Source organism: Gopherus flavomarginatus, chromosome 14 (assembly GCF_025201925.1).
Source record: "Gopherus flavomarginatus isolate rGopFla2 chromosome 14, rGopFla2.mat.asm, whole genome shotgun sequence".
NCBI classification, from domain to species: Eukaryota; Metazoa; Chordata; order Testudines; family Testudinidae; genus Gopherus; species Gopherus flavomarginatus.
Genome location: NC_066630.1, coordinates 43,689,061 through 43,744,099, shown reverse-complemented (window position 1 = coordinate 43,744,099; position 55,039 = coordinate 43,689,061). Strand labels below are relative to the sequence as shown.

The following is a 55,039-nucleotide window of genomic DNA, read 5'->3' as shown; positions in this document are numbered from 1 at the left end:
GAAAAGCCAAACAGGAGTTTGAAGAACAGCTAGCCAAAAACCCCAAAGGCAGGCCTGCACAACTTGTAAAGCGGCGAGGGCCACATTACTCCAAAGAAAACAGCTGAAGGCCGAAACCTCCCTGCCCTGCAGAAACACGCCCCAGGGCTGCCCAGACCTGTGGAAACAAATCCTCCTTCCCCAGCGCTGTCCCACCAAAACAGCTGTGGGCCAAAAAGGAAGATTGGGGGTGGGGAGGTGATACTTGATTTTAAATCAGCCAGGGGCTCCCAGCTGAAGAGGTGGCTGGTAGCCCTCAGGGTCAAATTAAAGGGCCCAGGGCTCCGGCGGCTGGGGGAACCCAGCAGGGCCGGGTCTAGGTTTTTTGCTGCCCTAAGCAAAAAAAAATTTGGCTGCCCCCCATCCCAGCCCTGGGCTCCCCCCTGTACCCCCCTGCTGTCCCAGTCCTGGGCTCTCCCCCCACCCACCCACACACCCCCTCCTGCCCCAGCGCTGGGCTTCCCCCTTTCCTCCACACCAGTGCCCTCCCCCCACCCCGCTGCTGCTCCAGCCCTGGGCTCCCCCCGCCCCCCACACCTCCTGCCGCCCCAGCCCTGGGTCACTGGTAACGCTTCCAGGGTGGGTCATTCAGCAGGAATTTTGGATGTGCACAAAACACAGACAGGATTGGCTCCCGTGTGGTTACAGAGCTGCAGTAAAGTGGAATAATTTTCAGCTTGTGTGATTGGAGGATCTCTGGATGCATATTATAAAACTGTCCTCCATAAATGAGGAAAAGTTGAGGTGCCTTTATTATTCTTTTGTTCCACTCTTTCTTTCTATGGGGAATTTGCCAATGCAATATCACTGTCTTCCTTTTAAACAAACAAAAAGGCACTAGCTGTTGAAAATAGCAATTCCAGGCCTAAAAACCTCTGGGAAGCATTTCTTGCTCAATTTTATCCTACTTTTTCTACAGCAGGTTACAGTGGATCAGTGTATTTGATTTGGGAGAAATGAAGTACCAGCTGCCCAAACTGAGCTTGAGCACTCCTGAATTTTGAGGTTTTCAAATCTGGAAGGCAGGTGCTGGGGGTGTGTGTGGGGGGAGCTGTGGCTCCGCGGGGGAGCATGGCAGCAACGAGTCTGGAGCTGCTTGGAGCCAGACATGCTGGTCTGTGGGGCACGGTAAGGGGGCTGGGGGGTGGAGAAGGAGTAGGGGGTTCCAAAGGGCAGTCAAGGGACAGGGAGCAGGGCGGATTGGATGGGGCGGAGGTTCGGGGGGGCAGTCAGGGGACAGGCAGCAGTTGGATAGGCATGGGAGTCCCAGGAGTTTATCAGGGGACAGGTGGGGGGGGGTCCTGGGGGGAAGTTGGAGGAGGTTTCAGGAGGGGGCATTTAAGGAGAAGGGAGGCTTAAATAGGGGCTGAGGTCCCAAGGGGCAGTTGGGGCAAGGGTCTCAGGAGGGGACAATTGGGGGACAAGTAGCAGCGGCATTTAGATAGGGAGTGGGGTCCTGGGGGGCAGTAAGGGGAAGGGATCCCAGGAGAGGGGTATCAGGGGACAAGGACCAGCAGCGCTTAGATAGGTGGTGGGGGTCCTGAGGTTCAGTTGGGGCAGGGGTCCAGGGAGGGGACAATCAGCTGCCGCAGCCAGGATTCAAAGGGCTCTGGGGTGCCCATAGCTGTGGGGAATTCTGAGCCCTTTAAATTCCAGCCACGGCCAGGATTCAAAGGGCTCTGGGCTGCCAGTCGCTGCGGGGAGCCCTGAACCCTTTAAATCCCAGGCCGCCAGAGTCGTGGCCGGGATTTAAAGGGCTCTGGGGTGCCCAAAGCCACGGGCAGCCCTGAGCCCTTTAAATCCCAGCCGCAGCTGGGAATCTCTGCGGGCAGCCTAGAGCCCTTTGACTCCCAGCCACGGCTGTAATTTAAAGGGCTCTGGGCTCCCCGTGGCTGCCTGCAGCCCAGAGCCCTTTGATTCCCGGCCGCGGCTGAGATTTAAAGGACTCAGGGCTCCCGGCGACTGCCGGCAGCCCAGAGTCCTCTGACTCCCAGCCACGGCTGGGATTTAAAGGGCTCAGGGCTCCCCGCCACTGCCGGCAGCCCAGAGCTCTTTGATTCCCTGCCGTGGCTGGGATTTAAAGGGCTCCGGACTCCCCGCGGCTGCGGGCAGCCCAGAGCCCTCTGACTCCTGGCCGTGGCTGGGATTCAAAGGGCTCTGGACTGCCCACAGAGGGCCGTGAGCAGGGGATTTAGAATGTAGTATGTTGTGCAGACCTGTCCAAAGGTAATAACAAAATGTTTTTTAAGTACATCAGAAGCAGGAAGCCTGCTAAACAACCAGTGGGGCCCCTTGATGATCAAGATACAAAAGGAGCGCTTAAAGGCGATAAAGTCATTGCAGAGAAACTAAATGGATTCTTTGCTTCAGTCTTCACGGCTGAGAATGTTAGGGAGATTCCCAAACCTGAGCCGGCTTTTGTAGGTGACAAATCTGAGGAACTGTCACACATTGAAGTGTCACTAGAGGAGGTTTTGGAATTAATTGACAAACTCAACATTAACAAGTCACTGGGACCAGATGGCATTCACCCAAGAGTTCTGAAAGAACTCAAATGTGAAGTTGTGGAACTGAGGTTTGTAACCTGTCCTTTAAATCGGCTTCGGTACCCAATGACTGGAAGTTAGCTAATGTAACGCCAATATTTAAAAAGGGCTCTCGAGGTGATCCCGGCAATTACAGACCGGTAAGTCTAACGTCGGTACCGGGCAAATTAGTCAAAACAATAGTTAAGAATAAAATTGTCAGACACATAGAAAAACATAAACTGTTGAGCAACAGTCAACATGGTTTCTGCAAAGGGAAATCATGTCTTACTAATCTATTAGAGTTCTTTGAAGGGGTCAACAAACATGTGGACAAGGGGGATGCAGTGGACATAGTGTACTTAGATTTCCAGAAAACCTTTGACAAGGTCCCTCACCAAAGGCTCTTACGTAAATTAAGCTGTCATGGGATAAAAGGGAAGATCCTTTCATGGACTGAGAACTGGCTAAAAGACAGGGAACAAAGGGTAGGTATGAATGGTAAATTCTCAGAATGGAGAGGGGTAACTAGTGGTGTTCCCCCAGGGTCAGTCCTAGGACCAATCCTATTCAATTTATTCATAAATGAGCTGGAGAAAGGGGTAAACAGTGAGGTGGCAAAGTTTGCAGATGATACTAAACTGCTCAAGATAGTTAAGACCAAAGCAGACTGTGAAGAACTTCAAAAAGATCTCACAAAACTAAGTGATTGGGCAACAAAATGGCAAAAGAAATTTAATGGATAAATGTAAAGTGGATAAATGTAAAGTAATGCACATTGGAAAAGATAACCCCAACTATACATAAAATATGATGGGGGCTAATTTAGCTACAACGAATCAGGAAAAAGATCTTGGAGTCATCATGGATAGTTCTCTGAAGATGTCCACGCGGTGTGCAGCAGCAGTCAAAAAAGCAAACAGGATGTTAGGAACCATTAAAAAGGGGATGGAGAATAAGACTGAGAATATATTATTGCCCTTATATAAATCCATGGTACGCCCACATCTCAAATACTGCGTACAGATGTGGTCTCCTCACCTCAAAAAAGATATACTGGCACTAGGAAAGGTTCCGAAAAGGGCAACTAAAATGAATAGGAGTTTTGAGAGGGTCCCATATGAGGAAAGATTAAAGAGGCTAGGAGTCTTCCGCTTGGAAAAGAGGAGACTAAGGGAGGATATGATAGAGGTATATAAAATCATGAGTGATTTGGAGAAAGTGGATAAGGAAACGTTATTTACTTATTCCCATAATACAAGAACTAGGGATCACCAAATGAAATTAATAGGCAGCAGGTTTAAAACAAATAAAAGGAAGTTTTTCTTCACACAGCGCACAGTCAACTTGTGGAACTCCTTGCCTGAGGAGGTTGTGAAGGCTAGGACTATAACAGCATTTAAAAGAGAACTGGATAAATTCATGGTGGTTAAGTCCATAAATGGCTATTAGCCAGGATGGGTAAGGAATGGTGTCCCTAGCCTCTGTTTGTCAGAGGATGGAGATGGATGGCAGGAGAGAGATCACTTGATCATTGCCTGTTAGGTTCACTCCCTCTGGGGCACCTGGCATTGGCCACTGTCAGTAGACAGATACTGGGCTAGATGGACCTTTGGTCTGACCCGGTACAGCCGTTCTTATGTTCTTATTCTTGCAACCTTTAAGCTGCACCTCAAGAAAGCTATTCTTGGTGCTTATTTAGTGTAGTTGCTCTTTTAAAATCCAGCAATAGCCTGAGTTCCCAGACGTATTTTCTTTTCTTTTCTCTTTTCTTTTTTTTAATGAATAAATATCTTTTTTGGAATGGATTTTTGTGTCTTAAGAAGTTTGTGCACGTTTAACTAGCTGGTGGCAACAGCTGATTTCCTTTGTTTTCTTTCTCAGCTCTTCCCCGGAGGGGGATGAAAGTGCTTGAGGGTACCCCACAGGAAGGAATTCCCAAGTGCGCCTTCCTGGGCTCTTAAAGGGGTTCTGCACTTGGGTGGTGGCAGCATCTACCAATCCAAGGTCAGAGAGAAGCTGTATCCTTGGGAGTTTAATACAAGCCTGGAGTGGCCAGTATTAATTTTCAGAATCCTTGTGGGCCCCAACCTATTGCACTCGAAATGCCAGAGTGGGGAATCAGCCTTAATAGGTAACAATTTTCATGTATAAAACAACAGCATTTTGAATTAGTGAACACAATGCACTAGAACAGTGGTTTTCAAACTTTTTTTCTGGTGACCCAGTTGAAGAAAACTGTTGATGTCTGTGACCCAACAGAGCTGGGGATGAGGGGTTTGGGGTGTGGGAGGGACTCATGGCTTGGGCAGAGGGTACGGGTACAGGGGTGAGGGCTGTGGGTTGTGGCCAAGAATGAGGGGTTCAGGGTGTGGGGCAGGGGGTTGGGGTGTGGGAGGGGGTCAGGGCTCTGGGCTGGGGGTGCAGGCTTTGGGGTGGGGCTAGGAATGAGGGTTTTGGGGTGCTGGAAGGGGCTCTGGGTTTGAGGGGGCTCAGGGCTAGGGCAGGGGATTGGGGCACAGGCTTATATCAGGTGGCTCCCAATTAGCAGCACAGCAGAAGTGGCCAGCAGCAGGTCTGGCTCCTAGGTGGAGGCATGCAAACAGCTCTGCGCGGCTCTCACCCATAGGCACCCCACCCCTCAGCTCCCTTTGGAACCAGCCAATGGGAGTGCAGAATTGGTGCTCGAGACAGGGGCAGTGTGCAGTGCCCCATGAAACACACACACACCCCTAGAAGACAGACCTGCTGTTCGCCGCTTCCAGGGCGCAGCACAGTATCAGAATACGCAGGGACTAGCCTGCCTTAGCTGAGCAGCACTGCTGATGGGACTTTTAACGACCCGGTCGGCAGTGCTGACCAGAGCTGCCGCAACCCAGTGCCTGACATTCTGTGACCCACTGCTGGATCGAGACCCACAGTTTGAAAACTACTGCACTAGAACACAAATCCCACGGGTCCACATCCCCCTGTCAGTTTCTCATTTTCAGCCTCCATAAGCCCAGAGGTCAGAGAAAAAGTTCTTAAGCTGTTTAGTTATCTTGGGCAATCCTCTTGTGCAAACTTGGTTTACTGGTTTGAGTTGCAGCCCAAATTTGTTGATGTGATTCCTTGGCTGAACTGTTATTCCTCAGCTCCTTTCTAGCTTACAGCCCCTTTGCTCCCTGACAGTTTCTCTGGCCTGGTCTACGCTACGAGTTTATACTGAATTTAGCAGCGTTAAACCAAATTATCCCTGCACCCATCCACACAACAAAGCCCTTTATTTCGATATAAAGGGCTCTTAATACTGGTATCTGTAATCCTCCCCGACAAGGGGAGTAGCGCTGAAATCGGTATTGCCATTTTGGATTAGGGTTAGTGTGGCCGCAATTCGATGGTATTGGCCTCCAGGCGCTATCCCACAGTGCACCATTGTGACTGCTCTGGACAGCAATCTGAACTCGGATGCACTGGCCAGGTAGACAGGAAAAGTCCCACGAACTTTTGAATTTCATTTTCTGTTTGCCCAGCATGGAGAGCTGATCAGCACAGGTGACCACACAGAGCTCATCAGCACAGGTAACTATGCAGTCTGAGAATCGAAAAAGAGCTCCAGCATGGACCGCATGGGAGGTACTGGATCTGATCGCTATATGGGGAGAGGATTCCGTGCTAACAGAGCTCCGTTCCAAAAGATGAAATGAAAAAACATTTGAAAAAATTTCCAAGGCCATGATGCAGAGAGGCCACACCAGGGACTCAGTGCAGTGCAGTGTGAAAGTTAAGGAGCTCAGACAAGCCTACCAGAAAACCAAAGAAGCAAACGGAAGGTCCGGGGCAGGGCCACAAACATGCCGCTTCTACGCTGAGCTGCATGCAATTCTAGGGGGGTCCACCACCACTACCCCATCCCTGACCGTGGATTCTGAGGCAGGGATAATCTCAGCCATGCCTGAGGATTCTGCGGATGGGGAAGATGAGGATGAGGAAGAGGAGGACGAGCTTGCAGCGAGCACACAGCACTCCGTTCTCACCAACACCCAGGACCTTTTTCTCAGCCTGACGGAATTACCCTCCCAGCCTTCCTAAGCCACTATCCCAGACAATGAAGACATGGAAGGGACCTCTGGTGAGTGTACCATTGTAAATATAAAACATGGTATAAAAGCAAGCGTTTTTTAATGATTAATTTGCCCTGAAGACTTGGGATGCATTCACGACCAGTACAGCTACTGGAAAAGTCTGTTAACGTGTCTGGAGATGGAGCAGAAATCCTCCAGGGACATCTCCGTGAAGCTCTCCTGGAGGTACTCCAAAAGCCTTTGCAGAAGGTTTCTGGGCAGCGCAGCCTTATTCTGTCCTCCATAGTAGGACACTTGACCACACTATGCATGTAGCAAGTAATCTGGTATCATTGCATGACAAAGCCTGACAGCGTATGGTCCCGGTGTTTACTGGCATTCAAGCAACATCCGTTCTTTATCTCGCTGTATTATCCTCAGGATAGTGATATCGTTCATGGTAACCTGGTTGAAATACAGGAATTTAATTAAGGGATGAGAGGTGGCCAATCCTACTGGGCTGTTTGCCTGTGACTGAAAAAAAATCCGTCCCTGCAGTTAGCCGAGCCGGGGGGGGGGAAGGGGCAGTGATTGGCGCTGAGCTTTTTCGCGTTTGGCTAGCAGTGATCTTCCCTGATGCCAGACACGCAGTGGCGGGAGGGGTAAAGTGATCATCCCAGAGAATTGGATGTGGGAGGGAGTTTGGTTTCTGCTGCTGCACATTAACAGAAAAGACACAGCACTCAACGGGCTTTGCTTGATATTTGGGACAGGAGGGCTCTGGATATATGAAAGCTGCAGAAGCCAAAAGACATTGGCTTACCATGGCCGCATGCAAGCCAAATTCTGCTGCCCAGGCCTGCATCTGTGATCTCTAACACCAAAGCCACAGGCACTCAATATTAAGATGCAAAATGCGACCTTGTACTGAAATCACATGTGCTATGTAATGTGAATAGTCTTGTTCACCGTGAAAGGGTTAGGGTTAGGGTTAGGGTTATATAACCATTGTTCTGTAAAATGTATCTTTTTAAAGACTTTTCTCCCTTTTTTCCCTCCCTCCTGCAGCTGCAAATTTTTCAAGCCTTCCTACTCCATCCCAAAGGCTATCTCAGATAAGGCGGCGGAAAAAAAAGACGCGAGATGAAATGTTCTCGGAAATCATGCAAGTGATCCGCAATGAAAGAGCTCATCTAAATGAGTAGAAGGACGTGGTATCAAAGTACAGGAAAGATGCCAGTGACTGTGAGGACAGGAGGGACCAACTTGAGGATAGGAGGGACGAACATGAGGATAGGAGAGACGAACGTGAGGAGAGATGCTCGAGATGAGAGGTGGCGGCAGGAAGATCAGAGGAGGCATGATGCAATGCTGGGGCCACTGCGTGATCAAATGGACATGCTCCGGCATCTGGTGGAGCTTCAGGAACAGCAGCAGGATCAGAGTGCCGCTGCAGCTCCTGCATAACTGCCCTCCCTCCTCCCCGCTCCCCAAGTTCCATAACCTCCTCACCCAGACGTGTAAGAATGCGTGGGGGGAGGCTCCTTGCATCCTCCCACTCCACCCCGGTGGATAGCCCAACCAAAAGGCTGTCATCATTGTGAATTTTTTTAGTGGCCTTTTCCTTCCCTCCTATCCTCCTCCCAAACTGCACCCAGGCTACCTTGTCAGTTCTCTCCTTCTTTTTATAATTAATTAATAAAGAATACATGATTTTTAAATGATAGTGACTTTATTTCCTTAGAGAGCAAGCTGTAATCGAAGGGGGAGGGTGGGTTGCTGACAGGGAATGAGTCAATCAAGGGGGCGGGTTTTCATCAAGCAGAAACAAACACAACAGTCACACCGTACCCTGGCCCATAATGAAACTCGTTTTCAAAGCTTCTCTGATGCGCACCACTTCCTGGTGTGCTCTTCTAGTCGTCCTGATGTCTGGCGGCATGTAATCAGCAGCCAGGTGATTTGCCTCAGCCTCCCACACCACCATAAAGGTCTCTCCCTTACTCTCACAGAGATTGAGGAGCACACAGCAAGCAGCAATAACAATGGGGATATTGGTTTGGCTGAGGTCTGAGCAAGTCAGTAATGTGCGCCAGCGCGCCTTTAAACGGCCAAATGCACATTCTACCACCATTCTGCACTTGCTCAGCCTGTAGTTGAACAACTCCTGACCACTGTCCAGGCTGCCTGTGTATGGCTTCATGAGCCATGGCATCAAGGGGTAGGCGGGTCTCCCAGGATAACTACAGGCATTTCAACATCCCCAACTGTTATTTTCTGGTCTGGGAAGTAATTCCCCTGCTGCAGCCGTTTAAACAAGAGTAGTGTTCCTGAAGACGCGAACGTCATGAACCCTTCCCAGCCATTCCACGTTGATGTTGGTGAAACGTCCCTTGTGATCCACCATTGCTTGCAGCACCATTGAAAAGTACGCCTTGCGGTTTATGTACTGGGTGCCCTGGTGCTCCGGTGCCAAGATAGAGATATGGGTTCCATCTATCGCCCCACCACAGTTAGGGAATCTCATTGCAGCAAAGCCATCCATTATGACCTGCACATTTCCCAGAGTCACAACCTTTCGTAGCAGCAGCTTAATGATTGCTTTGGCTACTTGCATCACAGCAGCCCCCACAGTAGATTTGCCCACTCCCAATTGATTCCCGACTGATCGGTAGCAGTCTGGCGTTGCAAGCTTCCAGAGGGCTATCGCCATTCACTTCTCAACTGTGAGGGCTGCTCTCATCTTGATATTCTGGTGTTTCAGGGCAGGAGAAAGCAAGTCACAAAGTTCCATGAAAGTGCCCTTATGCATGCGAAAGTTTCGCAGCCACTGGGAATCGTCCCACACCTGCAACACTATGCGGTCCCACCAGTCTGTGCTTGTTTCCTGGGCCCAAAATCGGCATTCAATGGTTAGAACCTGCCTCATTACCAGCATGATCTCCAACGCGCCGGGGCCTGTGGTTTGAGAGAATTCTATGTCCACATCCTCATCACTCTCATTGCCGCGCTGCCGTAGCCACCTCCTCCTCGCCTGGTTTTGCAGGTCCCAGTTCAGCACAGACTGCATGAGAATGCGTGAGGTGTTTACAATGTCCATGGTTGCGGCCTTGATCTGAGCAGGCTCCATGCTTGCCATGCTGTGACGTCTACACAATTCACCCAGGAAAAAAGGCGTGAAACGGTTGTCTGCCGCTGCTTTCACGGAGAGAGGGGTGAGGCTGTACCCAGAACCACCAGTGACAATGTTTTTTGCCCCATCAGGCACTCGGATCTCAACCCAGAATTCCAATGGGCGGGGGAGACTGCGGGAAGTATGGGAGAGCTACGCACAGTGCAATGCTCCGGAAATCGACACTAGCCTCAGTGCATGGATGCACACCGCCGAATTAATGTGCTTATTGTGGCTGTGTACACTCGACTTTATACAATCTGCTTCCAAAAACTGGTTTCTGTAAAATTGGAATAATCCTGCAGTGTAGACATACCCTCTATTCCTAGCGCTTCACCTTGTCGGCCTTAGCATGCTGTTTGCATGGTTTGTTTTACAGTCCTTACTATTTTCTTACTTTCACTACAACACTTTTCCACCTTATTTCTTAAGTCCGTTTCACTTTAATTACAGTTTATTTCATTCACCTTTCATTGGGCTGTACTTTTCTCACAGCTTTCTAACCAAGGGTGAAAGTAACTTAAAGGACTTACTGGTACTCCAGAGTCCTGCAGAGGGGGAGGGGCCTCAACGGGAAGAGGTGTGGCCTCTATTGGAAGATGTGGGGCCTTTAAATCCTGGGGCTTTTAAATCAGGATTTAAAGGGCTCAGGAATTCGGCTGAAGCTAGAGCCAGGCCCTTTAAATTAACCCTGGAGCTACCAGCTGCAGAGGCGGCTGGGAGTCCTGGGGTTTGGGCAGGGGTGAAAGTAATTTACATTTCTTACCCATGTGGTCCAATCACAACCCACCCACCTCTCCTACGTACTTCATGGATCCCTTCCATTGCATGACATAGACAGAGAAAATAAAGCTACTATTACTACTACCAGTACTGTGTGTAATAAAACTTTACTATTGGAATAAGCCTGAAAAAGTGAAAACTCACTGTCACATTTTTCTCTGTGTCTTCCCTCCTCCTCCTCCAGCCAGGCTGCCCATGCTGGGCTCTGTGCTTTCTCCCTGCTTGACACTCAGCAGCTGGTGTAGAGGCTTCCCTCTAACTTGCAGCAGGGAGACTACCTCCTGCTTAAGAACAATTTAAACTCAGTTGTTCCCTGATGGTTCAGCCCCCAGGCTTAAGAGAGGTTTCTGGCATCTTTGTTAATTTCACTCCCAGTTGTTGGGGGGTGGGAGGAGCTGTGTGTGACCATGGCAGGGGCAGTTCTTTTCTGCCCCCTGGATGAGGGGATCTCCAATACTACTAAAATACAATACTAGGGGTCGGTTGCTGGGGTCGGGGCAGTTGGCGGCAGGCTGCAGCTGCATAGTTTGTGACACACAAATTCATACATACACATACATACTGTATGTATGTGTGTGTGTATGAATGTGTCACAAACAATGCAGCTGCAGCCTACTACCGACCAGCAGCGACCCCAGCAACCGGCCCCTGTGGGCTGCTGCCTGCAGAGAGCCAGCAGGTGCCACTGGGCTGGATCTGCCAAGGAGTAAGTAACCAAGGCAAAAACCACAGCCAGCCAGCGTGGGAGGGAGCCGGGGGGCGGGGAGGAGGAGAGGAAGGGAAAGTCGGGGTGAATGAAGGACAACTGGAATAGCCTTCATGAAATATACAAGATATTTAAAGAAAGTTTTATCAATTTCAGCCTCTGCACTCTGCAGGCAGGACAAAACAAAAAGAGATCTGAGACTGCACTCGCTGTCCTAAGGACATTTCAGGTGTTTAAATCAAAATGGAAAGAGGATGGATTGGAATGAAAACTACTATTTCTTTCAAAGGAGGCAGAATAATTTCCCTGACTATTCAGTTTTCCCCTCCAATCCCTTTGTAGTTTTGTCTGTGGGGGCTATTTGCTTTCCCTGTGAATCTTTAGTTGCTTTAGCAAAATTGCTTTGCCCAAAATAAACCCTAATCATCATGACACATCTTTCCACCATGTTCTCCATGTTTTTTGGGTTGTTTTTTTTAAACAGTAACATTTCGAAGAGGATCTGCAAGCAGTTTGGACATCACAACCATGATCCTCTGCTGGGGAGGGAATGGGATAGATTTAAACTTGGAAATGGTTCCTGATTTTGACTGTGTTTAGGAGATCCCCTCATCCCGGGGGCAGAAAAGAACTGCCCCTGCCATGGTCACACACACCCAACAACAACTGGGAGTGAAATTAACAAGGATGCCAGAAACGGCTCCTAACTCTGGGCACTGAACAGCTCAGGGAACAGCTGAGTTTAAACTGTTCTTTTGCAGGCAGCAGCAGCAGGCATCTCAGCCAGTGTCCCTATTGCAAGCTAGAGCCTAGAGGAGAACCCCTGCTGGGGGTATGGGGGGAGGAATGCAGAGCCTTGTCTGCAGCCTTGCTGGAGGAGGGGGAGGGAGGAGACGGGAAACCAATGTGACAGTGAGCTTTCCCCTTCCACCTGCTTTTTTAGCTCTGGATTTAAGCTGTGCGGCCAAATGCTTGTATTTATTGTGTATATTAGTATTGGAGAGATCCTCTCATCCCCAGGGGCAGACAGGGCTGCCCCTGCCATGGTCAAACACACCCTCCCCTCGACCCCCTCCCCCCAGATACTGTGAGTGAAATTAACAAGGAGGCCAGAAACCTAGCCCTGGGGGCTGAACCATCAGCGAACAGCTGAGTTTAAACTATTCTTATGCAGGGAGCAGGCTTCTCTTTCCTTCCCTCGGTCAGTCTCCTTTTCTTACCGGTCCTCTGTATCGGCGCCTACCAGCTTACTTTCACCTCTATTTCTAACAATGTTTTTCTAATAGTTTCTTAGAGACTCTTTGTTTATTTTTCCTCTCTTTTAACAGTACTGTTCTTCCTTTAACTTTCCCTCTTTTCCCCTTACACCAGTGTCTTTCCTCTTTCGAGGTACTGCCCTTTTGTGGCCAGCCCTGCTGCGCCTGCTCGCTCTGGCATTCCTGTTCCTCCTGACCTGTTTTACTGGCTGGCTGAGAGTCACTGTGAGTCCCAGGAAGAGGGGTGCAGGGCCGGACTCCCCCACACTCCGTGACAACTGAAGCACCTGAGCCACGGGCCGCAGGGAGATCTGAAGGGATTGAAGCAGGTGAGCCACGGGCTGCAGGGAGATCGGAAGGGACTGAAGCAGGTGAGCCACGGGCTGCAGGGAGATCAGAAGGGACTGAAGCACCTGAGCCACAGGCTGCAGGGAGAACTGAAGGGACTGAAGCAGGTAAGCCACGGGCTGCAGGGAGATCTGAAGGGACTGAAGCAGGTGAGCCATGGGGAGATCTGAAGAGACTGAAGCAGGTGAGCCATGGGCTGCAGGGAGATCGGAAGGGACTGAAGCACCTGAGCCACAGGCTGCAGGGAGATCTGAAGGGACTGAAGCAGGTAAGCCACGGGCTGCAGGGAGATCTGAAGGGACTGAAGCAGGTGAGTCACGGGCTGCAGGGAGATCTGAAGGGACTGAAGCAGGTGAGTCACGGGCTGCAGGGAGATCTGAAGAGACTGAAGCAGGTGAGCCATGGGCTGCAGGGAGATCGGAAGGGACTGAAGCACCTGAGCCACAGGCTGCAGGGAGATCTGAAGGGACTGAAGCAGGTAAGCCACGGGCTGCAGGGAGATCTGAAGGGACTGAAGCAGGTGAGCCACGGGCTGCAGGGAGATCGGAAGGGACTGAAGCACCTGAGCCACAGGCTGCAGGGAGATCTGAAGGGACTGAAGCAGGTGAGCCACGGGCTGCAGGGAGATCTGAAGGGACTCAAGCAGGTGAGCCACGGGCTGCAGGGAGATCGGAAGGGACTGAAGCACCTGAGCCACAGGCTGCAGGGAGATCTGAAGGGACTGAAGCAGGTAAGCCACGGGCTGCAGGGAGATCTGAAGGGACTGAAGCAGGTGAGCCATGGGGAGATCTGAAGAGACTGAAGCAGGTGAGCCATGGGCTGCAGGGAGATCTGAAGGGATTGAAGCAGGTGAGCCACGGGCTGCAGGGAGATCTGAAGGGATTGAAGCAGGTGAGTCACGGGCTGCAGGGAGATCGGAAGGGACTGAAGCAGGTGAGCCACGGGGAGATCTGAAGGGACTGAAGCAGGTGAGCCACGGGCTGCAGGGAGATCTGAAGGGATTGAAGCAGGTGAGCCATGGGCTGAAGGGAGATCTGAAGGGATTGAAGCAGGTGAGCCACGGGCTGCAGGGAGATCGGAAAGGACTGAAGCAGGTGAGCCACGGGGAGATCTGAAGGGACTGAAGCAGGTGAGCCACGGGCTGCAGGGAGATCTGAAGGGATTGAAGCAGGTGAGCCACAGGCTGCAGGGAGATCTGAAGGGACTGAAGCAGGTGAGCCACGGGGAGATCTGAAGGGACTGAAGCAGGTGAGCCATGGGCTGCAGGGAGATCTGAAGGGACTGAAGCAGGTGAGCCATGGGCCGCAGGGAGATCTGAATGGACTGAAGCAGGTGAGCCACGGGCTGCAGGGAGATCTGAAGGGACTGAAGCAGGTGAGCCACAGGGAGATCTGAAGGGACTGAAGCAGGTGAGCCATGGGCTGCAGGGAGATCTGAAGGGACTGAAGCAGGTGAGCCATGGGCCGCAGGGAGATCTGAATGGACTGAAGCAGGTGAGCCACGGGCTGCAGGGAGATCTGAAGGGACTGAAGCAGGTGAGCCATGGGCCGCAGGGAGATCTGAATGGACTGAAGCAGGTGAGCCACGGGCTGCAGGGAGATCTGAAGGGACTGAAACAGGTGAGCCACGGGCCGCAGGGAGATCTGAATGGACTGAAGCAGGTGAGCCACGGGCTGCAGGGAGATCTGAAGGGACTGAAGCAAGTGAGCCATGGGGAGATCTGAAGGGACTGAAGCAGGTGAGCCATGGGCTGCAGGGAGATCTGAAGGGACTGAAACAGGTGAGCCATGGGCTGCAGGGAGATTAGAAGGGACTGAAGCAGGTGAGCCACGGGGAGATCTGAAGGGACTGAAGCAGGTGAGCCATGGGCTGCAGGGAGATCTGAAGGGATTGAAGCAGGTGAGCCACGGGCTGCAGGGAGATCTGAAGGGACTGAAGCAGGTGAGCCATGGACCGCAGGGAGATCTGAAGGGACTGAGGCACCTGAGCCACGGGCTGCAGGGAGATCTGAAGGGACTGAAACAGGTGAGCCATGGACCGCAGGGAGATCTGAAGGGACTGAGGCACCTGAGCCACGGGCTGCAGGGAGATCTGAAGGGACTGAAGCAGGTGAGCCACGGGCTGCAGGGAGATCTAAAGGAACTGAAGCAGGTGAGCCACGGGCTGCAGGGAGATCTGAAGGGACTGAAGCAGGTGAGCCATGGGCTGCAGGGAGATCTGAAGGGACTGAAGCAGGTGACCCATGGGCCACAGGGAGAGCTGAAGGGACTGAAACAGGTGAGCCAGGGACTGCAGGGAGATCTGAAGGGATTGAAGCAGGTGAGCCAGGGACTGCAGGGAGATCTGAAGGGACTGAAACAGGTGAGCCACGGGCTGCAAGGAGATCTGAAGGGACTGAAGCAGGTGAGCCACGGGGAGATCTGAAGGGACTGAAACAGGTGAGCCACAGGCCGCAGGGAGATCTGAAGGGACTGAAGCAGGTGAGCCATGGGCCGCAGGGAGATATGAAGGGACTGAAGCAGGTGAGCCACGGGCAGCAGGGAGATCTGAATGGACTGAAGCAGGTGAGCCACGGGCCGCAGGGAGATCTGAAGGGACTGAAACAGGTGAGCCACGGGCTGCAGGGAGATCTGAAGGGACTGAAGCAGGTGAGCCACGGGCTGCAGGGAGATCTGAAGGGACTGAAGCAGGTGAGCCACGGGCTGCAGGCACCAGCAGCCCACTTCAGTGGTGGGGGAGGCTCAGTCCTGCCAGCTGGGATCTCGCCTGTGGGATGGAATCCCCACTCCCACTGTCACAGCTGGGGCATGGGGGTCCAGCCTAGTGGCTGGGGCCAGAGACAGGGTCAGAAGCCAGGGACCAGAGTCAGGCGATGCAGCAGGGTCTGCCATGGCAGCCAGCTGGGGGTTGTCTAGCTGCACCGACACCAGGCCTAAGTAACACCCCTAGCTGTCAGGGCCTTTGGCACAATGCCCATCAGACACAGCCTGTGGTGCTTGGTTCCAGAACGCTCACAGTCTGTGGCTGGGAACTGCCAGCACTGCTGAGTGTGGCAGTGTTAGGGACTTTAACCCAGACAGCAAAGTTTGTTGTTTGACCGCGAGAGAGACAGGCAACACCAGCAAGGTTTGATTAAAAGCTTTTTATTGACAAGTGCACGCATTAATAGAGAGCAGCTTGTTTTTAGAGAGAACCAGCCTGCTTTTTACATTTTAGTATAAGCTTATATAGACAGTTTTGTTGCGTTATAAATTATTTATTGGAGCAACCCACCCCCTTTTTTTAACAACTAGAAACTAGACACCTTTAGTATACATGCATGCCTAAAGTTAGAAATGTAGGGGAGTTAAAAACAAACAAAGAACAAAACCAGGGAGTGAAAACAAGGAGGCTGGGAAACTAGGACTTTTATTAGTTTTTTGAAGGAGCTGCCCGAACACAGCACATTTGGTACTATGCCAGGAATGCAGCTTTTTTTTTATTTTACTTTTTTTTAGCGCTTGTGAGACATGCTGCCGCTTTTTAGTGTTTTTTACTTAGGGATTACCCACAAACCTTTGTTAGCCTGACTTTGGTTAGGTTGGCATACCTGGTTTTGTCTGCTATATTTTTATTTAGGCCTAACAGCAGTCCCCCAGGAACCAGCAGCCCCACGTTCTACCCTGCGGATCCTCAAAGCCCCGAGGCCACAGGATTGGGCATCTCCTGCAGTGAGACCAGAAGATCCTCTGCAGTGGCAGCCTCCAGCTTTTTGGGCAGGTTTTGGCTGGTGACCATGTGAGCCCATGGGAGTGCAGGTTGGTGCAGGGTTGTGTGTAAATGAGTGACACTCTTCCCCAGCAATCAGTGCACCCCAGAACAGCTGACATGGCTCACAGCAGCTGACACAGCACATACCAGCCAATGCACGTCAGAGCGACTGACACAGCTTGTACACACAGGCAAGGCCCCAGAGCAGCTGGCACAACGTGTACAGGCCAGAGTGACTGACACAGTACATATAGCCGGTGCTCTCCCAGAGTGGATGACACAGTGTGTATTGACCAGCACACCTGAGTGGCTGGCACAGTGTGTAATGGCTGCCACACCCTAGAGCAGCTCACACGGCACGTACCAGCCAGCGCGCCCCAAGAGTGGCTGGCACGGCGCATACAGGCCAGCGCTCCCCCAGAGCGGCTGGCATAGGGTACCAACTGGTGCGGCCTGGAGCTTCAGTGAGAAGCTGGGGCTGTGCACAGCAGCATGGTTGGGAGTACAGTCTAGCCGTATGTGGGACCAGGTCTGGGCCCTGGGGGGCCTGACTCACACAATGAATCGAGCTTTGGGGATGGGGTCTGTGGAAAGTGCCAAGCTTCTGCTGGAGCAAACCTGGGCCTGGCACTGTCAGCTGCATTGCAGCTCCTGCTGCCAGCTCAGAGAAGCAGGGGATTGAGGCACCGCAACTGAAGCTGTGCAATCCCAGAGGGATGGGCTTGGCTGCTGAATTCTATTGGGTGCAGGGCTGGCGCTTCCACTTAGGCGACCTAGGTGGTCGCTTAGAGCACCAGGATTTAGGAGGGTGGCAGACTGCTCCAGTGGACCTTCCGCAGGCGTGCCTGCGGAGGGTCCGCAGATCCCGCGGCTCTGGTGAAGCATCCACAGGCACGCCTGCGGCAGGTCCACCGGAGCTGCGGGACCAGCGGACTGTCCGCAGGAAGGCCTGCAGGAGGTCCACCGGAGCCGCGGGACCAGCGAGCCTGCCCTGCGCCTAGGGCGCCAAAAACCCTGGCGCCACTCCTGATTGGGTAGGGACTTTGAACTACTAGGACCTGCCCGGCCTGCTAGCAGACTGGCTCTGCCAAGCTGTGTCTTCACTGCACAGTTCCCCCAGTGTCATAAACAGATAAGAAAAGTTAATAGCACAGAAGTACTTTATATCTCTGACTGTAAAGGGTTAACAAGTTCAGTAAGCCTGGCTGTCACCTGACCAGAGGACCAATCAGGAGACAGGATACTTTCAAATCTTGAAGGAGGGAAGTTTTTGTGCTGTGCTGTTAGTTCTGGTTGTTCTTCACTCTGGGGGCTCAGAGGGATCAGACGTGCAACCAGGTTTCTCTCCGATACAGGCTCTTAATAGTTCAGACTAGTGAGTACTAGGTAGATAAAGCGAGTTAGGCTTATGGTTGTTTCTTTATTTGCAAATGTGCATTTGGCTGAAAGGAGATCAAACTGGTATTTTGCTGAAAAGATTTTAATTTGTACTTGTATACTTAGGCTGGGAGGGTATTCCCAGTGTCTATAGCTGAAAGACCCTGTACCTATTCCATTTTAAATTTACAAAGCTAATTTTTACTGTTTTTCTCTCTTTAATTAAAAGTTTCTTGTTTAAGAACCTAATTGTTTTTTTTTTTATTCTGGTGAGACCCCAGGGGACTGGATCTGGATTCACCAGGGAATTGGTGGGGAGAAAGGAGGGAAGGGGGAGAGAAAGGTTAATTTCTCTCTGTGGTAGGATTACTTTCTCTCTCAGGGAGAGTCTGGGAGGGGGAAAGAGAAGGAAGGGGGAAGGTGGATTTTCCTCTATGTTGTAAGATTCAAGGAGTTTGAATCACAGTGATCTTCCAGGGTAATCCAGGGAGGGGAAGTCTGGGAGAGGCAATGGTAAGGGAAAGGGTTTACTTTCCTTGTGTTAAGATCCAGAGGGACTGGGTCTTGGGGTTCCCCAGGCAAGGTTTTGGGGGGACCAGAGTGTACCAGGCACTGGAATTCCTGGTTGGTGGCAGCGCTACGGGTACTAAGCTGGTAATTGAGCTTAGAGGAATTCATGCTGGTACCCCATCTTTTGGACGCTAAGGTTCAGAGTGGGGAATTGTACCATGACACCCAGGTTATCTGCACCCAGCGTAGCCTAGCTCAGCAGTGAGCATCCCCACGGCCAAGCGCATCCCTCGTTACTGCGCTCTCCCTGCTTCTGCCCTCACGCGAGTGTGGCTGGGCCATGGCCTGTGGTATGCTGGGCTGAGACGCACAAGGATTTCTTCCCAGACTCTCTTTCAAAGGGAATGATGGGAAGGCACTGAAGGGTGAGCAGCACCTCCGTGATCTGTGCCAGCATCCCCACTGCAAAGTGGGTGAGTTAATGTCAAACTGCAGCCTGTGTCCAACTACAGTCTGGGGATAACTGGCTGGCTGCAGCACTGCTGACGGGCTGGAGGTTACAGCGCATCACAGACTGAATGGGGTCAGCAATGTGACGTTGCTGCGAAAAAAGGCGAATGTGGTTCTGGGGTGTATTAAGAGGAGTGTTGTGTGTAAGGCACAGGTCATTGTCCCACTCTGCTCAGCACTGGGGAGGTCCCTGCTGGAGTCCTGTGTCTCATTCTGATCACTGCACCTTAGGGAAGAAATGGACAAATTGGAGAGTCCAGAGAAGAGCAACAAAAGGGATCAAAGATTTAGAAAACCTGCCCAGTGATGAAAGGTTAAACCAGGTCAGCCATGGACATGTTGAGTCTGGAGAAAAGACGGCAGAGGAGGTACCTGGTAACAGTCTTCAAACATGTTAAGGGCTGTTGGAAAGACCGATTGTTTGCCGTGTCCGCTGAGGGCAGGACAAGACGTAATGGGCTTAATCTGCAGCCAGGGAGATGTAGGTCTGATGTGAGGAAAAACTTTCTAACTCTCAGGGTAGGTAAGTTCTGCAACAGGCTTTCAAGAGAGGCTGTAGAATCTGTCCCTGGAGGTTTAAGAACAGGTGGGACAAACCCCTGTCAGGGCTGGTCTAGATTTCCTTGAGCCTGCCTCCAGGACCGGCGCTAGTGTTTTTAGCGCCCTAGGCGCACAGCCATTTCGCCGCCCCGTGCGTTGGTCCCGCAGCTCCGGTGGACCTGCCACAGTCGTGCCTGTGGAGGGTCTCCTGGTCCGCGGCTCCGGTGGAGCTGCCGCAGTGATGCCTGAGGAGGGTCCGCTGGTCCGCGGCTCCGGTGGAGCTGCCGCAGTCATGCCTGAGGAGGGTCCGCTGGTCCGCGGCTCTGGTGGAGCTGCCGCAGTCATGCCTGCGGGATGTCCACCGGAGCCACGGGAGCAGCCAACCGTCCGCAGGCACGACTGCGGCAGCTCCACCGGAGCCACCTGCCGCGCCCCCCGGTAAAATGCCGCTCCCCAATAATCCTGGTGCCCTAGGCGATTGCCTAGGCCGCCTAAATGGAAGCGCCGGCCCTGCCTGCCTCCGCGCAAGGGGCTGGACTAGGTGATCTGTCCATGCTATGGGATGACTTGGCCGGTGGTACCATGTGCTGCGGTACATATCCACCAGGGGGCGCAGATAGACAGGAGAAGACCAGACACCATGTGCCTTAGGTCTCCATTGTACCCCACCCCATGAGCCCTGTCACAGCCCAGGAGCCAAGGACTGGAGAACACGGGCACGGCCGGTCTCTGACGTGCCTTTATTGACCCGTCACGCTGGGAACCTGCGGCTGAATTAATTGGCTGCGATGATCTGGTCGATCCAGGCCCTGAGCTTGGTGACGCGGGCGTAAACGCCAGGCATGGAGGTGGAGCAGGTGCTGCTTCCCCAGGAGACGATCCCCACCAGGGTCCAGGCGCCGTCCTTCTGGCACACCAGGGGGCCGCCGGAGTCACCCTGCAAGGACAAGCAGCAGGTTGGGGGGGTGTCTCCTCCTGGGGGGATGGAAAGCGAGGGGGACCTGCTCATCTACCAGCTGTTCCCCGAATGCAAACGAGTCTGCGCTTGTCTGGCTGGGGCCCTACGTATCCACTGCGGGCCCCAGGGCTGGGGAGAGAGATGCGGAGCGGGGATCACAGGCAGGGAAATGGGAGCCTAGAGGAAGGGACGCAGGGATGCACAGATCCCTGGTTAGATCAAGGGGGGCTGCCTGGACGGCTGCAGGGACGGGGTGACAGGCAGGCAGGGAAGGAGGGATGGCGAGAGAGCGGAGCTGGCTAGCAGGACAGTGTTCTGAGCAGTGGCTAGGAGTGATGTATGGCCAGACAGGCTGGCACAGAGGCAGGCAGGGGGGCCGCGGTGCTGCAGAGCTGGGTACCATGCAGGAGCAGGCTCCAGCGGCGCCGGCGCAGATCATGACATCAGGGATCTTGCCCCAGTAGCTCTTGCACTGCGTGTTGGTCAGCAGGGGCAGGGCCGCCTGCTGCAGCCGGTCTGGGGTGTTCTGGGCTGGAAAACAAAGGCAGGCAGGAGATGGCCTCAGCCAGGCAGCATGGGGCAGCCCCCGATCCCAGACACTGCAGCCCCTGGGCCTTGCGTGGCACCAGGACCTCAACAGGGAGGGAGGGGCCTGGAGAGCTCCCCCTGGGGCCCCTGTGCAGAGGAAGGGGCCCTTGCTGCACCCGCCCTCCCAGGGCATGCACAGGACAGCTGTGTCCAGTCAGGCGGGACCCCTCCCAGTCAAATTTTCTGGGTTTGGCCTGGGGCACGGAGAGCAGCAGGGCCTGGAGGGGCAGAGGGCTGCCCAGTGCTGCAGAGGCTGAGCTGGGCCCTCTTTCCTTGTCCATCATGTGCCCAGGAAGGTGAGAGGGCAGGGGGCTGAGGAGAGGGGTTGGGGAAGAATCAGAACAGTTGGCTAAGCTGAGTCCCCCGCATGGCCGGAGATAAGGTACCACTGGGATTGGTCAGGCCCCAGCCTGTGGTCACGCAGGTCAGGCCTCCAGGGAAGTTGTCAGTGGCCGCAGGAAGGCACACGGGGGACACACGGTCCGTCATGTTGGCTGGCTTGGCCAGCTTCAGCAGGGTGATGTCGTTCTTCATGGAGCCACTGCTGAATTTGCGGTTCTTGAAAACCTGCCACGTGAAACAGAGGAGCATGAGACCACGTCGAGCCCCTGTACGAGACCCCACCGAAATCTCGGCCACCCATAGCAGAACCCACATAGGCCACGTCCACCCCCCTTCAGCAGGACTTCCCGGAGACCACATCCCCCCCTCTCCATCAGGACTCCCCAGAGACTGTGTCCACCCTCTGCAGGACCCTGAGGAGCTCTGCCCATGAGACATGGCACAGGCTGACCTGTGAGTGTACCAGGGGTTGAGGTGGGCACGAAGGGTCACTGGAGGACCAGTGTTTCAGGCTCATGGAGGGAGGACATGTGCAGCCCCTGAGGGGACCCCATGCTGGCCAGCCCCCTACCTCTGCAATCTGCAGGACTTGCACATCCTCGGCCGGAGAGCCTTGGTCAAATTCCCCCAGAACCACAAGGTCACTTGTTCTGCGGGGGAAGAAAAGGAAGCTCCAAGTACAGGGAAATGTGGGGCAGGCCTGTCTCCCTGCAGCACCTTCTGTCCCCTCTTGGTCTGTGCCCAGGAAGTGTGGCCGGGGCAGTGCAAGCCCCTGGAGCCGGCTCAGGGCCTGGGTGGCTGGGCAGGGGATTGCGGGGCCAAAGAAAGCAGCCAAGGCCATGTGAGTCGAGTGGAGCTCTCTGTGATGCCCAGGCGCCATGCCCAACGGTATCTGCCAGGACTGCTCAGTGCAGGTGGCACAGCCATCGCCCGCTAGTGCCTGGACCACAGCGTTCCACAGCTCCTGCCCCAGTTCCTACCTGACGCCGCAGTGAGCGGCGGTGACCACCCAGTTCTCGCTGATCAGGGAGCCGCCGCAGAAATGGAAGCCGGTGTTGTCCTGTGGGGAGGGGGAGAGCAGGCGGTGACCAAGCCGGCCCATGACAGCCACGGGCCGGGGACGCCCCACTCTGCCTGGCGGGGGCTGCTGGGAACCAGGGAGGGGAATTGGGGCCAGAGCATCAAACTAAGAGGGAGCAGCTGGCTGAGACCCATCCCTGGGAAGCAGGTGCCCCCTCTGGGCATCCTGTGCCCTCTGCCCCATCTGCCAGACCCTGCCGGGCACAGATTACAGCAGGGGCAGGCCTGCCCCATCCCACAGGGATCTCTGCTGAGCCCGTGTGCTTGGAGAGGAGCCAGGGCCTGCGATGCCGGCAGGGGCTGAGAGCGGCAGGAGAGAAGGTGACTTGGGGCAGGGGAAGGATTCCCACCAGAGCCCAGGTGCCACAGCTGGAGTGGCACACAGGCCAGGTCAGTTCATCTCACTGTCTCAGGCAGCGCTGCCCGTCGGTGGATGCTGCCCTGGGGTAACAGGCCCCTGTCCCACAGCAGAGCAGGCACCAATCGGGGGCAGGGAGGCTGGGAATTAAGCAATTTTCCAAAGGGAAAACAGGACACCATGCGTGTCTGGCCCAAGTCCTTCTCCTCAGGCGGGGTTGGCCCGAGCCCTGCCTGCCTGCCCATCCTCCAGCCCCCATGAGGCTGTTGCTACTTGCCAGACCCCTGCCTGTCCCCTGCCCAAGCCCTCCGCCCCCGCATGGGGCTGGCATCACAGTTCGCCCTCTGCACTGCACCTGTTTGTAATTGCCAACGTGATCAGTTCGCCAAGGCAAACAGGGCAAATGCCCATTTTTGCCAAAAAAGTCAGGGCGCCCAGGATAAGGCTTAAAAAAGGAACTGTCCTGGCCAGAACGAGACGTATGGTCACTCTACTGGGAATCCACCTGCATGCTCCAGAGCCAGTCTAAGCAGCAAGGAGCAGCCAGTGCTGCTGGGAAATGCACACAGAACATGGAGGCGGGTGCAGCAGGGAGCAGCCGGGGAGCCCAGATGCCACGGTGATGGGCGTGTGCAGGACCTGTCAGATGAATCCCCAGTAGCACTGAGATGCTGCCTAGCTGCCCTGGGGCACCATGAAATCCCCCCCACCCCAGGTTCTTTAAGGGCCAGGCCTTCCTGCCTCTCCCCCCAGCTTTGCTTCCCACGGGGGCCCCGGCCTGGACGAAGGGGCTCCTGGGCTCTCACCTGTAGGGAGACCTGCCAGGGCCAGGATCCAGGAACCACCGTCTCACCGTTCACGATTCGAGCGTAGCCGCTGATGACAGGCTGGATGGCAGGGAGGCCGCAGCCTGGGGGAGGGAAGGAGAGGAGTTACCCACAGCTGCTGGGGTCCAGCGAGGAGGGAGCACAGCGCTAGGGCCCAGGCTGCTCCATGGGGCACCGCAGCAGTGGGGCGGCAGCTTGGGGAGCAGTCGGTGGCTGGGGGCCTTCACTACAGCCATGGGCGTACGCTGCCCACTCCAGTTCACCTGGGGACATCCCCCAGAGCCAGGGCCAGGGCTGTACAGCCACCATGGGGGGCAGGATGGGCTGGGTGGGTGGCGAGCGCTGTCGAGCACAGCATGGTGTGGGCTGCATCCGTCTCTGCTATCAGCAGGGTCTCTCCAGCTGGGGGAGTAAACACAGGGCCAGGGCTGCTGTCACTGGCGTCTCCTTGGGAGCTCCCTGTGGCAGAGAGACCCTTCCCTGGCTCTGGGCCCTCCAGTCCCTGCTGCCAGTCGAAGGAGGCCAGTGGTACTTACCATGGGCAGCGCCCAGGAAGGCGAGGCAGGGCAGGAGCCAGAGGAAAGCCATTCTGCTTCTTACGTGGGTCCTGGAGCCCGAGCGGGGCCAGCAGCCCTTTATACTCCTGCCAGAGGCAGTTCTGGGGAGGTGGCAGCTGAGAAAGAGACAGGAGCCAATATTTCATCCTTCTGTCTGGGGACCTTGGGGAGATAAACTGGGCAGACCTGAGGGGCCATGGGCAGAGTGCCAAGGGGCAGGCTGGCCAGGGGGCAGGACTTGGGCCAGGAGCTGGGACCGCAGCAGCTGCTCCCTGGAGGTGTGTAGGGAGCCAGGGAGCTGCGTGGGAGCCAGAGGGCACAGACCTGGGAGCAGAGAGCCCGCAGGAGTCTGTGACCCTCTGCCCTCAGGGGAGTGACATCCCTGGGAACCGTACGCCATGTCCTGCTGTGCGTGATGCATGTTTCCTCTCCCCACTCAGCAGCCTGCAGGCCGTGCAGAGGGGAGAGCACAATGCCAAGGGCTCTGCAAAAGCTGTCCTAATGCTCAGGGGGCTGCTCCTTTCGTTTCCCATTCATATAATGTCTTATCAGCCACCCTGTATCCCTGCCTCTCCTCACACACCATGCCTTGCTGCATTCACAGTGTCAAAGCTACTCCTTCAGGCCACCCTGGGGAGCTCCCCTGCTTTGAGAGATGCGGCTGGCCCTGAGCCTCCACAAGCAGGCCCAGCCTATTATGAAGGTGGCAGGCATTGCTCCTGGGGGAATTCTGCACCATTGCGCAGATGCATAATTAATGTGCCATGCATAATTGTTTTTCACAGAAAATAACTTCTGCCAGAAAGTTGCTGCAGTTCTGCCTTTTGCCCACCAGGGACTACTGTGGCACTAGAACAGAGCAGGAACTCCCAGGTGGCAGACTGCGGCAGGGGCTGAATGGGAGTGGGGGCATGAGTATGGGGGGAGGGGTGCAGGGACTCATGGGGATAGGGGAGGGGGTGCAGGGACACATGGTGGAAGGCGGATGGCTGAGTGGGGGCACAGAGACACATGGGAACAGGGGGAGGGATGCAGGGACACATGGGGATGGGAGGAGAAGACTGGCTAAGGAGGTGCAGGGACACCTGGGATGGGGAAGGGGGCTGATTGATGGGGTGCAGGGACACAGGGATGGGAGGGAGTGCAGGGTCACATGGGGAGTGGGAGCAAGGACACATGGGGACAGGGGCAGATGTGCCTGACCAAATGGGAGAGGCTCAGGGTCAGCCAAGGTCTGCTTCAATCTCTAACAATCCCTCCCTGCCCCCTTGCCCCAAAATCAGTTCCATATTTCTCCCACCTACACCCAACAACCCTCCCGGTTCACTCCCAGGCTCCTTCCCTCTCCTCCATTACCCCTGACTCCTCCAAGCCTTGCATTGCTTCTGAAGGGGCAGGAAATACATTCCTGTACTGTAGTTTAAATGAATTACTCAAAGTTATGTATTAATATGCCTAGTGAGGAATCTATTTGACATAAAACATTTCCTGAACCATTTTCATTGTCAGTATTGTTACAGATATACTCACTGACATATTTTGAAATAAATTACCAAAATAATTGAAACTGGCATGATTATATTGTGTTATTTTGATAAATAAAATATGCAAATTTGAAAATATTGGGTGCTGAATTTTCAGGCACAGAATTCCACTAGGATTAAAGTGTGCAGCTAAGGTACCACCTGTTCTCATAGGGCATTGAACCTAGGGCCTGCAGAGCCAAGAGTATGAATTGCTACAGCTTGAGCTAACAGGCTCTTGCTAAAGGCTGGTAGCTGTAGCAGCCCTATTCCCACAAAGTGCCCAGAGAGGCACAAAGCATCTCTTCTCTCAGTGACTAGCAGGGGCTGTGGCACCCCCACCCACCCGAGTCCAAATCTCACTGTGGTCACCTCCATCTGGACTCCAGCACCCTCAGCTGGTAGGCAACTGGTCGGCTCATTGGCAGTGGGAGTCAGCAGCAAGTGGGGCTGCTGCAGAGCGGGCCTGGGGGAAACCGGTCAAGGGAGATGTGGGGGCTCCCCCCAATTAAAGGGGAGCTGAAGCAATACAGTGAGCTCATGGAATTCGCACCCAAACCCTAACAATTCTGCAGCCAGTTCTTAGCTGGGCTTAAACCTTGCACCGAGCTGGGGCGTCCCTTGTGCGGAGGGATTTGGCTCTCCCTAGCCCACGGTCAACAGACCCTTTGCACTTCTGCCCCCCTTCAGAGGCCGAGTGACTTTCCTCAACACCTGTTCAACTCACCAGAGTGCCCTCAGATCGGGGCGTGGGGCTAGCCAGAATGCCTGTGGCAGTGCCAAAGGGTTTCTGCTAAGCATGGGAGATGGCCAGCGCCCTGACTCAGAACCATGTGCACCTGAAAGTGGGGGGACGGGCTGAGCAGGAGGCACCTCAGCTGCTCTTCTCAAACCCAGAGCTCTGCTGTGAATGCCCTGCCATTGTGCTTGGATGCTGCCGCCAGTTACCTGCTCAGCTGCCAACTGACAATGTTCAAGATTTTCCCTCCAGAGCCCTCCATCGCCTCCCTGATCAGTCGGTTCCAGGGGTCACGGAGTGTGGAGAGAGACAAGGCCCTGCACCCCTGGCTTCCTGCGAGTCACCATGACTCTCAGCCAGCCAGTAAAACAGAAGGTTTATTTAGAGGACAGGAACACAGTCCAAAACAGGCCTTGCAGGTACAGACAACAGGGCCCCCTCAGTTAGGTCCATCTTGGGGGACGGGGCAGGGAAGCCAGAGCCCTGTTGGGAGGGCAGAGCCCATCTGGGCTCCCCTCCATTTTCCCAGCCAGCTCCAAACTGAAACCCCCTCCAGCCCCTACTTTCTGGCTTTTGTCTCTTTCCTAGGCCAGGAGGTCACCTGATCTCTGTTCACCTTTAGCCATCCCCTTGCAGCGAGGGAAGGGCCCTGACCATTTGTTGCCAGGAGACAGAGTGTCTGCCATTTATGCACGCTGGAGACTTAAGAAATGCATAGGGGGAAACTGAGGCACCCGCACATTATTCAGAGGAAACATTAAGAACAGTCCCACTTTGTCCCATCAGGTTCTTCCAGGCAGTGCATGTTCATCAGTTGCATTTGTTCCCTCCATCTTCTCTGGGTTGCCTTTGCATTCCCTGGCCCAGGCACCTAAACAACCTCAAACAACCCACTCCCCACACCCCGAGTTTTTTCTACAGCGGCTCCTTCAGTCAAAGATGCAGTTTGAAGCTATGAAAAGCAGCATTTACAACCCCCCTGCCCTGCCCCAAGGAAATATCCAGGGTGGGCTGGGCTCCAATCTCCATAGGTCACAAATACTTTTAGGGGAGTCAGGGGAAGTCTTTTCCTCAGCTTCCCGAAGCTGTGGCTCAGGCCCCAAGTGGATCTATTTGAACAGTTCGCACAAGGCTTCCAGCCAATGTGCCGATCAACGAGATAACCCTGGGCCGTGCCTGCACAGTATTGCTCACAAACAGCTATCTGGGTTCACGGTCCCCAAGTCGGCTCCCCCTTGCTCCTCACGGGTGTCCCAACAACCCCGTTTAATGGCAGGCAGTGTGGACGCTGAGCTAATAGTGCAAGTGATTTATGACAAGCAAATTTCCAATTTGTGACCTATCTTTGGGGTCTACCCTGCTGTCCACATCAAGCCGAAATCGCACGTGTTCCCAGCAGCACCCTGGCTCGGAGGACCACACTTATCAGGATACCAAAGCAGACTGTGTGCCCTACACGGTCCTTCCAAACAGCTGGGGATTACCTTGGACAGGCTATGTTTTGCTCCAAAGCCATTGGCAGAATTCACTCTGCATCATTCTGGAAAATGGATACGGGGCGAGGAGACTGTAGCGGGTTGTTGGGCCAGCTGCTGCCAGACAATGAGGATCAGTCCCTCAGCCATCACCTCTGGGCCTTGAGGGGAAGCTGTATTGGGTCCATTCTCAGCTGCTCCACCTTGCACCCCTTTCTTGCCCTTCTATAGCACTTGTCACCCCAAGATCTCAGCAGGCATCACAGGCGTGTCAGGGAAGGCTGAGGCATGGAGAGGGGAAGCCAGTTAATGGCAGAGCCACAGCTCCTGCGTCCTAGTCCTGGGTGCAGTGCTGCCAGCCCTTTGGGGGAGGAACCTGACTCAGCCCAAGATATGCACATTGCTACAGCAACAGCAATTCCCTCTTACTGCACAGGTGCCAAGAGCTTTTCCCCATTCCGTCCATTGCTTTGTCCTTGAATCCTAGATGTGGGAGATCGCGCAGCTGGGAGCATCACACGCTGCTGAGAAAACTGTCTCCTTACCCAGTGGGAGAGCTACAAAGCATGTGATTAAGACATCAAAGGTCTTATCAAGAAATACCAGGAACTGGTGGAGGAAATGGGGAGAATTCAATAACACCCTCTAGCAAACTTCTATCCACCTGACAGACGGGGAAGGCCAAAGTATTTAATCAGATCTACATGCTCTGTAATGCAGTACAGTGCCTCTCAACCTTTCCAGGCTACTGTACTCCCTTCAGGAGCCTGATTTGTCCTGCAGACCCCGCAAGTTACACCTCACTTAAAAACTACTTGCTTATAAAATCAGACATAAAAATACAAGTGTCACAGAACACTATTACTGACAAATTGCTTACTTTCTCCTTTTTAACCATAGAATTATAAAACAAGAACATAAGAACGGCCATATTGGGTCAGACCAACGATCCATCTAGCCCAGTGTCCTGTCTTCCAACAGTGGCCAACGCCAGGTGCCCAGAGCGAATGAACAGAACAGGCAATCATCAAGTGATCCATCCCCAGCTTCAGGCAAACAGAGGCTAGGGAATTCATAGGCACCAACTCTGTGGGTGCTCTGGGGCTGGAGCACACATGGGGGGAAAATGGTGGGTGCAGAGCACCCACTGGCAGCCATGCATCAGCTCCCCCCATCCCCAAGCACCTCCAACCTGCCAGAGGGTCTGCTCCATCCAAGCAGCTACTACCCCCGACTCCCTCTGACAATCAGCATACGTTCTCAAGTCAAAGACAGGGTGACCCTGCCCATGCACCCCAGCTAAACACCTTGCTTCAAGTCAGGAGATTAATCAGCACTTTGGAAATCCAGACTTGGTCCTTAACGCCATGATGTCCTGTGGCAATGAGTTCCACAGGTCGATTATAAATGGTGTAAAGTATTGTTTCTTTTTATTGGCAATATACATAATATTGTTATGCAGATACGCACTGATGGCTGCCAACAGGGGTGTCTCTGATCAAAAACTATCAAACCTTTTCAAACCATTGGTTGTCAAGCACCCTCGCTCAGGCTCAGCAGAAGGAGCAGTTAAGCCCCTTGATGTTGCATGGCACTAGGTTGATGGCATGTCAGAGTTGAGGCAAGTGGATGTGGGGGGGAGGTTTCCCCTGGGCACAGACACATGGGCTAAGAGAGCAGGTTGCAGCCTGGAGAAGGAGCTGGGAGCGTGGCCCTGAGAGGAAGCAGTTGGATGGGGCTTTCCTTGGCACGGAGCTCGCTGGAGAGGCAGACTTGGGGGATGTCTGAGCTAGTGTCTGTTGTCATTCAATCCTACTGTGCCCAGGGAGCAGGACTGTGTGTGCTGGAGCAGGGCAGTCGCCACCCGAGGGCTCTCTTGTGGTGTGGGCAAACTGTCCTTGCCTCGATTTCCCTCTGCTGGAGTCCCCGTAACTCCATGATACAGCACCTGCCATGTGCTGGCATCTTCCACTACACTGAGGTTCTTCCTCAGTCCTCTCCTGCCCCTGCCATCCCTTCCCCTGGCGAGCGAGCATCTCCTCCAGCGGGACTCTCCCGCCCCAGCCTCTCTGCTGGGAGATCACTCTCCCCTGGGCAGGTCCCCGGACTCCAGCTCTCCACCACAGAGACATGGGGGTGGCAGGGTGGGTGGGGTAGCCTGCTCTGCTACACCCCTGCCACCCAGCCCACCTGTCTGCTGCCCCTGGCCTTCCCCCCAGTGACCCATTCCATCTCTGTCTCCCTGAGCCCTTGTAGTGCCAAGTGCTGCCCCACCCTCTTAACTGACCAAAGGGGGGGACACTGGTCCTGGCACAGGGGCACTGGACCTGCATCCTATCCAGGCTGCCACCCTGGGCCAAGGCCATTCTTTGTGAGCAACTAGCCAAAGAAACTCCTGACACGCTGTAACAATGCTGGTTCTGGCGGGACTCAACTGAGAGTGCCAATTCAGAACAAATTGCTTAAACAGGGCAGTTACAGCCCAAGGCTGGGGTTTTTCCACCTCTAAGGCAAGCCAAACCAGCCAGACCAAGAGGCAGGGCCAGCTTCAGGAAGTGCGTGGCTCAATTCGAACATTTTCGGTGGGGCCCCGGCAGGGATGACTAAAAAAATATATATATATATTTTAAAAAGCCTTTCATTTCTTAGCAACTGGTTCCCTATAAAAAGTTCTGATTTAAGAGATGTGCCACAGTGTGTATTTTTTGTACCAATAGGGTTACCATACGTCCATATTTTAAACAATTCCTCCTGGATGGTGATTTAAGAACCAAAAAGCTGGACATGTCCGGGAAAAAACGGATGTAAGTTAACCCTACCTAAAGCTCTTTTTGAAAAAGATGGGCCTGAACTAGAACTGAGCTCCATTTCACATGTATGGGTCCCCGCCACTCCCTGGGGGGTGTGCTAGAGTGACCAGATGTCCCGATTTTTGGGTCTTTTTCTTACCTAGGATCCTATTACCCCCCACCCCCCGTTCCAATTTTTCACACTTGCTCTCTGGTCACCCTAGGGTGGGTCCCAGCTGCTCCCTGCCCCCCTCATTGAAGCAGGTGTGCAGGGTTACTGCTCTGGGAACTGCAGGGCACCAGTGGACATGGGGCTGGCTGGAGGCAGGGCAGAGGCTGACTGGAGGTAGGGTCTGGCTGCAGGCGGGGCAAGGGGTGTGGGGCTGGCTGGAGACAGGGTTGTGTGGGGTGGGCTGGCTGGCTTCAGGCAGGGCCGCAGCGGGGTGCGGCAGGGGTTGGCAGGGCTGGAGACAGAAGTGCGGGACTGGCTGGCTTCAGGCAGGAGGGTGCAGGAGGGGTTGGCTGGAGACAGGGCAGGGGGTGCGGGGCTGGCTGCAGGCCGGGAGTGCAGGGCTGGCTGCAGGTAGGGGCTGGTGCAGGCAGGGAAGAAGGTGCGGGGCTGGTGCGGGAAGGGCAGGAGATGTGGCAGGGGCTGGCTGCAGGCAGGGGGTGCGGGGCTGGCTGGAGACAGGGGTTGGTGCAGGCACGGGGTGCAGGGCTGGTGCGGGCAGGGGGTGCAGCAGGGGCTGGCTGTGGGCAGGGGGTGCAGCCCACCCTGTATGGTGAGTGCCCCCTCCCCCATCGGGGTAGCCGCAGCAGCCCGGGACTCACCTGCTTCCACTGCCCCGGCCCTTTAAATAGCTGTGGGAGCGCTGGGGAAGCAGCAGGGCTCCGGGGGCTATTTAAAGGACCAGGGCAGCAGAAGCAGCTGGAGCCCCCCCCCCCCGCGCTACCCCAGGGTTCTGGGGGCTATTTAAACTGCCCCAGCCCTTTAAATAGCTGTGGGAGCGCTGGGGAAGCGGCAGGGCTCCAGCAGCTGTTTAAAGGGCCGGGCCGGTAGAAGCAATGGGAGCCTCAGACTTTTTAAATAGCCCCCAGAGCCCCGGCGCCCTACCCCAGGGCTCCAGCAGTGGGGCTCTGGTGGCTCCCCTGCTGGGAGCCCCAGGCTCTTTAAATTGCCCCCTGGGGAAGCCGGGCAACCCTGGTACAGCACACCAGCGGGGCTTGGGCGCGGGGCCTCCTAGACGCGGGGCCCGATTCAGGGGAATTGGTTGAATTGGCCTAAAGCCGGCCCTGCCAAGAGGACTTTGGTTTCACCCCACTGGCTAACCACAAGTCACACAAGCAATTCCCTTAGACACTCCAGTTTCCCAGTATCACCACCAGTGCCACCCGTCCTGGGGATGAATGGTTATGAAAACCAACACCCCAGTAAAAGAAAAACGGTTCTCTCGATCCCAAAGGACCCAGCCCCCGACCCAGCTCAATATACAAATCAGATCTTACCCACAAATCACGCTGTTGCCAGTCCTTTAGAATCTAAAATCTAAAGGTTTATTCACAGAAGGAAAAAGATACAGAAAAGAGCTAGAATTGGTTAAATGGAATCAATTACATACAGTGATGGCAAAGTTCTTGGTTCAGGCTTGCAGCAGCGATAGAATAAACTGCAGGTTCAAATCAAGTCTCTGGAGTACATCCACAGCTGGGATGGGTCAGTGCTTCAGTTTGTAGCAAAGTCCCTCCAGAGGTAAGAAGCGGAACTGAAGACAAGATGGAGGTGAGGCATCAGCATTTTATCGTCTTTTCCAGGTGCAAGAACACCTCTTTGTTCTTACTGTGGAAAATTACAGCAAAATGGAGTCTGGAGTCACGTGGGCAAGTTCCTGCACTTTGCTGAGTTACAAGGCATATCTGCTTTCTCTCAATGGGTCAACTGTATAGCTGATGGTCCTTAATGGGCCATCAAGCAGGCTAGACAGAGCTTACACCAACTTGTCTGGGATGTTTCCCAGAAGCATAGCATAAGTTTGAAATACAGACAGTATAGAGCCAATATTCATAACTACAAAACTGATCCACACATATAGACAGCATAATCATAACCAGCAAACCATAACCTTGTCTTAGACCCCTCATTTGACCCCCTGTATACAAGATTTGATGCCACTACAGAACCTTGGTTGCAACCATGTTCTATACAGTCTCAGTTCAAATCAATAACGTGACACACACATCCTCTATTCCTCCTCCTCCCACAGCAACCAGCCAGGCCTCACTTCCTGGCCAAAAGGGGCAGCCCCCGCTGCCACCGTCTCTTGGCCTCAGAAAGGATCAAAGGTGGAATTCACAAAGGGAATAAGGCACCTATTCCCTTGGGAGTTGGGCACCTATGAGCCTTCGTGATTCCCTCAACTCTGAGCCTTGCGTGGTGTCAAGTATCAGAAGGGTAGCTGTGTTTGTCTGTATCCACAAAAAACAACAAGGAGTCCAGAGGCACCTTAAAGACTAACAGATTTATTTGACCATAAGCTTTTGTGGGTAAAAAACCCACTTCTTCAGATGCAGGGAGTGAAAATTACAGAAACAGGCATAATTATATATTGGCACATGAAGAGAAGGGAGTTACCTTACAAATGGAGAACCAATGTTGAAGGCCAATTTAGTTAGAGTGGATGTGGTACACTCTCAATAACTGATGAGGAGGTGTCAATACCAAGAGAGGGAAAATTGCTTTTGTAGTGAACTCTCCAACAGCACATTCTACAGGCCACTATCTTCCAATCCCACAGAGGGTTACCAAAAGAAACTACACCATCTGCTCAAGAAACTCCCTGCTATAGCACATGAACAAATCTGCACAGACACACCCCTAGAACTCCAACCAGCGGTATTCTATCTGCTACCCAAGATCCATAAATCTGGAAACCCTAGATGCCCCATCATCTCAGGCACTGGCACTCTGACAGCAGGACTGTCTGGCTATTTGGACTCTCCTCAGACCCTATGCTACCAGCACTCCTAGCTATCTTTGAGACACCACTGACTTTCTGAGGAAACTACAATGCATTGGTGATCTTCCTGAAAACACCATTCTGGACACCATGGATGTAGAAGCTCTTTACACCAATATTCCACATGAGGATGGACTATAAGCTGTCAGGAATAGTATCCCTGATGAGGCCATGGCACACCTGGTGGCTGAACTTTGTGACTGTCCTCACCCACAACCATTTCAGATTTGGGGACAACTGATATCTTCAAGTCAGCGGCCAACAGCATGCCAACATTTTTATGGCTAATTTAGATAAACACTTCCTCAACTCTCGTCCCCTAGCGCCCCTCCTCTATTTACGCAACACTGATGACGTCTTCATCATATGGACCCATGGGATGGAGGCCCTTGAAGAATTCCATCTGGATTTCGACAATTTCCACCCCACCATCAACCTCAGCCTGGACCAGTCCATACAAGAGATCCACTTCCTGGACATTACAGTGCAAATAAGTGATGGTCACATAAACAGCACCCTATATCAGAAACCTACTGACTGCTACACTTACCTACATGCCTCCAGCTTCCATCCAGGACACATATCACAATCCATTGTCTACAGCCAAGCTCTAAGATACAACTGCATTTGCTCCAATCCCTCAGACAGAGACAAACATCTACAAGATCTCTGTCAACCACTTTTAAAACTACAGTACCCACTTGGGGAAGTGAGGAAAGAGACTGACAGAGTGAGATGGATACTCAGGAGTCACCTACTACAGGACAGGCCCAACAAGGAAAATAACAGAATACCACTGGCCATCACGTACAGCCCCCAGTTAAAACCTCTCCAGCACATCATCAACGATCTACAACCTATCCTGGAAAACAATCGCTCACTCTCACAGGCCTTGGGAGGCAGGCCAATCCTCGCTTACAGACAGCCCCCCAACCTGAAGCAAATACATACCACACCACAGAAACACTAACCCAGGAACCAATCCCTGTAACAAATCCCGTTGGCTTCTCTGTCCCCATATCTACTCTAGCGATACCATCATAGGAGCCAACTACACCAACCACACCATCAGAGGCTCATTCACCTGTACATCTACCAATGTGATATATGCCATCATGTGCCAGCAATGCCCCTCTGCCATGTACATTGGCCAAACCAGACAGTCTCTAGGTAAAAGAATAAATGGACAAAATCAGACATCAGGAATGGTAACACACAAAAGCCAGTGGGAGAACACTTCAATCTCCCTGGACACTCCATAACATATTTAAAAGTAGCCATTCTTCAACAAAAACAACTTCAAAAACAGACGTCAAAGAGAAACTGCTGAGCTACAATTCATTTGCAAACTTAACACCATCAATTTGGGCTTGAACAGGGACTGGGAGTGGCTGGCTCACTACAAAAGCAACTTCCCCTCTCTTGGTATTGACACCTCCTCATCAATTATTGGGAGTGGACCACATCCACCCTGACTGAATTGGCCTTCAGCACTGGTTCTCCATTTGTAAGGTAACTCCCTTCTCTTCATATGCCAATATGTATTTATGCCTGCATCTGTAATTTTCACTCCCTGCATCTGAAGAAGTGGGTTTTTTACTCACAAAAGCTTATGCCCAAATAAATGTTAGTCTTTAAAGGTGCTACTGGACTCCTAGTTTTTTGTCAACTCTGAGCCACTCGGCCAAATCCCCTCTAGTTCTTCTCCTCTGGAAGCGACACAGCCTTCCTGGGGCCCTCTCCTCACAAGGGGGTGACCTCTTCTCTGCCCCTTGGCAATCTTCCATGCTGTGGAAACCAGGGCTGCCTCCGGTGCCCAGTAAGCGAATGAGCCTGTCTCAGCCCTTGCTAGGTTGGCATCTGCCACACCAAGGGCTCAGCCCTATGTGGCCTGGAGAGGTCTGATGGATGCTAGAAACTCCCAAGGGGTTAAAGCCAAGGCTGGGCTGGTGTCAGGCTGACCACACCACCTGCTGATACCAGCTCTGCTTAGCCTAGGGCACAAACTGATGGCACAGCAGGCAGCCGCTTTCCACTCCTGGCATGCAGCAACCCTGTGACCCGAAAGCCCATCCTCCAGCTCAGAGTGCACATTCCTTCAGGATTAGGCTGGGCAATCCCCCCCCAGGGTCAGCAGCTCAGCGCAAAAACCAGTTCTCTGGGGGACCCAGAACAAAGAAACTCTGAGACGGGCTATCAGATGGAAGCCTTCGGGTGCATCCCAGCCCCTGCCCTGGGACAGCGCAACCAGCCAGTGCAAGGGAAGAGGTCCGGGGCGGGGGTAGCAAAGCAAAGGCGCTCTGGAGGAAACCACACCACACTCAGCACAAGGATAGAGGGAATAATGGGTATAAATGGAGCTGTTATTGCCACGACATCATGACAATATGCACGGAAGTGGGTGTGACTGCAGGACTAGGGCTCGGCACTCCTGGGTTCTCCATGCAGCTATATCACAGACACACTAGCAGGGCCACTCCAAGTGGCGAATATATATATGTAACCCTTCTGCCAGGCAGAACTGACAGCAGCAAGGGCCGGGTTCAATACATAGGGGTCCCTTCTCTACAACGTTATGCAAAACCAGCTCGAGCCCCCACCCAGTGACCTGGGAAAATCTTACACACCCCTCGGGCGCCTCGAAGAGGCAATACTTCCCCTCTCGCAAGCACAGAGTCTGGGTGTAGCAGAAAAGGTTTAATTACATGAGATAAACAACAAGCATTAAATTGGGAAAACACCTCAACTAGAGTTCATAGACCAAACCGTGAGCAGAGACCCACCCCAGGAAATTGGGCTGTGTCCTCTTTCCTGGGCTCTAGAGTCCAGCAACCCCCAAATCACCCCAAGACTCCAAAGTCCAATACCCCAAATATCCCTAGAGTCCAGCAACCCAAAGATCACCCACAGTCCCAAAAGTCCCACAATCCAAAAGTCTCTGTCCCGGGTCAGTGCAGCCCCAGAGTTTGAGAGTCTATCTGCAGAGGCCCCCGCAACCCAGCCTGGGTGGAAAGGGGAACCTTATGTGGTCCGGGGCCAACTGCCATGCCTCTCCGTGGGGTTCTGCTTCTGCCTTCTCCACGAACTGCTCCGCTTTACCAGCCGCTCCACTCTGCTCCTCCAGCCGTCCTCACAAACTGCTCCGCTCCACCAGCTGCTCTGCTCCACCAGCTGTCCCGTGATCAGCTCCAGCTGTCACTGCAAACTGCTCAGCTCCGCTTGCTCTGTGGGCCGCTCCACCCGTCCCACAGCTGCTCCGCTCTGCCAGCTGCTCTGCTCCACCAGCTGTCCCATGATCCACTCCGGCCATCCCCACAAACTGCTCAGCTCTACTCCACTCTGCCAGCTGCTCTGCTCCACAGTATAGCTTCAGTCTCCCCCATTAGTTAGCACAGTACTCACTGCTCTCAGCTCAGCAATTCCAGCTCTTTAGTAATTTCAGCTCACAGTAGGGGAGCCCCAGTGCTAGTGCACCATTAGCCATAGTGAGTTCAGCTCAGTAACCTGTATCTAGATTCTTAAGGGAATCAAAAACCAACTCTGATATTCCACACTGGAGAGAAGAGTACATGGAAATGGTGCTTCTGGCTCACACAAAGCACCTACACCACCAGACACACATACCTGTCCCCAACCTCTCTCAATTCACTAGGTTTTGGAAACCATGTCCTTTGTCTAGCAAGTGCTATTTAGTTGATAGTGAAACCCTTTATCATAAAACAGTTTCACAGTTCCTCATTTACTTAATCAGGATGACAATACTTTATTCCTCCTGCCCCAATAACAAAGAAATTGGGGACCCCACAGCTGTGAAAGTAATCATTTTAGGCTGCTGTGGGCTATGCTAGGCGGGGTGGGTGTGCCTATGCAAACACGATCACCCTCTGAAATTCTTTTCCACACTCGTCATAATTCACCACCAGATGTCAGGGTAGAGCTGGATGTGCCACCCCTTTCCACTGGCCACCCCAAGCACCTGCTTGCTGCGCTGGTGCCTGGAGCCGGCCCTGCACACTAGACTAGAGGACCCTGGGGCTAGTCCCTGCTCTGCAGTGGTGCACCTGGCTGGGGTGGGGGCCACAGGAGGGTGCTGGCTCACCACACACAGTGCTGGGAGGATTACGCAGTGCCAACTGTAGGCCAAAGCAATTTGCTCGTAACTAATACCCCAGAGGGGGAGGGGCAGAGGGTCATTGACTCCCGTGGGCTCCCAGCTCCAGGCCTCTGCCCAATGGCTCTCGGTCTTCCATGTGGCTCCTCACACTACTCCAGGGAGCAGCTGCTGCAGTTCCAAGCCCTGCCCCCTGGAGCTCTGCCCACAGCCCCTTGGGGCTGCCAGCTTATCTCCCCAAGGACAGCAGGGTGGAAAATTGGCCCCTGTCTCTTTCTCAGCCGCCTCCTGGCCGGCGTATATAAAGGGCTGCTGGCCCCGCTCGGGCTCCAGGACCCACGTAAGAAGCAGAATGGCATTCCTCTGGCTCCTGCCCTGCCTCGCCTTCCTGGGTGCTGCCCATGGTAAGTACCACTGGCCTCCTTCGACTGGCAGCAGGGACTGGAGGGCCCAGAGCCATGGAAGGGTCTCTCTGCCACAGGGAGCTCCCGAGGAGACGCCAGTGACAGCAGCCCTGGCCCTGTGTCTACTCCCCCAGCTGGAGAGACCCTGCTGATAGCGCAGACGGATGCAGCCCACACCTTGCTGTGCTCGACAGCGCTCTCCACCCACTCAGCCCATCCTGCCCCCCATGGCAGCTGTACAGCCCTGGCCCTGGGGGATGTCCCCAGGTGAACTAGAGTGGGCAGCGTACGCCCATGGCTGTAGTGAAGGCCCCCAGCCACCGACTGCTCCCCAAGCTGCCGCCCCACTGCTGCGGTGCCCCATGGAGCAGCCTGGGCCCTAGCGCTGTGCTCCCTCCTCGCTGGACCCCAGCAGCTGTGGGTAACTCCTCTCCTTCCCTCCCCCAGGCTGCGGCCTCCCTGCCATCCAGCCTGTCATCAGCGGCTACGCTCGAATCGTGAACGGTGAGACGGTGGTTCCTGGATCCTGGCCCTGGCAGGTCTCCCTACAGGTGAGAGCCCAGGAGCCCCTTCGTTCAGGCCGGGGCCCCCGTGGGAAGCAAAGCTGGGGGGAAAGGCAGGAAGGCCTGGCCCTTAAAGAACCTGGGGTGGGGGGGATTTCATGGTGCCCCAGGGCAGCTAGGCAGCATCTCAGTGCTACTGGGGATTCATCTGACAGGTCCTGCACACGCCCATCACCGTGGTATCTGGGCTCCCCGGCTGCTCCCTGCTGCACCCGCCTCCATGTTCTGTGTGCATTCCCCAGCAGCACTGGCTGCTCCTTGCTGCTTAGACTGGCTCTGGAGCATGCAGGTGGATTCCCAGTAGAATGACCATACATCTCGTTCTGGCCAGGACAGTTCCTTTTTTAAGCCTTATCCTGGGCGTCCTGACTTTTTTGGCAAAAATGGGCATTTGCCCTGTTTGCCTTGGCTAACTGATCACGTTGGCAATTACAAACAGGTGCAGTGCAGAGGGCGAACTGTGATGCCAGCCCCATGCGGGGGCGGAGGGCTTGGGCAGGGGACAGGCAGGGGTCTGGCAAGTAGCAACAGCCTCAGGGGGGCTGGGGGAAGGGCAGGCAGGCAGGGCTCAGGCCAGCCCCGCCGGAGGAGAGGGACTTGGGCCAGATACGCATGGTGTCCTGTTTTCCCTTTGGAAAATTGCTTACCTTAATTCCCAGCCTCCCTGCCCCCGATTGGTGCCTGCTCTACTGTGGGACAGGGGCCTGTTACCCCAGGGCAGCATCCGCCGACGGGCAGCGCTGCCTGAGACAGTGAGGTGAACTGACCTGGCCTGTGTGCCACTCCAGCTACGGCGCCTGGGGTCTGGTGGGAATCCTTCCCCTGCCCCAAGTCTCCTTCTCTCCTGCCACTCTCAGGCCCTGCCGGCATCGCAGGCCCTGGCTCCTCTCCAAGCACACGGGCTCAGCAGAGATCCCTGTGGGATGGGGCAGGCCTGCCCCTGCTGTAATCTGTGCCCGGCAGGGTCTGGCAGATGGGGCAGAGGGCACGGGATGCCCAGAGGGGGCACCTGCTTCCCAGGGATGGGTCTCAGCCAGCTGCTCCCTTTTAGTTTGATGCTCTGGCCCCAATTCCCCTCCCTGGTTCCCAGCAGCCCCCGCCAGGCAGAGTGGGGCGTCCCCAGCCCGTGGCTGTCATGGGCCGGCTCGGTCACCGCCTGCTCTCCCCCTCCCCACAGGACAACACCGGCTTCCATTTCTGCGGCGGCTCCCTGATCAGCGAGAACTGGGTGGTCACCGCTGCTCACTGCGGCGTCAGGTAGGAACTGGGGCAGGAGCTGTGGAGCGCTGTGGTCCAGGCACTAGCGGGCGATGGCTGTGCCACCTGCACTGAGCTGTCCTGGCAGATACCGTTGGGCATGGCGCCCGGGCATCACAGAGAGCTCCACTCGGCTCACATGGCCTTGGCTGCTTTCTTCGGCCCCGCAATCCCCTGCCCAGCCACCCAGGCCCTGAGCCGGCTCCAGGGGCTTGCACTGCCCCGGCCACACTTCCTGGGCACGGACCAAGAGGGGACAGAAGGTGCTGCAGGGAGACAGGCCTGCCCCACATTTCCCTGTACTTGGGAGCTTCCTTTTCTTCCCCCGCAGCACAAGTCACCGTGTGGTTCTGGGGGAATTTGACCAAGGCTCTCCAGCCGAGGATGTGCAAGTCCTGCAGATTGCACAGGTAGGGGGCTGGCCAGCATGGGGTCCCCTCAGGGGCTGCACATGTCCTCCCTCCATGAGCCTGAAACACTGGTCCCCCAGTCACCCTTCGTGCCCACCTCAACCCCCGGTACACTCACAGGTCAGCCTGTGTCATGTCTCACGGGCAGAGCTCCTCAGGGTCCTGCAGAGGGTGGACACAGTCTCTGGGGAGTCCTGATGGAGCGGGGGGGGACGTGGTCTCCGGGGAGTCTTGCTGAAGGGGGGTGGACGTGGCCTATGTGGGTCCTGCTATGGGTGGACAAGATTTCAGTGGGGTCTCGTACAGGGGCTCGACGTGGTCTCATGCTCCTCTGTCTCCTGTGGCAGGTTTTCAAGAACCCCAGTTTCAGCATGTTAACTGTGAAGAACGACATCACCCTGCTGAAGCTGGCCTCCCCAGCCAAGCTGACAGCCCGCATATCCCCCGTGTGCCTGCCCAAGGCCACTGACGACTTCCCCGGAGGCCTGACCTGCGTGACCACAGGCTGGGGCCTGACTGATCCCAAGGGTAATCCCAAGGGTTTGCAGGTGTCTGTGCCGCTCTGGCTGCATGGGAGACAGAGCCCTGGAGCGTGGAGGAAAACTCAGCTTAGCCGACTGATTTGACTGTGCCCCATCCCCTCACCTCAGCACCAGCGCCTCCCAGGCACATACTGGACTAGGAAAGGGGACCCTACTCAGGACCCCCAGCTCTGGGCAGCCCTCTGCCCCCTCTGGTTAGAGTCCCAGGCCCTGCCTCTCTCCCTGCCCCAGGCCAACCCCAGAGAATTTGACTGGGAGGCCCCCTGAGGGGTCCCACCTGACTGGACACAGCTGTCCTGTGTGTGCCTTGGGAGGGCAGGTGCAGCAGGAGCCCCTTCCTCTGCATAGGGGTCCCAGGGGAGCTCTCCAGACCCCTCCCTCCCTGTTGAGGTCCTGGTGCCAGGCAAGGCCCAGGGGCTGCAGTGTCTGGGATCGGGGGCTGCCCCATGCTGCCTGGCTGAGGCCATCTCCTGCCTGCCTTTGTTTTCCAGCCCAGAACACCCCAGACAAGCTGCAGCAGGCGGCCCTGCCCCTGCTGACCAACACACAGTGCAAGAGCTACTGGGGCTTCAGGATCGCTGATGTCATGATCTGCGCCGGCGCCGCTGGAGCCTCCTCCTGCATGGTACTCAGCTCTGCCCCCTGTGCCCACTTGTCTGGCCACTCCTGGTACCCAGCTATGCCCCCTGTGCCCATCAGTCTGGCCACTCCTGGTACCCAGCTCTGCCCCCTGTGCCCATCAGTCTGGCCACTCCTGGTACCCAGCTCTGCCCCCTGTGCCCACCTGTCTGGCCACTCCTGGTACCCAGCTCTGCCCCCTGTGCCCACCTGTCTGGCCACTCCTGGTACCCAGCTCTGCCCCCTGTGCCCACCTGTCTGGCCACTCCTGGTACTCAGCTCTGCCCCCTGTGCCCACTTGTCTGGCCACTCCTGGTACCCAGCTCTGCCCCCTGTGCCCATCAGTCTGGCCACTCCTGGTACCCAGCTCTGCCCCCTGTGCCCATCAGTCTGGCCACTCCTGGTACCCAGCTCTGCCCCCTGTGCCCACCTGTCTGGCCACTCCTGGTACCCAGCTCTGCCCCGTGCCCACCTGTCTGGCCACTCCTGGTACCCAACTCTGCCCCCTGTGCCCACCTGTCTGGCCACTCCTGGTACCCAGCTCTGCCCCGTGCCCACCTGTCTGGCCACTCCTGGTACCCAGCTCTGCCCCCTGTGCCCACCTGTCTGGCCACTCCTGGTACCCAGCTCTGCCCCCTGTGCCCACCTGTCTGGCCACTCCTGGTACCCAGCTCTGCCCCCTGTGCCCATCAGTCTGGCCACTCCTGGTACCCAGCTCTGCCCCGTGCCCACCTGTCTGGCCACTCCTGGTACCCAGCTCTGCCCCCTGTGCCCACCTGTCTGGCCACTCCTGGTACCCAGCTCTGCCCCCTGTGCCCACCTGTCTGGCCACTCCGTGCTCCAAGCTGCTGGCACAGATCCCCAGGATCCATGCTATGGCCCCCACTTTAGAACAGTCTCTAGGGGCAACCCGGGGGTCTCCCTCTCCCTCCGGGATAGAGCACATGGCCTCATCGCCTCCTCAGAGTGGCCTGCAGCACCCCTGGGTCACAGCGTGAGGCCACTGAGCCAGCGCCCTGCCCAGCTGCAGGGACCCCCCTGTTCAGACTGCGCCGCGCCACCAGACGAGAGCCCGGAATCCTTCCAGCAGCCCGCTCTTCTCTCACGCCTCCCAGGCGGGGGTCGGCAGCCTGACTTCCCAGCCCCTTAGCCGCTGGGTGTCCGTCTGCTGCTACCCCCGGGACACTCCATTGATGTGGGGACTCAGGCCCCCCAGAGCCTTTCTTCAGCCCACGTGGGAGGCAGCTGACCAGTCTCAGGGGCATGGGCCCCTTCCCTCTTAAAGGACCAGTCTCCCCGCAACACCCCTTGTTCTCTTGCCCGCGATCCCCGCTCCGCATCTCTCTCCCCAGCCCTGGGGCCCGCGGTGGATACGTAGGGCCCCAGCCAGACAAGCGCAGACTCGTTTGCATTCGGGGAACAGCTGGTAGATGAGCGGGTCCCCCTCGCTTTCCATGCCCCCAGGAGGAGACACCCCCCCAACCTGCTGCTTGTCCTTGCAGGGTGACTCCGGCGGCCCCCTGGTGTGCCAGAAGGACGGCGCCTGGACCCTGGTGGGGATCGTCTCCTGGGGAAGCAGCACCTGCTCCACCTCCACGCCCGGTGTTTACGCCCGCGTCACCAAGCTCAGGGCCTGGATCGACCAGATCATCGCGGCCAATTAATTCAGCCGCAGGTTCCCAGCGTGACGGGTCAATAAAGGCACATAGAGACCGGCCGTGCCCGTGTTCTCCAGTCCTTGGCTCCTGGGCGGGGAGAAAGCTGGGGCGGTGGGGACCCCCTGGCCGCGCCTGCTCTCGTCCCGGGGGGGTCTCCAAAGCCCTTACAGGCTCTCCGGGACGCTGCGGCGGGTGCCCCGAGGGCCCCTGCAGGAGGGTCACGGCGGGCTTGCGCGGGGCAGGGCAGGACTGTCCTGCCAGCGCAGCTCAGATGGGCAGGCGGCACCAGTGGCCTTCCCCGAGCCCGCCCCACCGCAGTGCCGGTCGCTTCCCTTGTGGGCAGGAGATTGGCCGCTGCCCGGCCCTCGCGGCCCCTGCTCTGCCAGTCGGCGCCACCTTAATAGTCGGTTCCACCTTAACATGGGCGGCCTCCCCGGGTGCCCCGACCAGGGCTGGGCCAGTGGAGCGGGGGCTCCCTGCGGACACCGGGAGACTGAGCCGGGGCCCAGCGGCCAGGCCCGCCCCATGGCTCTGCAGAGGCTGTGCCGGAGCGCCGGGGCGCTCGGCTGCAGGAGCAGCTCCGGCCTGCAGGTACTGGCAGGAGGCCGGCTGGGCCCTGCCCATCACCCGCGCTTCGGGCCGGCTGTGACTCCGACCCAGCTCCCCGCAGGGCAGGGCCCCGAGCCGGCGGCGGGAGCCAGACAGGCCCCCTGCGCCCCCCCGAGCCAGCTGGGCTGGCACCGTGCCCGGCCCAGGCCTGGCTGGGGAGAGTCCAGGTGCCGTTTGACTTCTATATTGGGGGCTGGACCCCGAACTTTCCTCCGCCCCCTCTAAGCGGTGCCCCCCATCTCCGTACACAATTTGGGGTGGTAATAGCCCCCCCCATCTCCGCCCATGCCGGGGAACTGGAGTCTCCGCCGGCCACGTTCTGGCCACGGCAGCTGCGTCCAGCACTTTTGTCTGAACAGCAATTCCACACACGGGCTTGAGAGCAGCTCACGGCGCCCCCCATCCCCCCTGGGCCAGGAATTGGCTGGGCCTGCTCGCCCCACCGCCTTCCCAGGGCACCTCCAGCCTGACCCACAAGGGCCACGTCTAGGGGTGGGAGTGTTTGCTCTCCGTGGGGCCCACTACCAGGACCCCTGACGTGATGCCACCCGGTCGCATTTCATTGAGGCTGTCACCGCCTGCCGGGCTGGATTTGACCCGCACAGGCTGTTAGCAGCCCTAGAGCTCACCGATGGGGAGGGCATGAAAGACACCAGGGCTGAGAAGGTGGCTCCTGGGCACAGGAACCCTCACTGCAACGGGCTGTGTCCTACCCACGCCCAGACCCTGCCCTCGTGCTGCACCCCCAGCACTGTGGGCACTGGGCAGAAGGGGGGATTTGGGGATGTTAGTAATGAACCTCTGTTGAGTTTCAGAGGAAAGGGAAGGAATCACACCCCAAGTGAGTGAACCCCCGGCCGTGGTCAGCAGGGGAGCAATGTCAAACCACTGACAAAGGCAGCCCCCAGGAGGGAGAAACCCAGGGAGCGTTGGGGGGCTCAAAAACCCACCTCCCTAGGCCAGGAATGTGCAGGCCAAGTGGGGAGAGGGGCGGCTGGGCCAGGGGGCAGACCCAGCAAAGTGGGGCTCTGCTTCGAGAAGTGGCAGTGGGTCCTGAACGCTCCCTCCCTCCCCTGAGGCTGGGCTGGCCCCAAAGGTAAAACACAGCAAACCCCTTAGCCGCTAAACTCCGCCAGCTCTGCTGCATCAGGAGAAGCCATTGTCCCATTGCCGCTTTGCCGAGTGGAGACCCCCCGGCCGAACACTGGGCAGCTCTTCCCCTGACTTTAATTCTTGCTCGTTTAGAAAGAGCTTGTTTGCACGGAGCAGCACCACAGTACTGCAGAGCGAGAGGTGGCCAGAAATCAAGAAGCAAGCCTGGCTGCTAAGACCAGAGTCTTACGTGTCATCTGAGAATCTCTGGTGACGCTCACAGCCAGCCTGCACCTCAGGCCAGGGGCGTATGAGCCTCTCTCCACCTCAGCCCTATTCTGCCCTAATGCAACCTTCCTTCAGGGCCTTGTGGTTTCCAGAGGTCTGGCATTTCCCCAGCTCCCTTAAAGCCAGGCCTTGGCTCCAAATGGAGGAGTTGTTTCAGATCCAGTTGCAACCCACCCAACTATAATCTCCTTGGATCATTTGGAAGTGTTGCACTAACCCTTTGGATTTCCTTTCCACACCCCTAGATTTGGGTCAGGAAGTGCTGACCCAGAGGTGTTGCAGGGTCGATGAGGTGAAACCAGGCATCTGAGATCTCCAGTGCTGATAATGTTGGCTAAACAGCTGAACTGCACCCATTAGCCAACCCGTCTCTTGCCAGGGGTCCTTCTGTGTCACACACCGGGACAAATCTGTAGTGGTGGTGAACGCCTCTGGGGGAGGGAGCTCTGGGAAGGCAGGTCTCCACCCAGGCAGCTGTCCAGCGGCCTTTGGCTTCTGTGCTCCAGGTCCCTGTGCATGCCAGAGCCTGGCATCCATGCGTAGCACTGGATCAGCTTGGATGGGGCCATCCTTGCTGAAAGGTGCCTCTGGGAGGGGATTGAAATGAAATCTCCAGCCCTTTTGATACTGAAGACACAGCACATATCTGTGTGTCTGTGACAGACCTCTTAGGGATAGCAATGATAGATGGTGGGAGGGACTTTCCCATCTAGCTCCACCCCTGCTGCCCATCATGGAAGGTATCAGGCCTTCCCCTGGAGCAGCCAAGCCACCATCCCAGCACGGGCACCATGTCCTGTGCCCTTCATCCCTGAGGAGAGACAGGTGTCTGTGGTTGAGTGCCCATCTCTCTGCATAGGCTTGGGGTTTGCCCGCACGCTATGAGCTCGTGCCCGGGCGCTCTGCTGCTGCCCAGAGAAGGGGAGTGTCAAGGCAGGTGCTTGTAATGCGCCGTCCCGTTAACTCTCTCTAGGGCCAGATGCCGGGAGAACTGGTGGAGGCCCTGCGAGCTGTAGTGGGGAGCCCAAACGTGTCCACAGCCCTGGCTGTCCGGGAGCAGCATGGGAGGGATGAATCCATGCACAGGTACCTGGGGAGCTCCCAGCCTCCGTCACACACTCCCCAGAGGCCAGCTCATACAGCCAGTGTGGACTGGGGAGCCTCTTAGAACATCGTTGACCTGGGCCACTGGGCTCCCTGGAGGGCTGTGAAGGGCTTCTGCTGGCTTGGCTGCCTCATGTCCTGGGAGGAGCCCATTCCCCCAGCGGGACGGTGATGTGTGTGCAGCACCCAGCACGATCCCTGGCGCAGTGACATGACCACAGGAAGGACGGAGCTCCAGGAACAGGGGATCTGGACCCCAGTGGCTGTTGGGGTGCACAGGCAGAGCAAGCCCTTCGCTGGGCTCAGGCTGGACTCCCACAGGGAATCCGCCCCCATATGTCACAGACACTGTGCAGTCCCACTGCTGCTGCAGCAGTGCCCCCTGTGCCCAGTGCAGCCACAGCAGGTGCAGCCCTGCCTGGCTGCCTCGCAGCTGTGCCAAACAGTTGCCTCCAAGGCGCTGCTGAAATCCCAGTTTCTCCCCCCATGCCCTGCCAGCTGGTGCACACAGGCCCTGGAGCTGAGCCCCTTGGCATCCTCCGGATCAGTGTGTGGGAGCCAGCCGGTGGGGCTAGGGGCCAGTGCCCTGCTCAGCCCTCAAAGCCTCTCTTCCCCCTGGCTCATCCAGGCCTTGTCTGCCCGCCCTGTGCCTCGCCCAGCCTGGCATGCGGCTGGCTCCCTGCTGTGTTCTCAGCCCAAGTGGAGCTGCACACGCTGTGCGCAGAGGCAGCCAGGCAGCTGGCATTACACAAGGCTCTCACCCACCTGCAGGTGCAGCCCGCCGGACGCCGTGGTCTGGCCGCAGGACGTGGAACAGGTCAGCAAGCTGGCGGGGATCTGCTACAGTCACGGTGTCCCCATCATCCCCTTCAGCACTGGCACGGGCCTGGAGGGCGGCGTCACGGCAGTGAGAGTACGGAGTGTGGGGGGGTGGGCAGTGAGGGTCTGGAGCAGGGGGGAAGTGCAGTGAGGGTATGGAGCGGGAGGACAGTGGTGAGGGTCTGGAGCGGTGGGGCAGTGCAGTGAGGGTATGGCGCTGCGGAGGCAGCGCAGTGAGGGTATGGAGTAGGGGGGCAGCGCAGTGAGGTATGCAGCAGGGAGGCAGCGCGGTGAGGGTACGGGGGGCAGTGCAGTGAGGGTATGCAGCAGGGGGAAGTGCAGTGAAGGTATGGGGGGCAGAGCAGTGAGGTTACAGAGCGGGGGGGCAGAGCAGTGAGGGTATGGAGTGGGGGGCAGCGTGGTGAGGGTATGGAGCAGGGGGGCAGCGCGGTGAGGGTAACGCAGTGAGTGTACGGAGCAGAGGGGCAGCGCGGTGAGGGTACGGAGCGGGGGGCAATGTGGTGAGGATACGGAGCAGGGGGCCAGCATGGTGAGGGTACAGAGTAGGGGGGCAGCGCGGTGAGGGTACGAGGGGGCAGCGCGGTGAGGGTACGGAGCGGGGGGGTAGCACAGTGAGGGTATGGAGTGGGGGGTAGTGTGGTGAGGATATGGAGCGGGGGACAGCGCAGTGAGGTTACGGGGGAGGCGCGGTGATGATACGGACCTGGGGGCAGCGCAGTGAGGGTATTGAGTGGGGGGGCAACGTGGTGCGGGTACGGATCAGGGGGGCTGCGCAGTTTGGGTACTGAGGGGGGCAGCGTGGCGAGGGTACGGAGTGGGGTGGGCAGTGGTGTGGGTACGGAGTCGGAGGGCAGTGCACTGAGCATTCCCTGCCCCATAGGGTGAAGCAGATCACGTCCCTGGCTGGCGTAACCCAGTGGGGCTCCAGTGCAGCTGGCGCTCTGCCCACTCATCCAGCTGAGTTGCCAACCCAGACCCTTGCCACTCCTGTGCTGGTCCTTTTGCAGGTGGGGCTGGCACAGTGAGTTTTCCCCTCTCGACTAGAGCCAGTGGGCCCAGTCCCCTGCTGCTGCCCCCTTGTCCCCAGCAGGGCAGTGTGTGGAGAGGCGGTGGGCACATGGCCCAGCCGGGACTGTTCTGGAGAGGTTCCTCACAGGCAGGCCCTGCTTTCCCTTGTGCCAGGAGGGCAGCCGTGGCACCCATGAGTCTTGGGGGATCAGTCCTAGGGGGGGCAGGGTGGTTCATCTTCACCTGGAGCTCCGGCGACTCCCCGGCTGGGCAGCGATGCCAGGGCAGCTGTGGTGAGATACCAGTGGGGCACAGAGCAGGGGAACTCCAGCCTGGCAGTGTCCTGGCCTTGCTCCGCCTGCCTATGTGTGTTCAGGGGGTGACCCAGCAGGTCTCAGACCTTTCCAGGGAGCGCCGTGAGGCTGGCTCTGATGTCTGCTCCCATCTCGCTGGGCCAGGGCGGCGTGTGCTTTAACCTGACCCGAATGGATCGCATCACAGCGCTCAGCACTGAGGACTTCACTGTGGCCGTGGAGCCGGGGGTGACCCGCAAAGCGCTCAACAGTTACCTGCGGGACACTGGCCTCTGGTTCCCTGTTGGTATGATGCTGTGCATGGGGCAAGGGGCTCCCTCCCATGGTGGGGGACAAGGGGTCCCAGCTCCATTCCCAGCACACGGCCAATGCCGAGGCCTGCAGCTGGGTTCAGTGGGGTCAGAGCAGGAAGCTGGCACAGGTTGGCGAGTGGCACCTGTGCTGGGCAACATGCCTGGGCAGTGGGCTCTCAAGGGGCTGATGAGCTTCGCCCCCAGGTCCTCCGCCCCAATCCAGCCCATGGGCAGTGGTGCTGGCTGCTGGGAACAGAGCAGCTGGGCCTCACTCCAGCGGACATGCCATGAAAATCAATCCTGCCACAGGCCTCTCATTGGCCCACTCAGCATGCAGGTCACGGCCCACCTGGGCCACGGGTGGATGGTGCCAGGCAGGGCATTGTGGGCACAGTCTGTGTTGCAGCCACGTGGGGTGAAGGGGCCTGAGCTCTGACCTGGCTGCACCCTCCATGTCCGCATGGCCACGACACGCTGGGCTGGGTGCTGGCAGCTGCTGGAGGCTCCGCCTGGACCAGTTTTAGGAGCGCCCATGGCACAGCAACCCGGGGGTGGGCAGATTTCTGTCTTGGGCCCAGTTCTGCCCTGGGCGCAGAGGGGAAGGTTCCCCGGGGTGCTGGTTCTGCAATGCCCCATGACCATTGGCCACCCCCGCCACTGACTGTCAGCCATGCCCTTTCCCTCCGTAGACCCTGGCGCCGACGCCTCCCTGTGCGGCATGGCGGCCACCAGCGCCTCAGGCACCAATGCCGTGCGCTACGGCACCATGCGCCACAACGTGCTCAACCTGCAGGTGGTGCTGGCTGATGGCAGGGTGCTGCACACGGCCGGCCGGGGCCGCCACTTCAGGTACCGGGGGCTGCGGCTCGGGTGGGGGGCACCAGGGGACTCCTGCTCCGAGATCTCATTCCAGCCCCTTGCCCTGCTGCAGGAAGAGCGCTGCTGGCTACAACCTGACGGGGCTGTTTGTGGGCTCCGAGGGGACGCTTGGCCTCATCACCCAGGCTACGCTGCGTCTTCATGGCAGCCCTGAGGCCATGGTGGCGGCCGTGTGCGCCTTCCCCAGCGTGCATGCGGCGGTGGGCTGCACAGTGCAGGTGCTGCAGGCCGGTATCCCCGTGGCCCGGATTGGTGAGTCGGCTGCCCCGTGCCCTGCAAAGCTTGCCCTGGGGAGCAGGGTGCATTGCTCCCAAGTGGACTGCGGAGCCCTCCACGGCTCTGACCCCCAGCCTCTCTGCTCCCCCAGAGTTCCTGGACGATGTCATGATGGCCGCCTGTAATCGATTCAGCGGCCTGAGCTACGCCGTGTCCCCCACACTCTTCCTGGAGTTCCACGGCTCGCCCGGCAGTGTGGAGGAGCAGGTCCGGCAGGCAGGTACGCCCACGATGCCAGTGGGGTGATGCCTAGGGGGGGCACAGGCTGGGGGCCTGGCCAGCTCTCCTGGCCTTGCAGGGGGCCCTTCCTCCTGCTTGCCAGCGGGAGAGCAGCAGCCCTGGGGCAGGTGGGCACTGCCAGTGGCACCAGGGGTGTATTTGGATGGCGCCTAGGGGTTGGGTGGAGCTGGGGGGTGGCTGGCTGCCCGGCTCGTGGCTGAGGTGGGAAGTTGCTGCCCTTCCCCTTTTTTCTAGGCCAAGTCTGTGGCCCATGCCAGGGAGTGGATCTCTCACCTGGTCCCACAGCCCTGCTGGCCTAGGTCTCCAGCAACGAGGGGGATGTCAGGCCTCTGCCCCGCCCCCCCCAGCCTGCCTGGCAGAGACGGCTGGCGGCCAGGCCCCGCTCCGGGGGGCAGGGGGCTGACAGCGAGGGGGTCTCTCCGTCTGCAGGGGAGATCGTGCAGCTGAACGGTGGCTCGGACTTTGCCTGGGCCCGGGAGCCGGAGGCGAGGAACAAGCTGTGGGCTGCTCGGCACAACGCCTGGTATGCAGCCTTGGCCCTGCGCCCTGGGAGCAAGGTGGGCTAGCGCTGGAGCAGGGGGGAATGCCAGGGGGAAGGGGGTCTCTTGGAGATGGGGCAGGGGAGTGCCTGAGGAGAGGGGGCAGGAGGGAGGCTGAGGAAAGAGGGGGTCACTTTGGGGGTGGGAGTCCCCGGAGGGACAAGGGTGTCTGGGGAGTGGGTCAGGGGTGCCAAGGGAAGGGACTGGGGAGTGATATTGGGGTTCTTGGTGGGCCAGGAACAGCCCCTCACCCCATGAGACTCTGGGCTTTCCCCAGTTCGGGGGGCCAGTGCCCATGCACAGGACTGTCCTGCCCCAGCCTGACTGCTGAGAGCTGTTCTCCAGCGGGTGTCCTGGGGTCAGTGCTCCCCAGGCCTTTGGGGGACCCCGCTGAACAGCATGTACCGAGCCCCACGCCTGGGAGGGCTTAGTAAGGGCTCCCAAGCCAAGCCAGGTCCCACCAGTGGGGTGCAGGGGGAGCTGGGATCCTCCGGGGGCCCAGGCGAGGCCAGTGTGCACCCCCTGAGTGAGGCGGGATCGGGGTGCCCAGATGTGTCCTGTTACTCCTGCGGGGGGGCAGTGAACCCTCTGCCGTGTCCCCCTCAGGGCTACTCCACAGATGTGTGCGTCCCCATCTCCCGGCTGCCCCACATCGTGGGAGAGACCCACAGAGACCTGCAGGAGTCAGGGCTCACAGGTAGGTCTCCACTGAGCCTGGGGTCAGGGCCTGTGCAGCTGGGGGTCACTTCACTGGGACTGGGCAAGGCAGCAGGAGAAGGGATGACATGACAGGGCTGGTGCTGCTCCCATCCCCCTGTTGTCAGGCCTGCCTGCCATTGTCCTGTCTGGGTGTGGGAGCCACGGGGCTGGGAGCTGGAGATGGAGGGGGCACAGGCCCTGCTCCCCATTGCCGCAAGGGTTGGTAATAAATCCAAACGTGGCCCCTAAACACCAACCACCCACAGTGCACCTGTCTGGGAGGACCTGACGGTGCCGCCATCGCAGGTGGGCGCGCATCACACACGCTTCACACTCATCAGACACTTCACACACACAACACACTTCACACACATCAGACACTTCACACACACAACACGCTTCACACACATCAGACGTGCATCAGACGCTTCAAATGCACTTGACATGCTCCACCCACAGCTCTGGCAGTGCTCCTCGATCCCGGGTAGCCGAGTCCTGGGGCTGTGCTGAGCGGGACCTGCCAGGTGTTTCAGTGGGGCGGCAAGGGGACCAAGCCAGCCTGGCTCCCCAGAGCTGGAACTCATTAGCCTTGGGCCTACCATGACCCCCACCTGTCAGGGAACGTGCTCCCTGGGCCAGGTGGGTTTCTAAGGGACATTCCTGTGCCCCCATGCTGTGACCTCATCCAGTCTTACCCCCATGCTGGGGGCAGGATGGACGGGAGGAGCCAACGGCTGAGCCAACCGGTGCTGGGGCACGGCGCTGCTGCAGGTGCCAACCTTCCGAGGGGCCGGGACGTGCGGCCCCTTGTGCCCTGGCCAGATCCTGATGTGGGGGATATCCCTGATCAGCTAACTCCCCCCTGCATTTCAGTGGGGCAGGGGACTCCCTCCCCAAGCCCCAGGGCACAGCCCCCTTCTGCCAGAGGGGGCTGCATTTCAGGGATGGACAATGACTGGTGTGGGCTCTGCAGGGCGAGGGGCTTTGCTGGAGGGGAGGTGGGAAGGAGCCAGGCAGTAAGTGTCTGGGGGGGGGGGGCTGGGAAAGGCTCCCCATACGAGCAGCTGGTCTGTGTCCCTTCAGGCCTGATAGTCGGGCACGTGGGTGACGGGAACTTTCACTGCATCTTGGTGTTCGACCCGGCCGACCTGGACGAGATCCAGCGGGTCAAGGAGTTTGCAACCCGACTGGCCAGGTAGGAAGCCAGCTCTGCCCAACCCTGGTCTGCCTTGTCCTGCCTGGCCCAGCCCAGCCCAGCTCTGCCCTGCTCAGTACTACCCACCCTGCATTGCCTCGCCCAGCTCTGCCCGGCCAAGCCCTGCCCAGCTCTGTCTGCCCTGCCTGGCCCAGCTCTGCTCTGCTCTGCCCAGCCCAGCCCAACCCTGTCTGGCCCAGCTCTGGTGTTGAAGGGCAGAAGTAACTCATGGGATCCTGCAGGGAGCAAATGGGGCCCGCCTTGACTGGCCTTTGGGCCCAGAACTGAGGGTGGGGCTGGGGGAGGGCACAGACCTAAGGGTGTGTGGGAGGGGGCACACCAGGGAGGGGCCCAGAGCTCAGGGCCAGGGTGGCAGGAGAAGCAATCAGAAGAGTTCCCAGGAGCCACCACCCTGTCCCTGGCCCCTTGCTGAGAGCACAGGCAGCCCCCCTCCAGGACACACGCCTGGCACATGGGGAGCGGTCGGGCACTTGCTCCTCACACGGGGCCCTGCAGCGCAGCCAGGCTGTGCAGGGCCTAGACAGGGGCAGTAGTTGTCCCAGAGCCAAAGGATGGGGGCTGCACATGGGGTGCCCCACCTGCCCTTTTGCCCCCTCCCCCTGGGCTGTATGTCCCCCTCACCCGTTCCCCTTGGCATGCTCTTGGTGGTGCACCTACACCTTCAGCATCCCCTATGGGCAGCTGGCACCCGGCTGAACCCTCCCCTGCCCCCTGCGGTGAATTCACATGCATGGATCTGATCCTGGGGTCCCTGAACCCCTGAGCACCCCCTGCCAGTTTGTCCCAAGGGTCCCTCGATCACACCCTCCCCTTGACCGTGCTGACCCCACCTCGCTGTGTGAAAGGGGTCTCCAGTAGAAAAGTTTGAGAGCCCCAGTGCTAACACATTTCCTGCCTCCTCTCCTCCCAGACAGGCCCTGGCCCTGGACGGAACCTGTACAGGCGAGCATGGCATCGGGCTGGGCAAGCGCCATCTGCTCTGGGAGGAGATTGGGGAGCTGGGACTGACCATCATGAGGCAGATCAAGGCCGTGCTGGACCCCAAGAACCTCATGAACCCCGGGAAGGTGTTGTGAGGGGCATCTCCCACCCCTGCCCAGCCAGCCCAGAGCACCAGCGCTGGGAAGGCAGGTTCCCTCCCCCTCCCCATGCAGACAGCGACTCGGAGCAGAGGCCAGGGGGAGCCCCAAGTCTCGACCCTTGAGCCCAGTGGATTGTTTATGCCACAGGAAGGAGGGACTGGAAGCAGTAGAAAGCGGCAGGCTTAATGTCAGCAAACCCCTCTTTGCCCCCTCACCTCTCCTGGCCCTGGGCTCCACCCCCCAGATCTGCTACTGCCCCCCTTCACCTCTCCCAGCCCTGGGCTCCCCATTCACCTCTGCCTCACCCACCCCCCGCCTCTCTCCACCCTACGACTCCCCAGCTCTGCCCCAGCTCCCTCCACCCTCTCCCAGCCCTGTGACTCTCCCTAGCTTTGCTATTGTCCCCCCTTCATGTCTTTCAGCCCCACGCTTCCCACCCTCAGCTCTCCCTCAGCCCCCCTGCCTCTCCCAGCCTTAGGACCCCTACCCCAGCTTTGCCAGTGGCCTTGTGACAATGTAGGGAATTTTCTTAACAGTTTGTATGAATACTGTGTGGGCCTCAGTTTCCCTTGTGTGTGGCTGTTTAACCAGGGGATGGGCAAGGGGGGGTTGGTGCTGCAGATGCCCAAGTGTGACCCCGCCTAGCAGCTGGGCTGGACACTGTGTAATAAGGCCACTGATGACCAGACAGCCCTGCCTAATGTGGACCCCACCGGGTCCAGCCAGCGGGAGAACAAAGGACTGGAGGGGGTTGAGGGGAGGTGTGTGTCTCAAACAAAGACAAAGGACAGAAGAGAGGCCTTTGAGGAGGTGGTAGAGGGTGGTTGGCTGGAAGGACAAAGAGGGAGCTGGGCCTGGGCCCGCTTGGACTCGGCCAGAACCAGTTGGACTGTGTTCCCCACAGAGGGGACGCTGATGGGAGCTCACGGGGTGAGGCTGTGGGCTGGCAGTGGAGGCAAAGGGCTCACCCCAGGGATGGATGGAGGAGTGGGAGAGCACTGGGGCTGTGCTTGTGTGACACCCCTCAACCCCAGCCCACAGCCCCCTGCTTGGCCCACCCTTGGGCTTGCCTTCCACCCCCCCCCCCATTCTGCCAGCACCTCTCCCATGAGAGGAAAATGCACCCTACACAGCAGAGGCGTAGCTCTGGCTAACGGAAATCCAGGCCTCACCCAAAGCCAGGTGTAA

The 55,039-nt window shown here is 56.9% G+C and overlaps 3 protein-coding genes across 4 annotated transcripts; 2 read left to right on the top strand and 1 right to left on the bottom strand.

Annotated features, from left to right (window-relative positions):
- Positions 1–20,334: 20,334 nt before the first annotated feature.
- Positions 20,335–41,026, bottom strand: LOC127034056 (chymotrypsinogen 2-like). Its single transcript, XM_050922493.1, has 8 exons — positions 40,673–41,026; positions 24,249–24,385; positions 23,692–23,795; positions 22,428–22,507; positions 22,019–22,097; positions 21,492–21,672; positions 20,918–21,048; positions 20,335–20,496 (listed from the first exon to the last, which is right to left on the bottom strand). The coding sequence occupies exons 1-8, from the start codon at positions 40,687–40,689 to the stop codon at positions 20,335–20,337; spliced, it is 891 nt and encodes a 296-aa protein (XP_050778450.1). The 5' UTR covers positions 40,690–41,026.
- Positions 37,784–43,386, top strand: LOC127034055 (chymotrypsinogen 2-like). The gene is made up of 7 exons (XM_050922492.1): positions 37,784–38,324; positions 38,772–38,875; positions 40,065–40,144; positions 40,476–40,554; positions 40,902–41,082; positions 41,588–41,721; positions 43,217–43,386. The coding sequence occupies exons 1-7, from the start codon at positions 38,273–38,275 to the stop codon at positions 43,376–43,378; spliced, it is 792 nt and encodes a 263-aa protein (XP_050778449.1). The 5' UTR covers positions 37,784–38,272; the 3' UTR covers positions 43,379–43,386.
- Positions 43,387–43,881: 495 nt separating this feature from the next.
- Positions 43,882–54,413, top strand: LDHD (lactate dehydrogenase D). 2 transcript variants are annotated; one of them, XM_050922413.1, is made up of 11 exons: positions 43,882–43,963; positions 46,335–46,447; positions 47,237–47,282; positions 48,772–48,913; positions 49,610–49,769; positions 49,852–50,051; positions 50,167–50,295; positions 50,745–50,872; positions 51,461–51,551; positions 52,637–52,748; positions 53,680–54,413. In XM_050922413.1, exons 1-11 carry the CDS (start codon positions 43,898–43,900, stop codon positions 53,843–53,845), a joined length of 1,353 nt encoding a protein of 450 aa, XP_050778370.1. In that variant the 5' UTR covers positions 43,882–43,897; the 3' UTR covers positions 53,846–54,413. The 2 variants fall into 2 exon arrangements, with proteins under 2 accessions (XP_050778370.1, XP_050778368.1); XM_050922411.1 differs by having other exon boundaries at positions 47,237–47,378.
- Positions 54,414–55,039: the final 626 nt, after the last annotated feature.

Bases quoted from the DNA above. Each gene is read 5' to 3' on its own strand.
- LOC127034055 (XM_050922492.1), top strand. From the start codon at position 38,273: ATGGCATTCCTCTGGCTCCTGCCCTGCCTCGCCTTCCTGGGTGCTGCC. The intron at 38,325-38,771 runs GTAAGTACCACT...TCCCTCCCCCAG, and splicing joins CTTCCTGGGTGCTGCCCATG to GCTGCGGCCTCCCTGCCATC. The intron at 40,145-40,475 runs GTAGGAACTGGG...CTTCCCCCGCAG, and splicing joins GCTGCTCACTGCGGCGTCAG to CACAAGTCACCGTGTGGTTC.
- LOC127034056 (XM_050922493.1), bottom strand. The intron at 21,049-21,491 runs GTACCTTATCTC...TTTGTTTTCCAG, and splicing joins GGGCCTGACCAATCCCAGTG to CCCAGAACACCCCAGACCGG. The intron at 20,497-20,917 runs GTACCCAGCTCT...TTGTCCTTGCAG, and splicing joins CTGGAGCCTGCTCCTGCATG to GGTGACTCCGGCGGCCCCCT.
- LDHD (XM_050922411.1), top strand. From the start codon at position 43,898: ATGGCTCTGCAGAGGCTGTGCCGGAGCGCCGGGGCGCTCGGCTGCAGG. The intron at 50,873-51,460 runs GTGGGCTAGCGC...TGTCCCCCTCAG, and splicing joins CCCTGCGCCCTGGGAGCAAG to GGCTACTCCACAGATGTGTG. The intron at 52,749-53,679 runs GTAGGAAGCCAG...CTCTCCTCCCAG, and splicing joins TTTGCAACCCGACTGGCCAG to ACAGGCCCTGGCCCTGGACG.